The sequence below is a fragment of the Dipodomys spectabilis genome, unplaced genomic scaffold (assembly GCF_019054845.1).
Source record: "Dipodomys spectabilis isolate Male_0828 unplaced genomic scaffold, ASM1905484v1 ptg000024l, whole genome shotgun sequence".
Lineage (NCBI taxonomy): Eukaryota > Metazoa > Chordata > Mammalia > Rodentia > Heteromyidae > Dipodomys > Dipodomys spectabilis.
Window position 1 is genome coordinate 4,286,533 of NW_024870701.1, and position 70,859 is coordinate 4,357,391.

General features: G+C 45.1%; 1 protein-coding gene, 1 non-coding gene and 1 pseudogene across 3 annotated transcripts; 2 read left to right on the forward strand and 1 right to left on the reverse strand.

Annotated features, from left to right (window-relative positions):
* Nucleotides 1–24,364: 24,364 nt before the first annotated feature.
* On the forward strand, nucleotides 24,365–56,183 carry Gata6 (GATA binding protein 6). Of its 2 annotated transcripts, XM_042675338.1 has the most exons (7): nucleotides 24,365–24,634; nucleotides 25,964–27,114; nucleotides 31,309–31,475; nucleotides 34,947–35,072; nucleotides 36,078–36,165; nucleotides 36,259–36,359; nucleotides 54,967–56,183. In XM_042675338.1, the coding sequence occupies exons 2-7, from the start codon at nucleotides 26,004–26,006 to the stop codon at nucleotides 55,132–55,134; spliced, it is 1,761 nt and encodes a 586-aa protein (XP_042531272.1). In that variant the 5' UTR covers nucleotides 24,365–24,634; nucleotides 25,964–26,003; the 3' UTR covers nucleotides 55,135–56,183. The 2 variants fall into 2 exon arrangements, with proteins under 2 accessions (XP_042531272.1, XP_042531273.1); XM_042675339.1 differs by lacking the exon at nucleotides 24,365–24,634 and having other exon boundaries at nucleotides 25,934–27,114.
* On the forward strand, nucleotides 44,997–45,126 carry LOC122104471. The gene has a single exon (XR_006146935.1). It is a non-coding gene; the product is annotated as a small nucleolar RNA SNORA48 (small nucleolar RNA).
* Nucleotides 56,184–68,747: 12,564 nt separating the features above from the next.
* Nucleotides 68,748–69,753, reverse strand: LOC122104375 (annotated as a pseudogene).
* Between the last annotated feature and the right edge of the window lie 1,106 nt (nucleotides 69,754–70,859).

Here is a 70,859-nt window from a genome sequence, read left to right on the forward strand (position 1 = left end):
GAATTATAATTAAGGAGAGAAAAGAGGGTAAGGAAGAGTGCTGGGGATAAACTGAGTAAAAATTTGTTTATACGTATCTGGAGATACCACAGTGAAACTCCCTCTGGTACAACTAATATATACTAATAAAAAATAGGTAGCCATGTATCGGTGGCTCACATCTGTAATCCTAAATAATCAGGAGCCTGAGATTGAGAATCTCTGTTTGAAGCCAACTTAGGTACAAAAGTCTGCAAGACTCTCATCTCCAATTAATCACCAAAGAGCCAGAATTTGAGCTGTAGCAAGTGGTAGAGTACTTGCCTTGAGCACAAAAGTACCTAGGCTCTGAGTTCAAGCTCCAGAATTGACACATAAAAACAAACAAACAAACATTTTCAGCAATGTGTGTCTCTAGTCTGAAACCCTGTCTACTCAGGAAGCTGAGGTAGGAAGATTACTTGAACCAGCACATTTGAGATCAATCTGGGGGACATAGTGAGACACTCTCATACATCAAAAGTAGTGAGGCTTGAACTAAGGCCCTTGTACTTACTTGCTAGGCAGGTGCTTTACCACTTGAGCCATGAACAAGCCTACAAGAAAATTGTATAGCTGTTTTAAAGCATATAACAGTTGAAATAGAGAACCTAACAGTATTTCCTTTTTTTTATTGACAAGTGTTGTATTGAAATTCATATAATAAGCAAACACACCCATTATGATGGAAGACACCTGAATCTCATCAGTAGAAGACCCTTGGACAAGATTAATAATGCCCTTTGCTCAAGGACCAGGAGTCAGTACAAAAAAATCCTATTAAAAATTTTGAGCTGGGGATTGCTGATCACATATATGGTATATAACATGTGAACACCGTTATATGTTACAGACTGTGATAGACAATTTGCTCCAGGAAAGTTAGAATGAACTTGTGACTTTAAATGAGCATCATTATTCCACAATACTGTGAAATTCTGGAAATTATGTAATCACTTAATCACAATAAAAAAAAAAGAACCTGGGGAAGGGAGGGAGGGAGGGGATGGTAGGGGGAAAACAATGGAGGGGGTAACAATGTTCAAGAGGAAGTGTACTCATTACCTCACTCATGTAACTGTAACCCTCTGTATAGTATCTTTACAATAAAAAAGAAAAGGATAAAAAAAAAGAAAAGAAAAGTAAAGATTTAATTTTACCTTTTTATTTCTTCTCTAATTTTCTTCCTATTTTATGTTGGTCCAGGTTTCTGACCTATATTGTTTCCTACCTTTCTAAAGAATTTCTTTTTTGGGCTGTGAAAAAAAAAAAAATTGAGCTGGGGATGGTAGCTCATACCTGTAACCTTAGCTAGTCAAGAGGTTGAGATCTGAGGATTAAGGCTCAAAGCCAGTCCAAGCAGGAAAGTCTGTGAGACTCTTAGCTCCAATTAACCACCAGAAAACTGGAAGTGGCGCTGTGGCTCAAAGTGGTAGAGCTCTAGCCTTGAGCAAAAGAGCTCAGGGGTAGTACAGTATGTAGGCTCAAAATTCAACCCCGATGACGACAAAACAAAACAATACAAAACAAAAAAATAAAGCAGGAGTCAAACCAGATGTCTCAGTGGTCAACCTCTTTGGGGTGCAATTCTCTGTCAGTAACTGTGGCTGTGGGTGTAATGGAGTTGAACTGTGTCTCTCCTGAATTTATATGCTCATGCCTCTGATCCTCTGTACTTCAGAGTGTGACCTTGATTGGAATTAAGATCCTTACTGATGTAATAATGATGCCCTGAGTGAGAGCAGGCTGGAAGGGCACAATTAGTGTCTTCATGAGAGATTTGAAGACGGGATATGTGGCCCAATAGTACAGTGCTTGTCTGGTATGCACAGGCCCTGGATTTCACCCTGGAGTATATATGAGAGTAAAAGCTGAGCCAGGAGAACTGAAGCCTCAGCCCTGGGAGGAATAGAAATGAAAAAGAGGAACCAAGACAAAGCCTAGTGAATTCAAGACTAACTCAGGAAACCAGGACTTACCTCCCAAACACAGAGTTCTTAGGCAAAATGGAGGGTAGCAAGAGCCTAGGAGGCTGGTCAACTCCAGCAGAAGTAGCTGGGTGGCTGCATCAGGCCGGTCCATGTGAGGCCATCTCAAAGTAGCTATGGCTGAGGGTGAGAGTGAGGTACTTATATTGGATATGTTTTTGTTTTAATTTTAAATTTTTATTGATGTTATAAAGGTGATATACAGAGGGATTTACAGTAACATAAGGTAATGAGTACATTTCTTCTTGGACAGTGTCAGCCCTTCCCTTGCTCTCTCTCAGTTTTTCCCCTCCCATACCTACTAAGCTTTGAAAAATTGACTCATAAAATGACTTGAAATAGAAAATACAATAGGAGGGGCTGGGAATGTGGCTTAGTGGAAGACTGCTTGCCTAGCTTGCATGAAGCCCTGGGTTCAATTCCTCAGCACTCCATAAACAGAAAAGCCAGAAGTGGCATTGTGGCTCAAGTGTAGAATGCTAGCCCTGAGTAAAAGGAACTCAGGGACAGTGCCCAGGCCCTAAGTTCAAGCCCCAGGACTGGCAAACAAACAAACAAACAATAAGAAATGTGGAGAATTAAAAAGAAAAGAGTTTTATGTAATTCCCTTCCTTCCTTCTTCCCTCCCTCCCTCCCTCCCTCCTTCCCTCCCTCCCTCCCTCCCTCCCTCCCTCCCTCCCTTCCTTCCTTCCTCCCTCCCTCCCTCCCTCCCTCCCTCCCTCCCTTCCTTCCTTCCTTCCTTCCTTCCTCCCTTCCTTCCTTCCTTCCTTCCTTCCTTCCTTCCTTCCTTCCTTCCTTTTTTCCTCTCTTTCTTTTTCTGTGCCAATATTGAGGCTTGAACTCAGGTCCTGGGCACTGCCCTTTAGAATTTTCTACTCAAGGCTTTCACTCTACCACTTGAGCCACAATTCTACTTCTGGCCTTTTGCTGATAAACTGAAGCCTCACAGACTTATGTGCCTGGATAACTACAAACCTCAGTCTTCAGACCTCAGACTCCTGAGTAGCTAGCATAACAGGTGTGAACCACTAGCATTCAGATTCCACAATATGTTTCTCATTTTTACCTCAGGCTGATTCTTCATTTTAAAGTTATTAATGACAATCTTACATCTTAAATATGGAATCTCCAATTTATCCCAATGGTTACGAGGTTCGGTTCATGGAACATTTCCATATATAGCAAGATCATCAGTCTTCCAGGAATCCAAAGGCTAAACAGAAGGAAAAGTATTCACCTCATTAAAACTGGACAATGTCTTACATTAATATGAATGCCAAGTCATTGTGAAAGGATGTAGCTTCACTGATGTTCATAAATTCATCTCTTACATTACTTTGCTTTTTGTCCTTTATCTTGCCCACAATCCCAACATTGTATGTAGAAGAAAGAAATGTTAAGTTATTTGGGTTTTCTAGTCATTGGTATCTTGGATTTTAAAATGCTATAAATAAAATCTTAATGAGTTTTTTTATTTGTTTTTGTTTTTTTGAGATAGTATCTCACTACTTAGTACAGGATGGCCTAGAATTTACTGTGTAGCCAGGCTAGACTTCAATTCATGATCTCCATGCCTCTCAGCCTCCTAAATTCTGGAATTATAAGCATGTGCCCCCATACCTGGATATACCTGTTGTTTAAATTGTTTTATCCATTCAGATTCTAGTTCAATAGGGACTGTAAGCATCATACTTCCATATAGACCAAACTCATTTTGAACTCTTGAAGTGTAAATTGTCACATGTGTCTTGAGTGCTGATTCAGGAGTCATTTGTACCCTATGTGTCTGTCCCTGTGCTTGGTACTAAGTAGGCACTGGATAAATATTTGCTGACTAGCTGACAGACAGATAGACTTCACTCCCAAGACAGGGGCCCAGACTGGGATTCTTGAATTCCTGGAATTGCTTTTCTTATTTCAAAATATAATATGTTCTCCTAATAAAGACCACAGAGTGGAAGAACACATGATTAGTATGTGTGTGAGGCCCTTGGCTCAATTCCTAATATCTTGCCCCAAACAAAACATATAAAAAGCTAAGGAGGGGCTGGGAAGGTGGCTCAGTGGTAGAGCACTTGCCTTGCATGCATGAGGCCCTGGGTTCAATTCCTCAGCACCACATAAGTGAAAAGATAAAAGCCAGAAGTGGTGCTGTGGCTCAAGTGGTAGAATGCTAGCCTTGAGCTGAAGAGCTGAGAGACAGCGCCCAGGCCCAGAGTTCAGGCCCCACGATTGGACCCCCCCCCCCAAAAAAAAAAAAAACACAAAGGAGGGCTGGGAATGTGTCTTAATGGTAGAGTGCTTGCCTAGCATGTATGAAGCCCTGGGTTCCATTCCTCAGTACCACATGAACAAAAAAGACCAAAAAAAGTGACACTGTAGCTCAACTGGTAGAATGCTAGCCTTGAGCATAAGAAGCTCAGGGACAATGCCCAGGCCCCCGAGTTCAGGACCCAAGACTAGAATAAAGTAAAATAAAATATAAAAAGCAAAGGAAAACACATGTATAAAGCAGAGAAGATAAAGCTCTATCCCAGAGACATTTATGCCACAGAGGAACATTTTCTTCTAAAACGTATTTTGAGCTAGGTGCTGGGGGCTCATTCCTGTACCTAACTATGCTGGAGGCTGAGAGCTGAGGGTTATGGTTTGAAGCCAGCCCAAATAATGAGACTCTCATCCCCAATTAACCAGAAAAATGCCAAAAGTGGAGGTGTGCCTCAAATGATAGAGCATCAAGTCTTAAGCAGAAAAAGTGAAGGGACAATTGCCACATGAAATGAGAAAACTAACCTCTTCCCCAGGCTCCTGGGAAGAAAAGGGCAAAGTGAGAATGAATCATAGATGAGTAGATCATTTAGAAAACATTTGAAACCAGAATCTAAATTTAGGAGAAAGCACTAGCCAGAAAGCATTCACCTTTCTAAAAAGGTTTAATAGACCTGGTTTGGGTTGTGGGGCAGGGAGAGGGGCAGACGGCTCATATCTGTAATCCCAGATACTTTGGCTGAGGCAGAAGGATCACAAGTTCAAAGTCAACCTGGACAATTTTTTTTTTTTTGTTTTTTGTTTTTTTGTTTTTGGGTCCGGTCGTGGGGCCTGAACTCTGGGCCTGGGCACTGTCCCTCAGCTCTTCAGCTCAAGGCTAGCACTCTACCACTTGAGCCACAGCACCACTTCCGGCTTTTTTCTTTTTTTGCTTATGTGGTACTGAGGAATCGAACCCAGGGCCTCAGGCATGCAAGGCAAGTGCTCTACCACTGAGCCAACTTCCCAGCCCTAACCTGGACAATTTAATGAGCCACTATCACCTGGCCATTAGTTTATCTTTTAAAGCACAAGTTAATAGGCTCAATAAATTATTGGCTAATTCAGAATTCTGAAGAAAGACAATATGATAGTCAAAGTGGCTGAATTAGGGGGAAAATGTGGAACCAAGTCTGAAGTTGGAGATAGTAGAATGCTGTGAAATATAAAGTCCATAAAACTGACAGTTTATACCAAATACCTGTGACTCATGCCTGTTAATCCAGCTCCTCAAGAGACTGAGATCTGAGGATCGCCTCTCAAAGCCAGCCCAGGCAGGAAAGTCCATGAGACTCATCTCCAATTAACCACCAGAAAACTGGAAGTGGCACTGTAGCTCAAAGTGGTAGAGCACTAGCCTTGAGCAAAAAGAGCTCAAGAGATCAGCTACATGACTGACAAAGAAAGAAAGAAAAAGAAATGTACTCATGATCTGACTTATGTAACTAACCACTCTGAACATCACCTTTATAATAGCAATAGAAAAAAAATCTACAGGCTACCTGTATTTAGTTTACTTAAGTCAGAAAGTGATGGTTAATGCTATCTCTCCCCCCACCCCTCCCCGAGTCCAAGGGCTTGAACTCAGAGATTGGGCATTGGGCACTGTTCCTGAGCTTCTTTTTTTTTTTTTTTTTTTGGGTCCGATCGTGGGGCCTGAACTCTGGGCCTGGGCGCTGTCCCTCAGCTCTTCAGCTCAAGGCTAGCGCTCTACCACTTGAGCCACAGTACCACTTCCGGCTTTTTTTTTTTTTTTTTTCTGCTTATGTGGTGCTGAGGAATCCAACCCAGGGCCTCATGCATGCAAGGCAAGCACTCTACCACTGAGCCACCTTCCCAGCCCTCCTGAGCTTCTTTCGCTCAAGTCTAGTACTCTACCACTTGAGCCACAGTACCACTTCCAGCTTTTTCTGTTTATGTGGTGCTGAGGAATCGAACCCAGGAGGTCTTCATTCATGTGAGGCAAGCACTCTACCACTAAGCCACATTCCCAGCCCTAATGATATCACTTGATAATCAATTCTCCAAAGGTGAGATATTCCCTAAAGTTGATGTTGAGACCTTTTGGTTTAGGGTTCTGCTTTGGAGGATATAGAGGGAAGAAGGGAGATGGCCATGGTCCATGGTGGAGCTGGTGTGCCATCAGGTAACTCAGGAATTCATGCTCTGAGCCTAGAACATTTTTTGTTGTTGTTGGTTGTGGGGCCTGAACTCTGGGCCTGGGCGCTGTCCCTCAGCTCTTCAGCTCAAGGCTAGTGCTCTACCACTTGAGCCACAGTGCCACTTCTAGCTTTTTCTGCTTATGTGGTGCTGAGGAATCGAACCCAGGGCCTCATGCATGCAAGACAAGCACTCTACCACTGAGCCACCTTCCCAGTCCAGCATTTTCTATTTGCAAATCTTCTAATTTGTAACCCTCAGATCAATACCTATGTGAGTTTTGTTTTGTTTTGTTTTGTTTTTGGCTCTTATTGTTTTGTTTTTGTCAGACACAGGAAGAGCAGAAAAACATTTGACTTTTTGGGCATGGTGGAATGTGCCTGTCATCCCAGCACTTGGGAGGCCGAGAAGGAAGGTGATGAGTTAGAGACTAGGCTAGTTTGTTTAGGAAGACCCAGTTGCAAAAACAACGTAACAGGAACAAGAACGAAGGGTTTGACAGTAGTTTGTGCTTCTCCACCAGCTCCCTACCAGCTGAGGTGGACTGCTCTCCTGCTTCAGCTCATGACTGAAGTGTCCTTTTCAAAGTAGAGCCATGTTTGTTTGCTTGCTTGGTTTTGTGCTCTTTGTTGGTAATTTTGACATTTGAGATGGCCCCCAGTGTAGTATGGAAGTCTTGTCTGTGATGTTCTTTACTTAGGAAACACGTGTTATAGTGGCGCTGTGGCTCAAGTGGTAGAGTGCTTGCCTTGAGCTGAAAACTGAGGGACAGCGCTCAGGCCCAGAGTTCAAGCCCCATGACTGACTCCCCAAAAAATCACTGGTGAATTTGTCAGAAAGAGACTGGATGTGGAAGCTGGCATGAGTATTTGAGGGGAGGGTCAGTGGAGAGAGGAAAGATGAATGAATACAGTCATAACATTCAATGTTCATCTGTGAGAAATGGAGCCAGACAACTTGGAGGTGGGTAAGGGATTAAGGCATGGGGGAGAATGAAAGGCTGGCAATAATCAGGATACAGTGTAATCATAAATTTTCATGGTGAATTGAAACCACTTTGTATAACTACATAAAGAAAAAAAGAAGATAGAAAACAACAACAAAAAAGGCTGGAAAGGATGCAAAGAAAAAGGAATGCTTATATACTGTTGGTGGAAATGTAAATTAGTACAGCCACTATGGAAATCAGTATGGAGGCTATACCATGGCAAAAATCTGGAAAAAAAAAAATCAGTCAGCATACTACAGACACCTGTACATTCACTTTTACAGAAGCAATATTCATAATAGCCAAGTTATATAATCAGCCTAGGTGCCCAACAACCTATGAATGAATGCATAATGCAATGTGGTGTGATATGTGTGTGTGTGATACGATATAATATGTGTGTGGAGTATTATTCAGTCATAAGAATGAAAATGTCATTTGTAGGACAATGGATGGAACTTGAGATCATAATGTTAACTACAATAAGCCAGAATGAGAAAGTCAAATACCACATGTTCTCTCACACATGCAGAATCTAGACCTAAACAAAAAATAAAGGATTGATACAAGTACACAAAGAGAGAGAGGGGGGAGGGAGGGAGAAAGGAAGGAAGGAAGGAAAGAAGGAAGGAAGGAAGGATAGAAGGAAGAAAGGAAGGAAGGAAGGAAAGAAGGAAGGAAGGAAGGATGGAAGGAAGAAAGGAGGGAAGGAAGGAAAGAAGGAAGGAAGGAGAGAGAGACAGAGAGACAGAGAGATTGGGTAGGGCTCCAATGAAATTAGTCACCTTTCTGAGTTGTACTGGGATGAAAAATGATCATGTTTATAAAAAGACTATTTAAAATCACATAGAGATACTATGTAAAGTTATCAGTATGGATTATCTTCTCAATATCTTCTCCTTGAGTAGGTGCATGAGGAGGAAGTTGGGGGGAAGGGAAGCTAGGATGGGAGCGCATGATGGAAGGGGTGACTCTGAACAGAAAGTACCAGACACTTAAATAGACTTGTTAAATTGTCATCCCCTTGTACACACTTTGGAAGTTCTGAAAACAGAAAACAATGGTAAAGAGAGAAAAGAGGGAATTAATCATGTCCTAGACCATCATGAGGTTTTCTTTTTCTAGTGGTACTAGGTATGAACTCAGGGTCACGGATTTGCCATGCAGGTGTTCTACCACTAAAGCCATGCCTTGGCTCTGCCATTACAGGAAAGACTGGCTTCTTCAGCTCCCCCCACCTCTCTGGACAGTCCTGGGGCTTGAACTCAGAGCCTGGGCACTGTCCCTGAGCTTCTTTTGCTCAAGGCTAGCACCCTACAACTTGAGCCACAGTGCCACTTCAGGCCTTTTCTGTTTATGTGCTACTAAACTCAGGGCTTCATGCGTGCTAGGCAAGCACTCTACCACTAAGCCACATCCCCAGCACTGGCTTCTTCAGCCTCTTACTTCTAACTGATGTTGGGCTGTAGCTTCTGAATTGGTTTCTGTTGCTTATGTGAGAAGAGAAGCCAGGAGTAGGTACCCAACGGCACTGAACACCAAGGACTAGAAGCCGAGCTGGAAGTGCTCTCTCTAGAGAGCCAAGGAGTTCTGAGTCTTGAACTGAAGGGTAGACCCACCCTCAAAGACCACAGTAATATTGCCAGTTCCATCACCAGAAACACATAATAAATGCAGACATGTCCAGGGCCCTTGGCCAAATGCTGCTCACCAGACTTCATAGCCATCTAGGAGGAAGTAGTGAGGGAGACCATGGTATTGATTGCTACTGGCTGTGGGCAAAGCAAGAAGGGGGAGGGGCATCCAGAGAGGTATTTGGGGGATAAAAATGTAGAGAATAGTTTATTTCTTAAGCAGGATGATGGCCACATTGGTCCTTGTTTAGCAGTATCTAGGAGACACCCCCACCCACATATTTCTCAGACATTCTGTGTTTATATATATGCACATTAGAATATAGTTTCAGCCTGTTGCTTGAGAAGTAGCATCGAAATTGTTCAAGTGACGTATCTAAGGCTTGACTTGACAGTGTCTCCAACCAAAATCATCTGCTCTGCTGTTTCTGTGCAACATATTTTTGTCTCCTCTCAGAACAATATGACTACTCCAGTGCTGGCCCTCATATCAAAATTCCAGCCAGAAATTTGAGAAAAGGGTGTAGAATAATTATGTTCCTTTACTTTTTGGGGGGAGGGATCAGTCATGGGCACTGTCCCTCTGCTCTTCAGATCAAGGCTAGCACTCTACCACTTGAGCCACAGTGCCACGTCTGGCTTTTTCTGCTAATGTGGAACTGAGGAATTGAACCCAGGGCCTCATGCATGCAAGGCAAGCACTCTACAAACTGAACCACCTTCCTAGCCCCTTTCCTTTACTTTGAAGGGCTGGATCCAGATGCTGTACTTAGATCTCACACCCCTTGTCTAGAACCTAGTCTCTCAGTAACCCCTGGAAATGCAAGAAATTCTGGGAAATTCTTTAATGGGATTTCTGTACATAGGCAAAATGCTTATTGCTATAGAAGAAAATAAGAAGCAATACTGAGGGTCAAAGAGCAGAGTGTGCCACAAATATATAAAAATATAAGGTGAAATATGACAAGAAATGTACTCATTACCTTACTTATGTTACTGTAACCTCTCTGTACATCATCTAGACAATAAAAAATAAGTGATTAATTGAAAGAACTGTAGGTAAAATTATACTTCTATACTTCCCAGTTTATTAGCTAAGAAGTTGCTAGCATTAACTAAGCATTTAAAATAAAAACCATTGGGATAACAGAGCAGAGTAATAGAGAAATCAAAGCCACAGATGTTGGGATTTATTGCTGATTTATAACCACTTTGACAAAAAATGAACAAATCGGGCTAGGAATGTGGCTTGGTAGTAGAGTGCTTGCCTCGCATACATGATGCCTTGGGTTTGATTCCTCAGTACCACATAAGCAGAAAAGGCAGGAAGTAGTCCTGTGACAGAGTGCTGGTCTTGAGTAAAAGAAGCCCCAGGACCACAGGACCAGCATGTGAATGTATGTGCACACACACACACATATACTCTCTCTCTCTCTCTCTCTCTCTCTCTCTCTCACACACACACACACACACACACACACACACACGAAAGATTGAACAACTCTCAACTAACTTGACTAGAAATGCTATTTATTTATTTATTATTTATTTGTTGGTTGTAGGGCTTGAAGTCAGGGCCTGGGCACTGTCCTTGAGCTCTTCTGCTCAAGGATAGTGCTCTGCCACTTTAAGCCACAGCTCCACTTCCAGTTTTCTGCTGGTTAATTGGAGATATGAGTCTCACAGTGACTTTTCATCTGGGACTGGCTTTGAACAGTGATCCTCAGATCTCAGCCTCTTGAGTAGTTAGGTTACAGGTGTGAGCCACTGGTGCCTGGCCAAAAAAAAAAAAAAAAAAATTAAATTTCAAAAAATGAACGAGAGAGAAAGTGGGAAGGAAAGGGTGACATTGTCCAAAAAGAAGTGAACTTTTTAGCTGACATATAACTGTAACCTCTCTGTACATCACCTGTATGGTAACAATACAAAATTAAAAAGAATGAGAGATGCTCAGAGATGCAACTGAGAGCAATGAAGACCTTTTGCACATGGGGGTTATGTCCTTCCTGGAGTCTGGATGGATGGGTACTAGTGCCCTGGTAAGGAGGAGCTGATTCATGAAGGAGACAGATGTGCTAAAACAGATGTGAAGGAAAAGAAACTCAAGGGGGAGTAGATAGATGGGGGGCGGGGGAGGGCGGAAAGCCACAGGTACATGGTGAACTGGCCGAGCTTGAGGCACAGGAGACAGGAGACAGGAGTGATATAAGGAAAGAGGACTGGAAAGAAGATAAGGTAGACTAGTAACTAGAGTCTAAGGAGTGCTAGGTAGAGTTTTCCAATTCCTGCTTCCTAAGAGGCCTGCAAATGGTCCAGGTGAGACATGGCCAGGCTCTGGTGCAGATAAGTGACCAGGATTGTAAATGAAAGTAATCAACAACGTCTTGGAATTTGGCCATCTGTTACTGGGCTCAGCAAGAGACCCTGGTACATGAGAATCACTATTACATGTGTCTTAGTCCATTTTCTGTTGCTATGAGAAGATGCCTGAGACTGGGTGGCTTATTAAGAACAGAAGGTTATTTGGCTCATGGTTCTGGAGGTTATGAAGTCCAAGTTCATGGTGCTGGTATCTAGAGAGAGTGTGTAGCAAATTTCACATGGTGAGGCAGACTTGGGTTACTTTTCCTCTTCAGTAATGCCATCTAGGGCCCTCAAGATCTCATCTGATTCTAATTACCTCTCCACGGTGCCACCTCCAAATCCCATCAGCATTTGAGTCCCGGGAATCTACCCAGTTCTGCTTCTGGCACCCATAGTAGGGTAAGAGCATAGTGTCTGCCTCAGAGGAGCTCATGGGAGGAGCTCTATGTATCATCCAGTGCCATTCATTTCTTGAATCTGTTTGGCAGGCATACTGTGTGCCAGACCATAGGGAAAGTAGTGAACAGAAGAGGCAAAAGCCCCCTCCCCTGTCTTATCAGGCATCAGTGGCTCAGGCTTGTAATCCCTGATACTCAGGGGGTTAAGATCTAGGGATTGCCATTTGAAGTCCATTTGGACTGAAAGTTCATGAGATTCTTATCTCCAATTAACGGCCAAAAAGCTGGAAGTAGAGCTGTGGTTCAAGTGGTAAGAATGAAAAAGCTCAGAGACAATGTCCAGGTCCTAAGTCCAAGCCTCAGTACCAATACCAGAATAAATAAAAATCTATTTGAACTGTGAGCTATAGACAGACAGGGTGAGTTTATAGTCTTAAAAAATTCTCAGTGGAAAATATTGATACTCAAAGGGCTTTTCCCATGTTTGCCCCCTCCTCCCTCCCCTATCCCTCAGTCTGGGAATTAGTGGGCTTCAAGCTTGCTAGGCAAATCTACCACTTGAGCCAGGCTTCTATTTATTTTTATTTATTTATTTATTTTTGGGTCCGGTCATGGGGCCTGAACTCTGGGCCTGGGCGCTGTCCCTCAGCTCTTCAGCTCAAGGCTAGCGCTCTACCACTTGAGCCACAGCGCCACTTCCGGCTTTTTTCTTTTTGCTTATGTGGTGCTGAGGAATTGAACCCAGGGCCTCAGGCATGCAAGGCAAGCGCTCTACCACTGAGCCACCTTCCCAGCCCGTTCTATTTATTTTTGAGATGGGCTTTCAAAGTTTTTCTAGGACTAGGCTCTACCCATGGTCATCTTGTCTCTGCTTACTGAATAGCTGGGATTAAAGGAGTGCACCACAGTGCTTCTTTGTGCCTTTGATCACATTTTAACCTCAATTCTTTGAGCCCTGCATATCTTCCCTTGTCCCCTCATGTCTCTTCCCCTCAAGAAATTCATGCTTTTGGCTGTCAATCATCCCAAGCAGCCTGCCTTTATAATTAAAAAAAAATTGTTGTGGTGGTGGTACTGGGACTTGAACTCAGGGCCAGGGCACTGTTCCTTACATTTTTTGCTCAAAGTGACCACTTTATCACTTGAGTCACAGCTCCACTTGCAGCTTTTTGCTGGTAAATTGAAGATCAAAGTCTCATGAACTTTCCTGACTGGGCTGGCTCTAAATCAGGATTTTTAGATCTTAGCCTCCTGAGTAGCTAAGATTACAGGCATGAGCTACTATATAAATATATTCATTCTTGGGCTGGGAAGGCGGTTCAGTGGTAGAGCGCTTGCCTTGCATGCATGAGGCCCTGGGTTTGATTCCTCAGCACCACATAAGCAGAAAAAAAAAGCCGGAAGTGGCGCTATGGCTCAAGTGGTAGAGCGCTAGCCTTGAGCTGATGAGCTGAGGGACAGTGCCCAGGCCCAGAGTTCAGGCCCACGAAAGGACCCCCCAAAAAAAAAATATTCACTCTTGTGAAAGGATTTGCTAAGGGCATCTATCTGGCAGAGACTGGGCTATACTGCTGGGATTTGAACTCAGACTTCCAGGCTTTGAACTTGCATGCTAGAATCTGAGTGCAGCATCTTGGGCTGAGGTCAGCTTCTGTTGCTGGTTACCAGGCAGTAACCAGCTCTTCCACCCCTAGCATGGGAGCATGCCCAGTTCTTGACAGAGAGATGTCTTTGAATGCAAAGGCTGACAGCTTTATTTGTGGATCGACACTGTGGTTTTTGGCTGGATTTTGCTGGGCATCAGCTATGAGGTAGTCTTTTAAAATGGTGTAATATCCATACTGTTTTTGTTGGATAATTGCATGCCTTTAATTTGTGGTATTATAAACAGGGTAGTAATCTGTCTCGAGGGGAGTTATTTGATATCCATTAAGTGTGTGTCTTTAGTCACTTCAACAGAGGTGAGTATTACTAGGGTCAGAAAAAATCAACTCCATGAAATATTCTGACTAGACAGGTAAAAGGGAAAAATACCTTCTAACAAGGCAATATTGAGGACCATTTGATATTATGATAATTTAGCTTTCTTTAGGAGATAAGTATTAAAGGATTATATCTTTTTTTTCCATCTTTCTTGTGCTGGCCCTGAGTCTTGAATTCAGGACCTGGAAACTGTTCCATAAGCTTTTTTGCTTAAGGCTAATGCTCTACCACTTTAGCAACATTTCTATTTTGAGCTGTTTGGTAGTTAATTGGAGATGAGTCTCACACAAACTTTCCTGCCAGGCTGGCTTTGAAACTGTGATCCTCAGATCTCAGCCTCCAAACAGCTGAGATTATATATTTGAACTACTGGTGATTTGGCTGTATCTCCTTGACCTTTTTTTTTTTTGCTCAAGGCTAGCACTCTGCCACTTGAGCCACAACTCCATTTCCAGCTGTTTTGGTAGCTAATTAGAGATAAGTGTCTCATGAGCTTTTTGCCCAGGCTGGCTTTGGAACCATGATCCTTAGATCTCAGCCTCCTGAGTAGCTAGGATTACAGGTAAGAGTTCTAGCATCCAGCTTTAATTTATAGCCTTCAGCAGGGATTTTCTCTTTAAAAAGACCTTCTTAAACTGCTAATATGTTTATCTTAATAAGAAAAATAGTTTTTTTTTAAAAAAAATCTGTAGTGCCAGGGGATTGAAGCCAGTACCTAAAGTTTGTGAATCCTGTGTTTTATCACTGAGCTATCCCACAACCTAGAAAATTCTAGTAGCTCAAGATAAATGAAAACACTAGTTCATGTAAAAGAATGATTTCTCTAGTAAATAAGAAATTGGCACATGGTATCCATTCGTATTGAGAATAGGTTGCCCCGCCTTGATAATTGCCTGTGGTCCAGGTTCTGGAGTTTTGTGGACTTCTATTTAAAGCAAAGAATAAATGAAACTTGGGCCTTGGGAAATGAATCATTCCTTTTCTTTGCTCCACTGCTGTTGTATTTAGATTAATGTCTAAGTTTGTGTTTCTACCTGACAGAAGCCCAAGAGCCGGACCAGACATCATCCATGGCTGTCCAGGAGCCCTGGGCAGAAGGCATGCAAGCAAGACCCAACTCATTAGTTTGTGATTAATGCTTGTGGAAAGTAATATTTCTGCCATTTTATGGATGGAGCAACTGAGACACCAAGAGGTTAAGGATCCTGTCCTTGATCCTAAGGCTGCTTAGTAGAGTCTAGAAAATCCAGCACTCAAATATATTGTAGAGGATTTTGTACCCCAGATCTAAGTATTGCAGATTAGCCCTATGGTTCATTACTGTAACACCAGCTACTCAGGAGGTTGAGATCTGAGAATCAAGATTTGAAGCTAATCTAGGCAGGAAAATCCATGCCACTCTTATCTCCAATTAACCAGGAAAATCTGGAAGTAGCAGAGCACCAGCCTCAAGTGGAAAAGCTAAGGGGCAGCTCCCAGGTCCTGAGTTCAAACTCTAGTACAAACATATATGGAGGCATACACTCACACACACACAAGTTGCAAGATACATTCTCTCAGCTGCCCACAGTCAGTTAAAAGCAAAGTAAGTGAATGTTTACCATCTCTGTTGAGGAGGAAGAAGGTCCTGTAGTTTGCCCTGGGTAGCAGATTGATGAAGGGTTCACATTCTCTGTCCCTCTGGGTCCCATTCTCTTGGACAGCCAGCTCTGCTGATGCTCAATGGCTTCAGTCCATGAGGATTCAATCAGCCTCCAGCCGCCTGGCTGGGCAGTCGGAGGGGGTGGGGTGGAGGGGGGCAGAAGGACTGTAAATCTGGGGGAGCTACAAGTACTCAGGGTCTTGAACTTTATCAGGTTTGAAAGTGTGATTGTGAAAGTAAAGAGCAGAGGAATGACCGCACTCAGTAAATCAAAGGCAGAAGCAATAGAGGCAATCAGGATTGCCAAAGACCAGAGACTAGGCTCTGGGCAGGAGCCTCTACTACCCAGGGAAGACTTTCATGTTCCTTGCAGACTTTGTCTTCTGCAAAACAAATCTTTTCTTCTGTCACTGAATCTAAAGAACAGTATTCTCTGTTATATTCCACAGGTTTCTTTTTAAAATATTTATTCAACAATAAATATATAGTACACACATACACACAAATATATATGTGTGTGTGTGTGTGTGTGTGTGTGTGTGTGTGTGTGTGTGTGTGTGTGTGTGTGTGTGTGTATATATATATATTCCTCAAATCTCAGTCTCCTGAGTAGCCAGGATTACAAACATAAGTCACCAGCACCTAGCTAGATCTTGTTTTAGAAGAAAGAGTCAAAGGAAGAGGAGGAGGAAGAGAGGAGAAAGGATTTAAAAAGTAGAATTTTCTGGGGCTGGGAAGGTAGCTCAGTGGTAGAGTGCTTGGCTTGCTTGCATGAGGCCCTGAGTTTGATTCCTCAGCACCACAGAAGCAGAAAAAGCTGGAAGTGGTGCTGTGGCTCAACTAGTAGAGCGCTAGCCTTGAGCTGAAGAGCTGAGGGACAGCACCCAGGCCCAGAGTGCAGGCCCCAGGACCGACAAAAAAAAAAAAAAAGTAGAATTTTCTGTATCAATAATACCTTGCAAGAACTGAGGGCATGGCTCAGTGGTAAACCATTTGAATAGCACTTGTGAGGCTCTGGTCTGTTTCCATTAGTACCTTCCAAAAAGAAAAAAAGAGAGAAAAGTGATTAAAGTGGATTAACTCTTCTGCATGCATAGCAATAACAAATTGAAAGATTAAAAAACGTAAGAGTAGTGTAAGGTTAGATGATCAGGTCAGTTTAATTGGTTCATTTTTTTGCCCCTCTCCCATTAAGTGAAGGCTGCCCCTCCTTAATTGGCTGGCTGTGAATTCTCCCCTGTCTACTGGCAGAAAGGAGTTTGCGGAGATGATGACTGCAGGACCCTGGGATCTTCCTTGAACAAGGAGAAGCCTCAAGGTTATTATCTCTATCCTGTAGAAGACCCTGGGATCTGCTGCTGGTATCTTCAAGGGGAACATGAAGGAATGTCTCCTTTTCAAAGGTACCAAATGCAAGTAAAGGTTCCAAGTCTGTCTTCCCTTCTTTCCAACCACAATGCAATAAATAAACTTATTGAGCAGGGCACCAGTGGCTCATACCTGTAATCTTAGCCACACAGGAGCCTGAGATCCGAGGATCATGGTTCCAAGCCAGCCAGGGCTGAAAAGTGTATGAGACCTTTACCTCTAACCAGCAAAAAGCTAGAAGCGAAGCTGTGACTCAAGTGGTAGAACACCATCCTTGAATGGAAAAAAAAATGGGGTTGGAGGTGTGGCTTGGTTAGTAGAGTACTAGCCAATGAGTGAAAGTTTCAGGTACTGAATTTGAGTCTGGATCTTGGGGAAAACAAAGAAAAGAAAAAAAAAAGCCAAGCCAAAATTGGGCACCGGTGGCTCATGCCTGTAATCCTAGCTACTCAGGAGGCTGAGATCTGAGGATAACAGTTCAAAGCCAGCCTGGGCAGGAAAGTCCTTGAGACTCCTATCTCCAATAAACCATTAGAAAAGCAAAAGTGGTGCTGTGAGCTGAAGAGCACAGGGACAGCGCCCAAGCCCAGAGTTCAAGCCCCACAACCAACCAAAAAAAAAAAACCAAAAAACAAAAAACCAAGCTAGAGTAAAAGATCCAAAAACAAACAAATAAAATGTCCTCTCTCTACTGACACAGAAAGAAGGAATGAAGCCTCCCAAAGACAAATAGATGCTATAAGAAGCTTTTTGTTTGTTTATTTTGGAAATGCATTTAGCTAATTTTTTTTCTCTTAGAAATGCATCTAACTCGAGACAGTTCATCTAACAAACAGATTCGATATAATATGGGCAAGACTATTAGTAGTAACAGCTTACATGTATGGAGTTCTTACTGTGTGCCAAGTACTATTAGCAAATAATATCCAAGAATTTTTTTTTCTTTTTTGTTCTGCTGAGTTTTGAACTGGAGGGCCTCACCCTTGCCAAGTGGGTTCTCTACCACTTGAGCCAAGTGCCCAAATCTTTCTGTTTTAGTTTTTTTTCCAGATAAGTTCTTTTAAATTGTGTCTGGGACCTGCTTTGATTGCTATCTTTTCCTACCGAGGCCTCCAGAGTAAGTGGGATTATAAATGTGTAATAGATCCAGTTTGTTGACTGAAATAACGTCTTTCTTGTTAACTTTTTGCCTGGGCTAGCATTAATTCTTCAGTCTCTCAATCTCTACATCCTGAGTACATGGGATTACAGGCCTGTACCACTAGGTCTGATCCATAAAATCTTTTTCATCTCCCAACAATCCCACAAAGGAGATAATCCCATCATCTCCCTGTTACAGATGAGGAAACTGCTGGCATCAGGACTGAAACTCAGGCAAGGTGGCCTAGAGTCCCGAGGTGCCATGACTCCCATCTTATCCTGCCCAGGGTAGAGTTGAATCAAAACTGAATACTTCTCTAGAGAAAGTAAAAAGGCTCCTTCCCTGTGGGAAGCTGTCTGTGGGATTTTGCCTAACCGGCTTTGCAGAGGTGCTAACTTTCTAGACTGTAAACACTTCACACACACACACACACACACACACACACACGGAGCTGCCTTCTGTTTCTTCTCTGTGCACTTAGTACACATGGTACCAGCAAGTGGCAAGATGTGGAGGGCTGCCCCATGGTACACAATCCCTGGGTCCTCATTCTCTGCATAGTTGCAGCATAGCTGGATGGAGAGGTCATATTTCTGCACGCCCAATACAGTGTGTTTCAAAATGTCATAAGCACCACTCACCTCCCTGCTTTCATAGACTCCAGGAGGGACGTGAGTAACAGCCTATCTCTCAGAGCCCAGTCTCTTCATTTTTCTAGCTTCCTTCCCTTGAGCAACCCTGGCCTGTGTTTCTTGAGAAAGCAAAAGCAAGCAGTGCTTGTACAGCCAGAGGAGGAAGGTCTCTGAGCTGACACAGATTTGGGACTATGCTATCTGGACCCTGGCCCAGAATTAGGTCCTGCTCTTCGAGGGCTCTGAAAACCCTCTTTCACCTTCTTAGGAGCAGCAGTGATTCTGTTTCTTCTAATTGTTCCCATCCCCAGAGGCTAGGTTAGAGGTGAAGATTAGATTAAGGTGGATGATTCTGGCTTTACTTGGGGATGCGAAAAGAGGGGTGTCTTGAACTTCCTGTCCTAGCATAAGGTGACAGACGGTTCTTGGGAGTGTCTTCTGGAATTGAGAGCCCTGTCTCCCAACATTTGCCAAAGAGCAAATGAACAGAGGGCAGAAGCGTGAGACCCACCCACCAAGGGGGACCCTGGGGGGCGTGTCTACCCGCACCTCTCTCCTCCCCCAGCTTCGTGGTCTATTTCAAAGAGGTAGAAAGGATACTGAATTTCCTGCGGAATAGGCAGGGGAAGAGAAAAACCCTGGCCTTGACTCACTAGGCCCTTTTGACTAGGAAATCAGGGAAACTGGGTTTTCCATCCTCTGATCAGCCCTGTGAGGAGGGAAGATCGCCCCCCCCATGCCCCCAGGAGCGGGGACTCCGCCCAGCAGGCAGCCTCAGGTTTGTGTAGTGATGCCAGTCGTAATTAATAATGATAATAAAGACCCCCACTTCACCACCGAACCCTCGAGGGGATGACTGAGTGATTGGAGCCATGCCTCCCACCCGCACACGGTTAGTTCGGGTCCACACCCTTCCACCACAAGGATCCACCACCGCGTTCTGCCAGGGGCTCCAAGGAAGGTCCGGCTCCCGACCCCTGCGGAAGACAGTGGGGAGCCCTGTGGCCTTCGGAGGAACCGCGGGGAGGGAAGGGGGCTGGCGTGTGTGTGGGGAATGGTTGTGCTTAGTCTTTACTGCTTAGTATTAGAAAGCAATCAAAAGGCCCCTCTGGCCTTGATGGAGTGGGCTGGCAGCCGCCTGGCCAAGTGCAGGCCGGGCACCTTAGTCTCTCAGCTCAGACCTGGAGTGACGCAGCTCCCGGGGACCCCAATGTCCACTCACCCTCCCCTCTCCCCCAAAGCGGGGAAGGCCGGGACCTTAACGGGTCCCCGATTGTGTTTTCAGGGTCCCCTCACCCCCAGCTTGAGGGAGATTCCCAGGAGCCGCTGCAGGCGGCCTCGGGATGTGGGGGCGCAGGCCTGGGGAGGGGGGGAAGGCCGGGGAGGAGGGAGGCCCGGGGGGGGGGTGGAGGCCGGGGAGGAGGGAGGCCGGCGCCGGCGGGGAATGTCTTTATCGGGATTAGAGAGCCGCCAGGCTGCTCGTTCGCTTCTCCAAGTGATGCCTGAAAAGACACCTTCCGATCTATCCACAGGCATCTCGGCCCTTAATTGCTCGATTTATTTGGTTTAAAGCGACCGTGGGAGACGCGGGGAGGGAAAACCTTTCGTCGGTCAATGGGTGGCCCAGATAACAAGCTTCAAGAGAGAGAGGAAAGAAGAAAGGGGGGGGGAGGTGGCTAATGGATGAGGGTGGGCTGGGGCGCCCCGCGTGGCCCTCCCCCCGCCGCCCCGATTCGCCCGCGGCGGACGCGGTGCGTGAAGTCTCCCAAACAACGCGCCGGGCAAGGCCCCCGCGGTGACCTTTCGTGCGGTGCGGGAGGCTGCGGGGCCGTCCCGGGCCATCTCGCGCTCCCGCCACCACCTGACTTTTCTAGAGCCGTTTTTTTTTTTTTGCTTTTCTGAGAATTAAAAATGGAAAGGGAGGAGGGGAAGGAAAGACAGGAAAGGAAAACAGAAAAGGCAGAAGAGAAGGAAAGGAGGAATGAAGGGGAAAGGAAGGAAAAAGAAAAAGGAAGGAAGAAAAAGAAAAGGAGGAAGGAAGGAAGGATGGAAGGAAGGAAGGAAGGAAGGAAGGAAGGAAGGCAGGCAGGCTTCAGGCCGGCGAGTCAGCATTCTGGTTGCTCGCATTTGCTGCGCGGGGGAACGCGTCTCCCAGACCCCACACTTGAGATGGGACCTTTGGAGCGATTAGGGGGACTCAAAGTAACCTCGTGTCCTTGGGTAAAAGACTTCGAGACAGGAAGAAATATGGTATAAGGGAGAAGGCCTCATAAATCTGTTCTTTAAAACAACGTTCGAAACTTACAACTACGTTGTACGCCAGAAATGGTTCCTTGGGAAATGACGGTGACAATACAAGGCTGTTCGGTTGCGGGGTGGGGACGTGGGGGGTAAAGGTGTGCGGTGACTTGCGTTTGTGCGCCTCCGGAAGCGCCTACCGCACCGAGTTCCCCGGTACCCCTTCCGTTTGGACAGCGGAGCCCCCGCCCCTCGCCCAATTGGCTGCTGGGTCCGGTCTGGATTCGAATCGTGGGGTGGTGCGGACCAAATCAATCAGCCCTGGGGACAGGCCGCGCCCCGGAACCACCCTCTGCGAGGGGGAGGGGGAGACAGCGCCTTCCGTGGGACCGCTCCCTGGGCCTCAATAAATCCACGGAGAAAAGGTTTCGTTCAAGATTAGCCATTCCCAGAAGAGGAGCGGGACGGGGAGCGGGGGCAGGGGTGTGTGTGTGTGAAAAGGACATGAAAACAAAGAGAATGAAAGAAGAAAAAAGAAAACACAAAGGGGAAAAAAGTAGGGGGATCCTAAGAGCCTGTCTACCCTGATCTCGATGGGGAGGGGTGGTTCTAATCCAGCTGTTTCCCCCCAGTTTGGGGGGTGTCTCTCCCCTTAGCACCCCGGACCTGCTAGCTTGCGAGCCAGCTGAGAGCTCAGAGGAAGGCAGGGCCTAGGGACCAGGAAGGTGCTTTAAACAACAACAACTTGCCGCTGTCTCTTGGGGGTGTCGGGCCCCCCCATGCCAGAGTCCACGAGTCGGAGCCAAGCCGATCGGAGGCAGCCTGGATTTCTGTCCTAATTAACGGTACATGTGAAACAGTTTTGTTTTATTCTAACTTAGCTAACAAGAACAACGTTTCTCCATTGCCACATTTAGTGGGGACAAAAAAAAACAATCTAAAAATAAATATAAAATAGAAAGTACAATGTGTGGCACTGGACAGGGACGGTGACCTATTTCGTTTGGGGGCACTATCACAGTTGAGAGTCTGCAGGGTAAAATGAGGGGGTCCCTTGCCCAACCCATAGAGCCCGAGTGCTGTCGACCCAGTTCGCTCACCTCTGTCCCAGCGGCGCTAGGGTCAGTGGGCCCTGGCAAAGCGACTGTCCAGCGTCGAGAAAGGCAGGCCAGTGCGGGCGAGGGGTTGACTCAGGAAAGTCACTGGTACACCCTCATATTTGAAAAAAAAAATCACACACACACACACACCCGCAGGACTGAAAGCAAGCTCCCACCGGGGCTCGATCTTCCAAGGGCTGAAGTTTAAAGGCCGATCACAGCCTGGACTTAATCAGCGTTATTTATTATTCTTATTTTTTTAATTCCTCTAGCGAATACAATCTTCTAATTTTTTTTCTTTTTTGTAGCAAAATCAAGAAACATTTCCAACCAACTGGACTGAAAGAAAAGGAAATACACACAACCCAGAACGTGACTGCTTACGAATGAGCTCGGGGAATTCAGTCCACTTAACAATGTGGCCACAATTTACCAAAGCACCCCCTTCCCCCTCCTCCCCAAAATAAGCAAGACATTTGAAGTCAGGGTGGGAATTGCAGGGCGGGCCAACTGCAGCTACCTCTTCTGGCTGTGGCATTTCGATCGAGCGAACTCAGGTTAAAATTTAAAACCTCTGGATCCGGCTCCAGTCTCCCTAGTGTCTCCATTCCAGAGTTTTCCTCCTTTCAGCCTTTCGGAAAACGCAGCCACGTAGAAGTTGAGGGCCCCCCCCCCGCAGTGGTGGGGGGGGAGGGGTGAAAAGAGGAATGGAATATAAAAAAAATGACTAAATTGGACGAGAACGGTTTATGGACCCATTCAGTAGCAATTTAAAATTCAGAAGTGTTTAACAGCAATTTACAACGAAGTACGAAAAAGAAAAAAAAATTCCTGCCAAGTTCCTGAATTCCGTTCCCCCCTCCCCGGCAAGGCCAAGCCCTCTCCCCTCGGGGCTCCCGTTCTTGCCTGGGGGGGCGACCCTCCCGGCTGGATTGCCAGTTAACACACCTTTGCCACGAGTCTTCCTTCCCTGGAAATCAGTTTACAATGTAGCCACCCTCCCTTGTTCAGCTCTGTTTAGATCCTTCTCCCTAATCCATCTAGAAAGACACACACACACATACATCAACCCCCCCCCCCAACACACACACACACACACATTTAAAAAAAGTAGCAAAAACAAGAGTAGCAAGTGCTTTCAGGAAGACTGGTGTTTAGAACCCTCAATTGACTTCGATTTACCTGGGGAAGAAAAGTGTTACAATCCAATTTCAATGCTAGCTCTTCCTGTCCTAGTGAAATCTTCTCTGGGCAGCCTTCTGGGTTCACGCCTGTCGGAAGAAATCCTTTTTGTGAGCGAAAGGGAGCGAGACAATATATCACAGCTCCTGTGGCGGACGAGCCGCGCGCGCCTCTCTGCTGACAGATCGGCGCTGATAACCCGGCGATGTTCATTTCCAGTGCCTTGGCCCGCTGTAGACCGTATCAGTTTGTACACAGTTGTGCTCATCGTTTGGAGAGAGAAGAGGGGTGTGTGCGGGAGAGTGGGGGTTGGGACACGGTCTTTCACGCTGGGTCGGGGAAAGGAACCCCCTTCCCTCCGCTTTCCAAGGTCTTACCTGCAGTGGAAGCAAAGCTCAATCGCAAACCACAAAACTCCCGACCTGTCCCGGGACAGAAGTTCATTCCCGGGGCCGCGGCCATGGGCGCACCTCGGAAGACCCCCAGTTTTAACGACCTCAAAGGTTTGCTGGGGCGTGTCATCGTGAACTTTCCTCAAACTGCCCAGGAATTTAGTATGTATTTAAAGATCAGGAGAGAGTTAAGGCGGCGGGGAGGGGGGGACGGGGAAGGGGGCTCTTACTTTTGATCGTAGGAACCCCGATCCCCGGACTGGCCCCGTGACCCGAGCCCTTAGGGTCCCGAGATAGGGTTCCGAAAAGTTTAAGGTCGGGTACGTCCAACTTGGAAGCCAAGAACTCATTGAACCTGGAGGGAGGAATGGGGAAGGACAACCGGGCCAGGCACTTTTCCTCTACATTTTGGGGGCGCCCCTCTCTCCGCAGCCGCGCCCCAGTTTTTCTCCCTCCCCGTGTGTGTGTGTGTGTGTGTGCCCGCGCGCGCGCGCGTGTGCGCAACTGGGGGCGCGAGAGCGAGCCCCGCAGCTGGGGTGGGTGTGGGTCGCCAACCAGGTGTGGGCGTCCTGTCGCCTTCGTCCCTCCCCGGAACGTCCTCGAGTTGGACGTTTCTCCCCCCCCCCCCCTACTTCCCCGGGTGGATTCGATCCCACACCCCGCACGGAGCTAGCCGCGGGGCCCACGCCCGCAGGCAGCGCGGCCGCTCATTGTCTGCCCGGGCGACGCGCTCCCCTCCCCCGCCAGTCCCCTCCCCACCCTCTTTTCTCTCCTCCCCTCGCTCCCTCCTCCTCCCCCCTCCTCCTCCGCCGCCTCTTCACCTCCGCGCCCAGCTGCTGGCTCCGCGCAGTTCCGACCCACAGCCTGGCACCCTTCGGCGAGCGCTGTTTGTTTAGGGCTCGGTGAGTCCAATCAGGAGCGCAGGCTGCAGTTTTCCGGCAGGGCAGTAAGAGGCGCCTCCTCTCTCCTTTTTATTCACCAGCCGTGAAGCGCAGACCCCGGACTCGCGCTCTCCCGCCGGCGCCCGCGGCCTCTCTCCGCGCCCGGGAGCGCCCAGCCCTCCGCCACGGCCCTTCACCACGCACAGCGCTCGCCCCAGGTTTGCCTGCTATTTTTTTTTCCTCCTTCCCCTTCCTTTGCCCTCTCCACCTCCCCCCTCCCCCCCCAGCACTCCTAACCCGTCCCGGGCCCCTCGGCCTCCGGCTTTCCCGCCCGCTCCCGGCCGCGGCCGGCTCCGAGGGTGTCTCTCCCCTTGCTTGTCCGGGAGCGCTGCCGCGGCTCCCGGCTCCCCGGGAGACCCGACTGGTGCTGCCTCGTCCTCTCCCCGAAGGGCTTATCTGCGCACGGCCTTATCTCCGAGTTATCTCGGCGTCCAGGGGCGGGAGCCGATCGTCGGGGCCGCCCGAGAAACTTCTTCCTCGCTCTCTGGCCCCCCGGTCTGTGTATGTGTGTGGGCATTCATTTGAGCGTGGTTATGTCCGCTGAACCGGGGCGAGCTCGACAAGCCACCCCCGAAAGGGGCCCGGTCCGCTGCCTTTGGCTGCCTCCCCACTCCCTCCAAGTCTCCCTGTCATTCTTCCTGCTCTCCCCTTTGGGGTGGCCTCACGCCCCCCCCCCCACTTCTGGCATTCCCCCCCCCCACTCCTGGGCTTTGCGCTCCGCTCCACCCCGCTACGTCGGATTCCGGAACGGTCGGGCCTGTCTGCGGCTGCGGATGACCGCGGGGTGCGCCGGGGTGGCCCGGCCGACGCGCGCCGGTGCCGTACCGACCCGGCCCGTGGCTTAGGTGCGCGTCCTGCGGCCGAGCCACCGGGGAGGGAGACTCCGGCCCCTGCCGGCTCCCCTCGCTATTTCTTTTCAGAGCTGCCAGCTCTGTTCCCCCACCCCACCCCCGACACCCCACTTTCCTAGGGCTGGGCAGCATGATCTCTGGGGCTCGCATTCCAGCTGCTTACGCCCCGTCCGGAAAGCTTTGGGAAAACGATTTTGTATTTTTTTTAATGAAAAGCTGAGGTTTCGTTTTCGGGGACAGGTTAAAGTCTTCCTCGATCGCGATTCCCACGCGGGGGGGGGACCATCCCCGCACGCAGGCCGCGCTCCGGGAGAGAGGGTCCCCGCGGGGGGCGGGGCAGCGTGCGACGGGGCCCCGCAGGGGGCTGCTCACTCCCCTTTGTGTATCGGGGGCGCCCTGGGGGCAGCCTCGCCGCCGCCGCCCCTGGGATCTGCGGAGGAAGGATGCTGTCGAGGGGGTGGGTAGGGAAAGGGCGCGGGAATCTGAGCTGGGCGGACGGGCGTGGGCGCGGGGAGGGGGGGGAAGGAGGAGGTGTCCCGATCCTTCGAGGGACCCGATCGCTGGCTGCTTGATGGGACCCCATTCTCCCCATCTTAAAAGGTCTCCGTTTCCCCTCCCAACCCCACTGTGTCTCAGGAGCTAGACGTCAGTTTACCGCAGCAGCCCGGGACGGTGGATGGCCTTGACTGACGGCGGCTGGTGTCTGCCGAAGCGCTTCGGGACCACGGTTGCGGACGCCAGCGACTCGGGGCCCTTTCCTGCGCGGGAGCCCTCCACGCCACCTTCCCCCATCTCCTCGTCGTCGTCTCCCTGCTCCCGGGGCGCCGAGCGCGGGCCCTGCGCCGCCGGCCTCTGCAGGACGCCGCAGGACGACGGCGAGGCGGTGGCGGGACCCCCGGCCCGCTCGCTGCTGCTCAGCCCCTACGCGTCGCATCCCTTCGGGGCGGCGCACGGACCTGCGGCGCCCGGGGTCGCGGGCCCCGGGAGCGCTCTGTCGAGCTGGGAGGACCTATTGCTCTTCACTGACATCGACCAGGCCGCCACCGCCAGCAAGTTGCTGTGGTCCAGCCGGGGCGCCAAGCTGAGTCCCTTCGCCCCGGAGCAGCCCGAGGAGATGTACCAGACCCTCGCCGCCCTCTCCAGCCAGGGCCCAGCCGCGTACGACGGCGCGCCCAGCGGCTTCGTGCACTCCGCGGCCGCCGCGGCTGCGGCTGCAGCGGCCGCCAGCTCCCCAGTCTACGTGCCCACCACCCGTGTGGGTTCCATGCTGCCCGGCCTGCCCTACCTGCAGGGGGCAGGCGGCGCGCCCACCAACCACGCGGGGGGCGCGGCCTCGCACCCCGGTTGGCCCCAGGCCTCGGCTGACAGTCCCCCGTACGGCGGCGGCGGCGGCGCGGCGGGCGGCGGGGCCGCGGGGCCTGGCGGAGCCGGGTCGGCCGCGGCGCACGCGTCGGCGCGCTTTCCCTACTCGCCCAGCCCGCCCATGGCCAACGGCGGGGCGCGGGAACCCGGGGGCTACGCGGCGGCGGGCAGCGGCGGCGCGGGCAGCGGCGGCAGCCTAGCGGCCATGGGCGGCCGGGAGCACCAGTACAGCTCGCTGTCGGCGGCGCGGCCTCTGAACGGGACGTACCACCATCACCATCACCACCACTCGAGTCCTTACTCGCCTTACATGGGTGCGCCTCTGACCCCGGCCTGGCCCACAGGACCCTTCGAAACCCCGGTGCTGCACAGCCTCCAGAGCCGCGCCGGAGCCCCGCTCCCGGTGCCTCGGGGTCCCAGCGCAGGTAAGAGTCGCGCCGCAGGGTGGAGATGCGGGCCTGAAGGTGTAGGGTGGTGCAGGGGGCTGTGGAATAGCCGATCGACTGCGGGCGACGTTCTCTGGCTTTCCATGATGGATTTTGGGGGGGGGGGGTGTTAGTGGCAAGATGGCTAGGGGCTGATGGCATTGATGTGATGGTCTCCTGCGAACTGTCTCAGGTTGCTGTCCAGACCAGAGAGCAAATGCGCATTTAGTTCTCAATGCCTTAGAGAAGTGAGTTTGGGGGGTAGGAGTGGGTGGGTGCGGGGTCTTGATGAACATTGATTCGGGAGGGCAACTGGGAAAAGGTGAGGTTGCTGTCAGGGGCCTGAGCTCAACCAGTGGCCCAGGTACGGAGGAGTAGAAAAGTGAGATTGCTCTTGGCTAAGTTTGGAGCACGTGATCCAGCCTCTTTTTCCCCCCTCCCCCCCCCCCCCAGGTGCGCTCACGTGCACTCACGAGCTCATCCAGTTTCACTCTCCAGGCATGAGTGGTGTGTTGTCTTGGAGGTAGAGGACAGTCTGAGACTTAGGGATCCAGTTGTCTCTCCTCAAGGGAGAAATGGAAAGGAAAGATGAGAGAAAGGCATTTAGATTTGCAAGTTGAGTGAACCTAGCCCCAAGGACAGCTGGCTTGGCGGGCTTTGGGCTTGGCATCAGCTAGCAGAGGTCATCTCGTGGCCAGGTCTGGGAGTTGTGCACATTAGGCGCCCTCCCTGGTTTAGCCCAGTTTCCATACTTTCATTCTGGTGTCCTCTGGGAAGACAAAAATGGTCAAGTATTAGAAAAAAAAAAAAAACACCTCATTTTGGAAAGTGCTTGGTTGTGCTGTGAGGGGAGGATGTGCTTCAGAATTGAGTGCATTCACAGGTTTCCCCCTTCTCTTGATAGTTCACCCATTAGGCAGCTTTTCCTAAGGAAAAACAAAATTTTTGGTGTTTTGAGGGAGTTGAAAGAGACCCCAGATTCACAGAAATGGCTGAGAAAGAAGGGAGACACTGATGGGTCCTACTGGGTTTTCTGGTATCCTAATACAGGATACTAGATCCTACTGATCTAGATGCTGGTACTAATCTAGATAGCATTTAGAGACAATGAGTCCATTAGGTTAGACGAGTTAAGTGTAATGTGTTGAGGAAAGCACTGGAAGTCCCAGTGGCCCCAAAGTGAGGAAAGTGACATAACACCGGGAGAAGGCCACTGATTGGAGAATGCATCCTTAACTTCACTTCTTCAAAGGTCTCTAAGCCTTGCCACTCTGATTTCCTTCCATCTGAGCCCTCTCTGGGGTATATCTTCATCACTTGAGCAAAGGGGGTTGTTACCTTTCTTACTTTCTTATTACTTAGGGACTTTTCTTATTACTTAGGATTCTCCAGGCTGGGAGAGAGACCAGGAATCTTAAGCAGAGAAGTAGTTGGCAACGTGTGACTTGTATCAGTTTGGGGGTCCTGTGGGAAATGTCAAAAGGCTATGTTGTGTGTGTGTAGGATGTAGCTTGCTTGACTTTGAAATTCCTAGCCCATAGGTTTGAAGCTTGTCTCAGGATGGTAAGCTAGTACAAAGATAGAATCAAGTCTACAAATGATCGTAGAAATTGTTAGAGGAATCCTTACGGAGAGGATGAGAGCAGGTTGAAGTTGGTTTTTGCTTTAAATTTATTAATTTAAATGTATTGATTTTTATTAATAATTTTTATTTATTAGTAAGTTGATAAAAATAAATTTATTCTTTGGCTCATTATTTTCACCATCTGAGCGTGACACGCACAAGTTGTAGAGTCAAAGTTAACAAAAAGTGGGGCATGTGGTTGAAGGGACAAATTTTGCATAGTCAGTTCAGAAACCATAATGACACACCAGTATTTGGGGTAAGAGCTCAAGGGACTCATAAACAGGAGTTGTACTGACAGCTTCCAGCTACATCTTTTTTCATTGTCCTTTAATTTTTTTGTTTATAAAAGGGATGCACAAGTCCACTTCTTTTTGGACAATGTCACCCCCTTCCCTCATTCTCTATAATATTTTTTTAGCAAGCATTTTTTGGGAGGCAAATTAATTGGTGTGAGCAAACACAGGAACTGAATCTCAAATGCAGTGCTTTATTAACCCCTTCATTAAGGCTTCTGGAAGCGAATTTTCTGACCCTGTCCTTGACTGCTGGTGGATAGGGTGGGGTGGGCTAGCCCTGAAAAAGTCCTGGTCTTCATAGCCCCTCATTCTCTGGCCTTATGCCCACCTAAGCATGCTCCATTCGATGGCCTTCTAGGACCCCTGGATGGAACTTGTCACTCCCCAGAGACACCCAATTAACCACTTAGAACAGTAGATGTGTGCAGCCATCACCATCAAATTTAGTCATTTTTATAAAACACTTTAGTCATTTTTCATTTGAGTTAGATTTGGTGCTGCTTGACAAGCATGCTGAGAGATTGAAAAAGAGTAAGAATTTTTATTTTGTAAAAACAAGGTTTCCTAGATTTTACTCATTCACAGTGGACTTAAATTTTGCCTTTGGGGTTTCAAACGTCTATGGAGTTTCTGTGTGGGGCATTCACTCCTTCTCCCTGGAGCCTGGCTTTATTCGCCGGCCAGCTGTTAAGGAGGCTCTGGAGGCCAGGCACAGGGCAGGGATTTGCAGGGAATGCCCCACAAACTGAGCACCAGGGCTCGGATAGGTAACATTTTAAAAGTCAACAACAAAGACAAATACCTTGTTTAACTTCAATGTCCTTGAAGTCCTGTGCGTTTTGCCGTTTTGCCGTGGCCAATAGTAGGTTTTAGGGCAGAGAAGAATAAATCTTTTGTCAAGTGTTATAAGTTGCATTATCCCCAAGACAACTTTGAACCCAGCCTGGGTAGGATGCTAGTTTCTTTTAAACCAATAAATAAATAGATAAATAAAACAAAATCCCCTCAGGGAATAGGAAGCACAGGTTCTTTTAGCAGGGAGACTGTTTCTAGGGAACTAAAGCATTTTAATGCTGATTGTATTTAAATCTCTTTACCGTGCTATTGATGGTAGACACAAACTATTAACGGGGGTGGGGTAGGGGGGAGAATTGGACTGAGTAGAAAGGTTTAGGTCACACTTAATGTACAAATAAAGCCTAAGGTGTGATGTTTATTTACTTTAAAATATGGCTCTTAAGTATTTAAGAAAGCTAAATTAGAATATTTAGATACTCTAACAGAAAGAGCACTGAACAGACATTCCCCGCTCCCCAAGTCTGGTTTATAAGTACTTATATCATTTGAGAGAATATATTTATTTTATATTTAACCTTGAGGGGAAATAATTGTTGTAAGGCTTACTCTTAGTTTTTTTTTTTTAATGAGCAGAGTAGTTGTGAATTTCCAAAAACCAAATAATTAGAAAGGTATCAGCTAAATACACCTAAAGTCAAAGAATAAATTAGAATTTTTGTATCAAAAGTTGAAGATGGCTTTATTTATTTTTAGACAGACCTTGGTAATTTCATTAATCTGTAAAACATCGACATTTGGTAAGGAAAGTTTGCAGATTAGAAATCGGAATATTTTTTAGTGTTCCATCCTCGTAGCGTGCAAACAAAATCTGTTTAAACTGTTAAGTGGGTTTTTTTTTTCTTAAGAAAAATAATATGATTTTTCTCTTTCTCCTTGCTAGTTAAGTGTCCACAGAACCGTAATTTTAGTTTATCAGTTGTCTGGAGTGGTGGTGGTGGTGTTTGTTGTATTAGAAAGTTGCATAAGAAGAAGGAAAGAAACTTCTCTAAAACGACGTGATAAGAGTTTGTAACAGGGCGTCGTGTGTGTCCGGGGGACTTTTGTGGGTGGCAGCGGGGGGTCAGTAGTCAGTGTTAATAATACCCTGCGCCTAGTGCGGCTTTGGCAAGTGGTAGATGGTAATTAGGGTGGAAGGCCCGGAGACGGAGCTGACCTTCCCAGAACTCACCTGAGACTCCGAGGGGCTCTCCAGCCCTGCCCCCGGCTCTCCAGGGCGTGCTACCGGGGTACCCAGGGGGTGCAGGGGTGTGAGGCAAATGGTGGGCAGATCCAGTGGGGAGGAGCGCCGTCCCGGGGGGCCAGGGCCAGGACCCCCGGGGACTCAGCTCCAGCCCTGCCTGCGGGAGGTTCCGGGATCCATTCCTGTTTCCGCATCCCGGCCTCACCCTGTCTGCCGCCCCTTTGCCAACACAGACCTGCTGGACGACCTGCCCGAGAGCCGCGAGTGCGTGAACTGCGGCTCCATCCAGACGCCGCTGTGGCGGCGGGACGGCACCGGCCACTACCTGTGCAACGCCTGCGGGCTCTACAGCAAGATGAACGGCCTCAGCCGGCCCCTCATCAAGCCGCAGAAGCGCGTGGTAAGTGTGCTCGCCGTCCGCGGGGCACAGGTGCGGGCACGGCCAAGACCCCCGTCCCAGCCACGGAGCACCGAGACGGCTTGGCCGGCCACAGCCGCTGCGCGTCTCCCCAAACTGGACGCACACGCACGGGTCTTCTGCAGGGACCCAAAAGGAAGGAGTAGGCGTAGCTGCTGTTCAAGTGCCAGATCTCTAGTTTATGTACCTTTAGATGTGTTTGGCCTGTGCACTGAAATCATTCCGGAAGGATGCACAAGCTCTTAGGAACGAAGGAACCAGGCTCATTCGGAAATCTCCATTGGCTAATGGAACATTGTGGGTGCGCCACCCTCTTCCCTCTCCCCCCACAGCCTCGCCCGGGCTCCCTTTTGCTCCTTTGTCTTTCTCTCTCTGGATGGACTTCTCCATCCCTTATTTATCCTGAGAGAAACAAGGTTTTAGCCCCCAAACGCCAGAGTCTTTTGAGTCTGGTGAAAATGAATGTGTTTTAACCTCGATTGTTTTGAAATCTGTTGAGTTCAGAGAACCACAGATCTTGAGAAAAATGTGGAGTCTGTATGGTTTTACATCAAGGACATTGACCCATTCCAAACACATTTTGCCATGGTTTTTATGTAGGAAAGTTGTGATTTTCTTCAGGGATTATTTTGCGCAATCATTGCAAGATGGGCTATCTGCCACTGTAGGGACCCCACTCTTAGGCTAACATTTGTTTAGTCAAACTACTCATACTCTACATACCTTTTAATGCAAAAGGTTTTCCAGTTAGATGCCAGACATCTTAAGTATTCAAGTAATTTATTTGTTTCACTCCAATTAGCAGAACAAATGCAACACATATAATTGTGTTAAGTAGATTAAAGTGAAATAATTGCATCACAATGTAAGTCTGACACCTTAAAGAGAAGCAATTCGTTTTATGGTTGTTTTGTTTTTAATGCATTTAAAACAAGGAGAGGCTGAGATTAACTTAATGGGTGTTTGTGCCTTAAACTTGTTAGACTCTCCCACAGCTTTGATTGAATTTTCTTTAAAAGATATCCTTACCCAACAGTGTGTGACTCCCTGTGGTTTTCGTTATTCTTTTTCTTTCTTTGAGACCCAGCCTGGTTTAGTAGCTGCCTCAGGTTGGCCTTGAACTCTTGAATATTTCTTTACTTGGGGAAGGGCAGCAGGGATGCTCACCACGACCAAAAAAAGAGTAGTTAGAAAATATATATCCCAAGGGAGTTTCTTGTTTTCATGAAGCAGACAATGCTTGAACAATGGAATTATTATTTTTGAAAGGCACTTTGAGTGGAGTGCTGAGATTTGAAAGGTAACATTTTTCCTCCCTACGGAGCAAAAATGTAGTGTAATAGTAGCAATTTGGGTTCTTGTTGAATTATAAATAAGGCTTACTCACATTTATATTTAGATCCTGCACTTATTTTGTGCATTTACCAGTGAAAATAATCCTTAGTATCAAGAAAGCCCCCCCCCCCCCCCCACATTTCTGAATCTATTAGTTCTGTTTGTGTGGCAGGTGTCTTGGCTGTAACCAAGGTCAGCCAGTGTGCTTTGTAAATGAGTTATAAATTGTACCCATAGTAGGGTGTGTCACTAACAATTAGTTCTCCTTGTGGGCTTCTTATTTATGGTTTTGATGGATCTGGCTTAGTTTTCAGAAACAATATTGAACTGGAGTTTGTTTAGCCAGCAGTACAGAACCAATTTGGACTTGTAATCCATTGCAAAATAAGAGCTTTATGGTGTAACTTGAATTCCTTGTCAGTGAGGAATATAACTGAGATCACTTGTTGCAGGCAACTTTTATAACCCGTTCACCTTCATTTCACATGTTTATGAGCACTGGCTTCACTTATGATCCGAAGTTGACAGTCATAAAGTTCTTTGTTATAATGGCAACTTCTGATAACAAGTTTGCTTCACATTGGCTTCAAATTCCACTGGAAACTGTCATAAATGTCCCGTTTATAAAACGAATCTGACTGTCTCTCCTAGACTGGTTTAATATTAATGGAGACAAAGTAGTGCTTGCCTACAAAATTAATATCTTTTAGCCACAGAAAAGGGGAGGGAAAGGGAAAGCCTTGATCAAGTGTAAAATTTTGTTAATTCTTTAAGGAGTCATTTTAGCAAAGCAGTTCCTCAAACAGTTCACCTATTAGCCAAGCATATTCATTTCTAACATATTATAAGCAGTTGAATGCTAAGTTAGTTAGTGCCCAACTTCTCGGAAATGCTGTGTTAACATCTAAAGAATGATGCTACCTGGGTGTGAACTGTAAATGCAAAACTCAAATTTCACCTTTTAGATTTTCATCAAATCATTTGGAAATCTCTGTCCTGATCATCAAATAGCCAATGTATGCCCTGTTTATATTTTTCTCCATTTTTAATCATTTCATTTCTTAAATATATCTGCATTTTATAACTTAAAATTTGCTTTGACCCCTGATTTTTCCTAATAGTTTTGTTTTTAACTGGTTATGAAAATATTTTTAAGTAAAAAAGAAATTTAAATTTAAAAAGAAATGTTATGCCATTTTGAGGAAGAAATTACTGTCTTAAAAATTCAGGTGCAGTGATTTAAAGGATATGTTATGGGTATAAAAGGAAGACAGAAATGAAATATTATCGAACAAAGTAACCTGTCCCCAGAATTCCAGCTAATCATTGGTATGGAGAAAAGTTGATATATCATACTGACAGGGCAAATAAAATAATCAGTATTGCTGTTGTATGAGGCCGTGCTAGCTAGTGTAGAAGACATTTGCTTGTATTCTTTGTAAAAGGGATAAGCACAACTCCACGCAGCAGACACTCGGAATGATAGTTGTGGACCATCTTTCTGGAAATTTGTGCTCTTTTGTTGCTGCTCATTTTCACAAGCCCTTAAAGTTTCTGGGTTATTTTTCCCACATATATCTGAGAAAAAGACTTGGTTATTTATCTGCAGTTTTCAGGTGGAGGGAGAGCGTCTGAAGTCACGTGCCACATTGATGTGTGACTATCTCATGACTCCTTCATGTTAGTGAACAGGAGAACAGATTAGAGAGATGCTTATGTTCCTGTTGTGTTCTTACTTCTGCTGTGTTTCAGGATGTTAACTATGTGTCCAGATTTTAGGAATCTTAAAATTTTCCCTAAAAATGTAAGAGCAGTAACTGCGAATCTAAAGAAACAAGCATGTTGCCTCTAGAGCGTTCTGTGTTCTACAGTAACAGGCTAGAGATGTAAATCAAATGTGTGGGATTTAGAATGTGATGAGGTCCCCCAGAAGTTTCTGGGCCCAGGAAAATCAACCTAATTAGACTTCAGATGTTTTTCTCAAGGGACGTTTTATTCATAAGAAGTCAGCAATGTGTTTTGTTGAGGGTGGGGACATGATCTCTTAGCATGTATGTGTGTAGCATATAAAAATCACCAAAACCTGCATAACAATCATTTACTTACGGATTTTCCTAGCCTTCATCACGGCGGCTTGGATTGTCTTGTGCCAACTGTCATACCACGACCACCACCTTGTGGCGCAGAAATGCGGAGGGTGAACCCGTGTGCAACGCTTGTGGACTGTACATGAAACTCCACGGGGTGCGTCTCTTACTCTCCTCATGAGTGTTCTACTCATGAATGTAACGTACATGTTTAGGATCCGGCTGGTACAATTTCTGTTATAAAATCAACCAGCAAATGCCCAGCATATGGAAGTGAAGAACTAGAAGATGGTATATTATTTTATTCAATCGAAGATGGTCTTCACATACAAAATGGTTATGAATCAGTAATAAACACAACTGTTGACTGGGGAAACTATCACAAATGCCCTGTTAACAGACTGTTAAAACACATTTCAGTTTTAGAAGTGTGGAAATGAGCACCTTGCAATTGATAACATAGTAATACTCATTAAAAAAAAACAACAAACCAGTTTAAAGACAAACTAGAAAATGTACTTAACTACTATAGATCTTAAAGTTTTTTTTTTGAATACTGGTTTATTTGTACAAAGGAGACATTGGATAGTTTTAATTAAAAAAATTCTGTGCCTCATTATGAAAGATTGCACAAAATATTATCAACATCTAAATCTTATGAAAAGAGGGTGCTCTAGGAAGAATACATCACTTTGGACTAAAGATATTCATCCAGCAACAATCAACCACACGGTAAATATTTATTTCAAACAGTGAGCCTTAAGTGGAAAAAAATTCTCTTTGGGGAAATCATTCCATTTTGAAGGAATCTCTACATTGGATGGGAAAATGTATATACAGTATGTGTGTATATGTATATACACACGTATATGTATATACACTCTTTGTATATGTGGAATCTATTAAGTATATATAGAAATTGGCCTAAAATTTATGTTCAGTTCTTTTGTTTATTTGAGGCAGACCTTACTTAACCTTATTTCTAAGCGCAGGGTGCATGAGACTCAAAATCTTCCTGGTTCAATGCTGGGATTAGATGTGTGTGCCACCACTCCAGGCTCCAGGTTGTTCTAAATGAGGAGTTTCAGTATCAGTGTCTTTGGTTTAGTTTTTTTTTTGTATAGTATTTAATAAACTTAAGTCCTTTGTGAACATTTTGTAGGTGCCTCGACCACTTGCTATGAAAAAAGAGGGAATTCAAACCAGAAAACGAAAACCTAAAAACATAAATAAGTCCAAGGCTTGCTCTGGTAATAATAAAAAGCCATTTGATTGTAAAAAATTTTTGCCAACTTCAACAGTAGATACACATATATTTACATGACTCATTTTGAAATTTGCAGGTAATAGCAATAATCCTGTCCCCATGACTCCAACTTCCACCTCTTCTAACTCAGATGACTGCAGCAAAAATACTTCTCCAACACAACCAACAGCCTCAGGGGTGAGTGCCAAAGCCAAATGGACTCTGTTCTAACTCTAGTGGGTTGCTTTCTAGGAATTATCTTAAATTTTATCTTATCTGGCAGAACAATAATCTAGTTGTGACCCAAGAATAGTTTTTAGAGGAAATTACATTTAAACCTCAACCTAATGACAAATTTAAGTACATTACCAACCTCTTAATTAAGAGCACTCCGATTTTTGTGGTTAAATTAACCCCAGAAAGAAGTTTTGAAGAGCTTTAGATTCTGTGTGTGTGTAGGGGGGTGGAGAACCAGAGCTGATGTATATGCATTTCTAATGAAGCTCAGAAAATCTTCCAGGGTGCCTGGCTAGGTAGATTTCCCCAGGCCACGCTGAAGCTGCTTTGCTTATGCGTTGCTTATTGTAACAACTCTGTTTTCTAATGGCTTCTGGGCTATTCTGCATTCACTCAGATGAACACTTTCTGGGCAACCTTGCACCACTATTATACCCAGGCTTCTTTCTGTCACATGGCAAGTTTGAGGGTCATGTATATTGCCTCAGGAAATGCCAAGTCTTTGTGAGGATTGCATAGTTTCTGCAAAGCTGTGACTGAAACCTTTTTTTTTTTCAGTTTATTTTTTTTTAACATTTTAACATTATTATCTTTTAAGTAGTTGTACAAAGAAATCTTTTCTTTAGTTAAGAAACATTTCTTAATGTTTACCAAATTCACCTGGAATGCTCTTAAAAGGAAAACAATAATCTATATTTGTGCTGGTCCTGGGGCTCAAACTCAGGGTCTGAGTGCTATCTGTGAGCTTTTGTGATCTAGGCTAACACTCTCACTTGAGCCACAGCTTCACTTCTGGGTTTTGGGTGATTAATTGGAGATGAGAGTCTTACAGACCATTTTCTGCCTGGGCTGGCTATGAACTGTGATCCTCAGATTTCATCTTCCTGAGTAGCTAAGATTACTACATTTTTGTGGTTAGTTTTTACATTGCCAGGGAAGGAATCCCGGGCTGTTCTGTCATTGAGCAGTGCCCCCACCCCTCAGCCAAGACTGTGACATGTTTCCCAGTCCTACTTAGGTTTATGCTAAGACTAGTTTAGGACCGGCTGGTAGCTCACGCCTGTAATCCTAGCTGCTCAGGAGGCTAAGATCTGAGGATCACGGTTCAAAGCCAGCTCAGCAGGAAAAGTCCATGAGACTCTGATCTCCAGTAAACCACCAGAAAAATGGAAGTGGCACTGTGGCTTAAGTGGTAAAGTGCTAGCCTTGAGCTGAAGAGCACACGGACAATGCCCAGACTCAGAATTCAAGCCCCGTGATGGACCAAAAAAAAAAAAAAGACTAGGTTTAGGACCAAACACTGGTATTTCAGTCCCTGTTTACTTAGTAATTGTATGTCACATTTTGTTTTGTCTTTGGAATTGCTGGAGGTTACTACAGATTCCAAGGTCCCTCCCTGGATTCCAGAGTCCATCTCTGGGTGTGGAGTATGGAAATTTGTGTTTATGAGAAGGGCCCTTGGTGAGGTTGAAATGCTGCCCGAGGCGTGAGGAACTACAGAACTGGATGTACACAATCAAATTAAATATTCCAGGCAAAATATTTAAGCTGGTTAAAATAATTGGATATATCTCTTCCTCCAAATTCTTTGGAGCATTTTTTTTAAAAACATGAAATAGTGGTTGATTCAATTGGAGAAGGGGAAAAAAATTTTGGTTATAGTTGTAACAAAGGTTGCATGTTAAAGAATGTTTCTAGCGTTATAAAGGTGGTGCTTTAAACATTGAGGGTTGCCTGTAACTTTAAGGATATAAGGTGGAAAATAAAACATAGTACTTGGAAAATGAAAATGTCAAAGTAGTTTGATCAAGTTATTCTGTCCTAAGGCCTCACAAAGCAATTCTGTAGGGAATTGAAGCCAAAACCATGTTAGGCTTTTCAATGCATTGAGGGAGAGGCTTGGCTTTCCAGCTTTTGTCTTCACGGCTGGCTCCTAGCTCCAAGTCATTGTTGTGGGCATGTATGTAGCTTCAGTGTGGCAAGAGCCTGATTTGAGATAAATGCAGAAAAATGGGATATTTATCCAACCAACTTTTTTTGAGGTCTGGGTGCTTTTGGGAAGATGGAGTCAGATTTGCTTTTGTGGTTCCAAAATGGGATCTTGCCCTTCAGGCAAAAGGAGGATGGAAAGGCATTCAAAGGGCTAGACCTTGGTGTTCATGCCTGTAATCCTAGCTTCTTTGGAGGCTAAGATCCAACCACTCAGGTTTGAAGCCATCCCTGAAAGTCCTTGAGACTTTACCTTGAATTAATCACCCAAAAGTCTGAAGTGGCACTGAGGCTTAAGTGGTAGAGCACAAACCTTGAGCCAGTTAAGTGAGGCCCTGAGTTCAAAGCAGCCCCAGTATTGACACGGGGCTGTATAAGACACAGACAGGGCTGGGAATATGGCTTAGTGGTAGAAGGCTTGCCTAGCATGCATGAAGCCCTGGGTTCAATTCCTCATTCCACATGTATAGAAATCGCTGGTATGTGGCTTAAGTGGTAGAGTGCTAGCTTTGAGTACAGAGAAGCTCAGGGACAGTGCCCGGTCCTGAGTTCAAGCCACAGGATTGGCACCAAAAGAAAAGAAAAGGACAGGAACAAAAACAACTCAAATAGCATCCAAAGGGTCTAGGAAGGGACCTGGCTGTCTGAGGTTGGCCCTGGGCTTGTTGGTGGCCTGGCTCTGTCACCTCTGATAGAGGAAGCTTGCATGCCAGTCTAGTGCCCTTCAGAGGAAAATCCAGACCTCTCCCCCAATGTAGAGACCAGGGTGTGAGAAGCAATAAGGGATTTTCAAGTTGGGGTTGTTTGACAAGTTTCTCACAGGTCTTTGACTACAAGCTTTCCAAGCTCTGCTGCCTCTCTTAGCCCAGGCAGCCTCCATGTGCCATCTGAAGCCTCTGGTAGCTAGTGTAAGCTTCAGCCAGGGGGCAGCTCCTGGCTGAGATTTTTAGCCCGAGACTTCTCACTCAGTGCACAGGCTGGCACGACTACTGGACTCACAGGCTTTCTCTTGATGTGGCCATAGGCTGTTACCTAGCCCGGCTATTGCTGCGGGGAACCAGGCCTTCCCTGGCAGAAATTCATCTGCTGGCTGTTTTGGACACTTGGCCCCCCACTTTAAGAATTGTAGTTTCTCTAGGTTGTTACCAAGGAGTGCCCGAGTGTACCTTTTGGCCCCTTAGCAGTTTCCAGTACTTTCTCTGGGTGGGCTGAGTCTTTTTCCTGCATGGCCAGTGTGACAGCTGAGTAGCTCTGAAGTGGATCCTGGAGGGTCATCTGTGAGCAGCTGGCAGAAGCGATTTTAAAAGGTGCCTGTGTTGACAAAGGTGTGTCATTTTCCCATTTTGGTCAGTGTGTAATGTTGGCGGGCAGTTGGCTTTGATGGCCAACTGAACGAGTCAGATCCCCAGCTGTTTAGAGAGCTGTATGTCATGCACAAGGCTGTCTCTGACTTAGGTTTAAGCTAAGCTAACAGATTTCTCCCCCTTCTGAATTCTACTGCCTTTGTGAGGGAGGTGGTGGAAATAAGCAGTGTAGGGAGCCTCCGGTGTAATGGGACAATAGAGGATGGAGAATGAGGTCATTGTTCTCAAAATCCACATAGAGCCTCCTATTTTTTGTTTTTGCACTAGAGCTGGAGATGGAACTCAGGATCCTGAGTCCTGTCCCTCGGCATTTTTTTTCCTCTCTCAAGGCTGGCATCTACCACTTGCCTCACACCTCTACTTTTTACTGGTTGATTGGCTTCAAACTGTATCCTCAAATCTTAGCCTCCTGACTGTCTTGGTATTACAGGAGCAAGCCTAGCTTACTGTTCACTTTAAATTAGTCTTACTTTGAGAAATCAGTTGCAGGAGATCACCAGTGCTTCTTACATGAGGGCTGTTCACACGGATTCCTGGGTTCTCTTGACCCAGCAAAGGGACTCCAGGATGTAGGATCCTCGCTTAGCAGGTGGTTATTCTGGTTGCCCGTTGACCTTGGGCCTGGGCTTCAGGGTTCAGCACCTAGAAGGAGCAGAGATGGGGGGGGGGCAGGATCCCTAGATATAGCTTATTTTTAGAGAAGCCAAAGATAATTTTTACCCTTGTCTGAAACTTCATTTCTTTGACTTAATTTTTGTGTCTTTGTTTTATGTCCTTGATGCTAATTTGTGCTTTAATGAGACTTCTGTCTGGGAATGAAGACATGCCTTCTGAGAGTCATTTAGTGGCTGATGGGGCTGACTCACTTTCCCCTTGTCAGCTGTGCAGGTTGGATGTGCGGGGTGGGCAGTCTTTTCCTGCTTACTATTAATTAGGAAGACTCCGTGCCATCCAGCCTCATTACAATCTGTTTTATTCTCATATTTATTAAGAAAAAGGTGAGCTTGATAGGTGATTAATTTCTACAAGTACCTTTACTGGCTAAGGTTTTCTCATGTGTAAATTTACTGGAAAATGTGTAATGTAAGTGACTTGAAATATAGCCCAGATTTTCTCTGGAATTTACTCTCTGAAGAGTTGTGAGAATATTAAAATCTTCTAAGTTATATTAATTAATTTTTATTTTAGAGGGCCTTTTGATATTATTATGGGAAAATGTAGTAACATGTCTTATTTCATCAAATTCTAAAATGAGATTTAAGACGCAGCTCCCTGGTTCCAATTATGACCTAAAATTCTTAAACTTGGGCTGGGAAGATGGCTCAGTGCTAGAGTGCTTGCCTTGGCATTCATGAGGCCCTGGGTTCGATTCCTCAGCATCACATAAGCAGAAAAACCTGGAAGTATTGATGTGACTCAAGTTGGTAGAGCGATAACCTTGAGCTGAAGAGCTGAGGGACAGCGCCCAGGCCCAGAGTTCAGGCCCCACGACCAAAAAATAAACCCAACCAACCAGCAAAAAACCTCTTAAACTGGGTGCTCTTAAACCTCCTAAACTCTGTAGCTCAAGCTTGAAACTATAAATTAAAAAATATTTTTCTTAATGTCCTTTGGGATAGAAAGGATTTCTTTGGGGGATGAAGTTTTTAATAGGGCTGAGAAGAATACCTGAGAAGAAATCACTGAACACATTTTGCCTGCCTTAAACTAGTTTCTGTAAATAATCAGTTTAGTACTGAAGTCAGTATTCAAATGGCAAAAACACTGAAGTCACCATTAAGCATGTCATTAGTGAAGTAAAAGAGCTGACAAATGTCTGTCCAGACCTTGCATTGCTGCTTGCTTAGAGGCCCTGCTGCATGGGAGGTGCCTCTTACAGAGGAGGAAATCAAGGCCTCACACCTGGAAGAAGGAGGAGGGGGGGGGTGGGCCTTGATCTTAGATTTTACTGTTGGTAAATAAAGTATTGTAGGGGTCAAGGGGTGGGGATAGGGAAAGGGCTTCATGGAATACAGGAAATCTGAAATCGGTGGGTTGATTTTTGCAGGAGAAAATAAGGATAGGGGGATTCAGGAAAGTGTAGAAACATACGGGAATGGAGGGGAGCTATTTTGGAGAGGTCAGTTTGACTGGAGTGCTTGAGGTAAGAAGCCAAAAAGGCAGGAATTGAGCTGCTGAATCAAACAGATGGAAAGTGGATATTTGAAAACGTTTAATTTGACTGCTGTGAACAGTCAAACAAAAGGTTAGACTTCAGTGACAAATTATTTTTTGCCTATATGTTGAGTCCAACAATTAATATTCTTGAATTATGTGTGCGTGTGAGTGTGTGTGTGTGTGTGTGTGTGTGTGTGTGTGTGTGTGTGTGTGTGTGTGTGATAGTACTAGAGTTAGGGCTTATGAGCTTTAACTCAAAACTGGTGCGCTACTACTTGAGCAACAGCTCCACTTCCATTTTTTTTTTTTTTTTTTTGCTTCTGCTTGGGCTGACTTCAATCTATGATCCTTATCCCAGTCTCCTGAGTAGTAAGAACTGCAGGTATGAGCTACTTAGCAGCTGGCTGGGTCTTTTTTTTTAATATTGGTTTTAGGGCTTCTCCATTGCTAGTTCACTCACAGCTAGTCTACTATCAGTTGAGCCCTGCCTCCAGTTCCCAGAAGTATTTTATAATTGATACAAACAGCTAACACGAGTCTTGCAAAATGGACATCAGGAGTGAGGATCAAGGAGCTGTAACCACAGACTCTGACCCCATGTTGAGTGATGTGGGCTGCATATAGTATCTATCTCTGTCTCGGGCAGGATGGGTGGGGCATGAGGCTCGTGTAAGTGATTGGAAGTACGTTTTCTCAAGTGTGTGATTCTTGTTGGTGATACATGACTTCCACAGAGAGATTTAATCTCACTCCCTCATTGGCTGAATCTGTGCCTTGGTGGGTGGATCTTAGCCACTCTTCTATCAGTTTATTGCTGTTAAAAAGGTATTTCTTTTCTGTTTCTTTTTGGGGTGCTCTGTGCCCCCACTATTGCAGAATCCTAAGTTGCCACTAAGGGCCTATGTTCAGTAGCAGCCATTTGGGAACTGACACTTGCTAGGATCAGCTGCAGTGCAATTTATGAGGCCGTCTGAAGAAAGCTTAGGAGCTTAGGCAGGTCAATACTTAAAATCTTTTGTGTCGATTTTGTTTCATGAGTGGACCTTTGAAGCCTGTGGTAGAAATTTGGGAAATGTTTTCTAGCTCACTATTCACTTCATATTTGTGGGGAAAAGACTTTTTGTTTTTGGTCTGTTGTGGGCCTTGAATTCAGGGCCTGGGTGCTGTCCTTGAGCTTTTTTGCTCAAGGCTAGCACTCTACCACTTGGAGCCACAGCACTATTTCTGGGTTTTGAGAGGTTAAATTGGAGATAAGATCTCATAGTGACTTTTCTGCTTGGGTTGGCTTTGAACCATGATATTCAGAGTAGCTAGGATTACAGGTGTGACACATCACCACCCTGTGGGAAATACTTTTTATTAGCATACTGTCTTGCTCCACGTTTTGTTATATGGCTGGTCCTGCTAAAGGAAGTGAAAAATATGAAGGACTTAAGAGTGGTAATGTAAAGTAGCAGAAATCACCTTGATGCCCTATCAGAAAAGTAAATGGCGTAGTGTGTTATCTGCCTCAGGACTAGAGCTGTGGTTGTTTACCAGGGAAACTTTTTTTTTGACAGCCTTGGGGCTTGAACTCAGGGCCTGGATAATGTCCCTGAGCTCTCTTGCTAAAGGCTAGCACTGAATCAGTTCAGCCACAGATTCACTGATTCACTTCCTGTTTTTTAGAGGTTAATTAGAGATCAGAATCTCATAGATTTTCCTGCCTGGTCAAACCTTGATCCTCAGATTTCAGCTTTTTGAGTAACCAGGATTACAGGCCTGGGCCACTGGCCCCAGTTTTATTTTTATTGTAAATATAAAGGTGATGTGGGCTAGGAATGTGGCTTCGTGGTAGAGTGCTTGCCTAGCATGCATGAAGCCCTGAGTTTGATTCCTCAGTACCATATAAACAGAAAAAGCCAGAAGTGGCACTGTGACAAATGGTAGAGTGCTAGTCTTGAGCACTGTGACAGTGCCCAGGCCTTGAGTTCAAGCCCAGGACTGGCCAAAAATAAAAAAAAAGGTGATTTACAGAGAGATTATACTTAATATAAGTCAGGTAATAAGTACATTTCTCTTTGGACAGTGTCACTCCTTTCCTCACTATTTCCAAGTATACCCCTACAGTGTGTGTGTGTGTAATGAAAGGTGCCTCATTTTTTCCATGTATGTGTTTGTATACTTTTGTAATGCTAGGATGAGTTGTGTGAATATTCATGGCCCTCTCACTTGCCATTTAGCACTACATTGTGACCAAAAACTGTCATTACAGCTTTTAGAAAACTTTTGCTGGTGGTTTTACAACCTTTGCCAGTGTGTTTTCTTTCATAGGTTCTTTGGGAGGTGGGGAGAAAAGCATTCTGCAAACTCGTCTGTAGTCCATAGTCTGATAGCGGGGATCTGAAAATGTTGGTCCCCTTTTAGAGGTATGCTGAGACACCCTCCACCCAACTCTTAATTTGATATTCTACAAGAGCCTTCACATATAAACACTCATGGATGAGTCTAGGGTTTTATTCTTTATTTTCTCATATGAGGTAGTGGACAGAGTGAGGAGAAAAATCTAGCTTCCATGAAGTACTTTTTATGCCTGTTCCAGGTACTTTCTCTTTATCCCAAACAGGGTACAGAAAGTGAGGAATTGATCCAATATCAGGTATCAAATTAATAGGAAGGCTTTGAATGGACCCAATTCTGGCAGGTGCATGCAGTCAATGTTACCACTGTATCATACTACATTAATTTCTTTAAGATCTGTAGAGATAAAGGGCATCACTTCTGCTAAAACAGTAGTACCAACTTCCTTCATGTTATATTTGGCTTGCCTCAATAATTCTAACTGCTCTGGAGGTTGAGGTCTGAGGATCGTGGTTTGAAGCTAGCCGGAGCAGGGTAAGTCCAGGAAACTTTCACTTCCAATTAACTAGAAAAAAATGAAAAGTAAAGGTGAGGCCCAAGTCGTAGAGCACCTCTTGAGCCAAAAAAGAGCATGGAACCCTGAATTCAAGTCTCAGCACTGACATACACACACATTATATTTAGAAATAAAATGTATTACGGTACTAAAAATATGGCAGGTGGATAATATTAGGTAGAAAAATAATTTTCTCCCTGTTCTGGGCAAAGTGACATCAACTTCATGGTGCTCATCTTATATCAGCCAGGGGCAAAACAATCCCATGTTTAGCCCAGCCTGGGCTCTGTACCTTTGCTTGGTTCATGCCTTGGACACACATGTAAAAAAAACAATTTTATTATTCATAAAAGTAGTAAAAGTATTATAGTACAGATTATAAAAATTTACTTTAATGCAGTTATATGAAATAAAGTTCTTTGAAAGTATCAAATAGTACTAAAATCCTTATAATGGTGTGAGTGCTAAGTTGTGTAAAATTGTTTTAAAATGTTCCAGTTGTCTACAATTAAGTTTTGTGAAATAATTCCTTAACTGGCAAGTGCCCATTGCCTCCCCCACCCCTCCCCTGGCCCCAGGGTTTATAATCCAAACCCCTCTTTTCCAAAAGAATAATAAGAGTTAAATAATCATTAATCTCCCAGAGGGGGCTGTAAGAGGGTTGTGGTTAGATCTTATTATTACCTCATTTGTAACCAGGATCCAGAGTGATGGCATAAGGTCACAGAAAGAGCCCGAGTTGAAGTGGGGACTGGAACCGACGTCTCCTGGCTCTCCGTGGAGGGCTGCTCCCCCTCCCCGGGAGCTGACCAATCATCGCTGTTATTAATATCCTCGCCACACGCTCCAAGCCATGAGCATAAATATTTTGTTGGCATTTTATCTTCAGGCTCGCTGTGTGCCAGGCTCCCTTTCTCTCTTCCTTTACAGCCCCTTCTAATAACTCACGTTCTTGTCTGACCACATGGACCTTCGCGTGAAAGTCATGTGTCGCCCTGGCAGGGAACGTTACAGCAGCCTGAGTTCACATACTTTCATTTTGATCTGCTAAGGCCTTTTCTAGGCTTTCTTATTTCAGTGTGTGTGTGTGTGTGTGTGTGACAGAGATGGGGAGTGGTAAAGCAAAGTAAGAATACATTGTAGCAGATGCATAACTAATGGCTTTAGATGTATATTAGGAAACACTAAAACTGTGTTGCTCTTTAAGTAGTTTGGGTGGGCTAATAGGGCTATAGTTTGTTTTTTGTTTTGTTTTGTTTTGTGTGTTTTAGTCCGGTACTAGGGCTTGAGTTCAGGGTGTGAGCACTGTCCCTGAGCTTCTTTTGCCCAAGGTTAGCACTCTACCACTTGAACCACAGCTCCACTTTTGCCATTTTGGTAGTTCATTAGAAATAAGAATATCATGGGCTTTTCTGTCTGGGCTGGCTTTGTTTGAACCTCGATCCTCAGATCTCAGTCTCCTGAGTAGCTAGGATTACAAGCATGAGCCACCGATGCTGGCTAGAACTATGGTTTATTTAATAAGTGACTGATTGTTTCTTAGTACTCTGAAAGCCAGAGTACCAGGTAAACAAGGACAGGCAGAAGTTGTTTGTCTTTTCATGTGGCCTTAAACTCAGGACACAGCTTTTCTTTGCAAATTACAGACCACTGAAGGTTTTTTATCCCCCACCCTCACCTCCCGTATTAACGATACAGATTTGCCACAAAACATAAAATAATATTACGGGAAAACATGGCTGCATTTAAGAAATCTGGCTTAAAATGCTCTGAAATGTTATTGCTAAATGAGTCTTTGAAGAAAATGAATTCCTTTTACTGGAACTGAAGTAATTTATTATGTCTCTCATGGGTGTCTGCCAAAAGAGTTTACTTAGCAATATGAAGATGTAAGGGATAAGAATTAAATGCAGTGTGACAGCTCTGTTGGTGTGCAGGTTCACCTGTTAATTTTTCTCTGAAATGTCAATAATTTAAAAAGTCACCTCCAAAGATAAGCATGGTCAATGTGACAACTCATAATTCAGCTACCTATCATCTCAGGTTTTATAAACACCAGACACTTAGAAAATTGGGAGACTAAGCACAAACAAGTTGTTTTACAGATCTCAGATTTTAACAAGCACACTCCAACAAACAAACAAGGCATGGGTTTCCGTGTTGGGATTTTGTGAGTATGCAGAGCTGCTGTCACGGTGATCTGACTCCATGGCTAGCCACTGTTGGAGTTGTCACAGAAGTCTTTCCTAAACTGGGGCACACATTCTTGTTTCCTTTTATTAAGTAAGCATAGTAAGCATAAAGATTTTTCAATAAAAACTCCACCTAATATTGGTTACTTGATTTGTAGTGAAGCCTGAATGGGTTCTGAAGTTTATTCTGGGCTTCATGGATTAGCAGCTGTGAAGAAACAGATGCTAGCTCTAGATTTGTCTGTGTGACTATCCTGAACTGCCAAGATTTGGTAAAAAGTCCCCCATGTTCTCCTCCTCCTGCTAAAGGACAGAAGTAATTCCCACCATCTGGCCCTAGTGAGTATTGCATAGCGTAACTGAATTGCTCGCAGACCCTTCTGAAGCTCAAGAAGAGTAACAGCATTTAAATATAAGTTAATAGTAATGCATTTTATTTGCATGGCCATTTCTGGTTCTTGTTTGTTTGTTTCATTTAAAGATAGAAGAAACAAATTCTTATTTTCTAGAAGGGGAGGTTTGAAGAGGTAGAGTTACTGTGCTAAGAACCATAGTTTAGCCAGGTGCTGGTGGCTTTTGCCTAGAATCCTATCTACTCAGGAGGCTGAGAGCCAGAGGATCATGGTTCAAAGTTAGTCAGGGCAGAAAAAAGAATTCACTACATCCACCTCCAATTAATCAGCAAAAAGCAAAACTGTAGGCCAGTTCTGTTGATGGAGTGCCAGCCTAGCAAATGTGTGGTTCTGAGTTCAAACCCCAGTATCACAAAAAGAATCATGTGTTTAAAGATTTTTCATTCATTCCCCTGTTCATGAACTTTACAATAAAGGTACATTGTTTTTCATTTGTTCCATAGCAGAATTACTCATTTTTTTCATTTCTCCTGATAGTCAGTACTCCCTGGGGCTTTTTTGGTAGAAGGACATTGGGGAAAACTGCTTGGTCCTTTGACCTCTCATTGAGGTGGAGAGACACTCATCCAATGTCCTCAAACCATTTCTGTTATAAAAGTGAAACTTAGAATTGAAATGTTACCCAGGTTCCTTTACCACTTCCTATATGAAGACAAAACTAGAGTGAGTGACTCTGGTTCATTTTGGGGAGAACAGCCCTTTCTTTCAAATGCTCCTTAACTTGAGGTTGTAGGATCAGTCTTCCAACCACCCCTTGGCTCTCTCTCTACCCCCAGCTCCTACTGGCATGGCCACCTACAATCACTGAGTACGCTCATAAACTCCCTCCCTGCAGTGTGCTGGCTGTTCAAGTGTGCACACATTCATAAAACAATTCGCTCCTTTGCTTAGAACAGATTGTGGGTACTGAGTTGTTTTTCACCTGTCCTGAAAAAGACAGCATCTCACAGTGTGGACAGAGGCTGTTGAGGCAAAGGGCCAGCCAGTAAAATTCCAGAAAAGAGTCTGCTAGAAATTGAGTTAGGTTGTAGTCAGCTAAGGTGAGCAACAGCAGTCTTGGGGAGAGGAGGGGGAGGTGTTTTTTCTTGCTGTGGTGGGAACATTGGAGGCTTCTGTGGTGATTGATTCTCACACGTTCTGACTGAGACAGATCTGTCCCTGGATCTTTCCCAGTCACCTTCTAAACTATTTATCTGTCGCTTGTGTCTGGCCCCATTTCGCCTCCATGCAAACTGTTGTTTGTATAGTGGACGTGAAGATTTTCATGCAAGTATTTCCCCTTCGCTGGAATATGTGGATAAACTCTTTTTCGCCTCCTTTGGGGAAAACAGCTGAAATGCTGCAAAAGTCTTACCTAGAGGCTATTAAAGCAGAGGAGAGGTTTGGCAGTGACTGACAACTGGCTTCTCAGACGAAAAGAGCTGTGATTACAAATGTGCTTGGATGTATGAGAAAAGACAGGCTAGGAGTTTAGGTGACCTGGAGCTCAGGAGCAGCATGACCTTCATCAGAGCCACAGGCTTCTGGGTAACCACACCCTCCCTGCCACCTACCTGGGTTTTCCTAAAGAATGAGACAGCATTATGTGCAGCACAGAGACTGGCATACATCCTAGTGGACTTCTTTGGGGATTCAGAAATGAAATTTATAGCCTTATGTGGTGTTTTACTCCTGTAATCCCAACAACAAGGAAACAGGCCAGAGGATGGCAAATTTGATTGAAGGCCAGCCTGGGCGATTTAGCAAGATCTTGTCTCAAAAAAAAAAAAAAATTATAATTCAAGCTAGGTGCTGGTGGCTCATGCCTATAATCCTAGATACTCAGGAAGCTGAGATCTGAGGATTGAGGTTTGAAGCCAGCCCAGGTGGAAAGTCTGAGACTCTCCATTTAATCACCAGAAAGCCGGAATGGAAGTGTGGCTCAAGTGGTAAAGCAGTAGTAGCCTTGAGCAAAAAAGCCCAGGGACAGCGCTTTGGTCCTGAGTTCAAGCTCTAGGACCATACACAAAATGGTGTACACAATTCAGATTTGTTAGACAAGACTAAGCTCTGAACCATTTTCCTCTTGGCTGTCTGTCTGTTTTTCTCTCTCTTTTGGTGGAGGTTGTATTTAGCTCCCCTTCAGGGAAGATGTGAAGTCAAGGGAAAGAAAGGAGTATTCTTCTGGGAGCCACACTGCTGGGCATTTGACCACATGAGTGTGTCAAATCAGAAGTCTTTTAAAACAGCAAAGGCTTAAGTCTCTTGGAAAATCCAGAAATGTCAGTGATCTAAAGCTGCTTAGACTAGTGGAGATTCCATGTCCCAATCTGCAGGGGCCTGAGCTTTCCCTGAAGTCATTTCTTCCTTTTGGAGCGAGTTTTCCAGCCTGGCGGCGCTGCCTGCCCCCCACCTACCCTGGCCCTTGCAGCGCTAAGCCCTGGCTGGGTCTGGCACTGATAACACATTCTTTCAACAGGAAGTACCTCCATTTTCAGTTGTCTGGAGGGTGGAGAGCAGATAAGCTGTGAAGAGAAACACAGAACAGATTTCTGCTCCACCCTCACTGCACTTTGATCAGGGAGAGGGAGCGGGACCTCCGCCTGGCCCGGGCTGCCTGCCTGGCACTGGGAGGGAGGAAGCTTAGCAGTGTCATCTGTGGGCATTCCAAAACCCTCTTCTCTTCTTCTCTACTCCAGGTACACTTGTTTAACTTAGTCTGAGTGCCTGCTTTTGCTACACTGAGATATGTGTCATTGAACTGCATAGAGTCCTTTGATGGGTTTCATTAGAAGTGGGAAAACACTCACCAACTGAAATTCATACTTGTGTTTATTTGCTGGCTACTGCCTCCTGAGTTATCATAAATGTCCTCTGATCTTTTTTTTTTCTCCCCTCAATAGTACTGATTCTTTCCCAGGAAGGAAAGGAACTTAGGAAAGAAAATGATAACGGGCCATGTTTCTTTAGGAGAGTCCTCAGGGTTTTTCTGCAATTAAATGTGCCAAGAGTTCAAGTCCTTATGACACATGGCTCTGTGTGCTCAAGAGTTCTGACTCCAGTAGAGATGTGTTTGATGTGTGCCTGGATGTGAAGGTCTCAGCTTATTGCCAGGAGGCATGGAAATGATTCAAGGGGTGTGATGGCCTTCTACTGAATTCCTTCTTTGGTATCCGTCATTTTGGCACCTCATTCTGTGTTTTGTTTTGGTTTTGATTTTGGGTGCAGGTATTAGGCCTTGAACTCAAAGCCCATGTTCTATCCCTTTTTCATTTAAAGCTAGCCACAGCTCCCCTGCCAGTTTTTTGCTAGTTAATTGGAGATAAGAGTCTCCCACTTGACTGCCTGGTCTGGCTTTGATCCTGTGAATCTCAGATCTCATCGTAGCTAGGATTACAGGTATGAGCCTTCCATGCTGGCATACTCTAGTTTTTTAAACTGTTTTATAACTATATTCAGGCTAGATGGACGCTTAAGTGATTATGTCTCAAATTTCTGGTACTAGTATATTCTATTCTTCCCCAAAGTAGGTTGCGTATGTGATTGCATTAAAATATTCAAGCAAAATACTCAGTGAAGGGTACAGATGGCTAACAGGCTTGATCCTCCTATGGCTCTTTCCCAGGTTCCCTGGTAATACTTACCAGGACATAGAATTCATATCCTGCTGTTTTTCACTTACCCCATGGTATGACAGGATTTTTTCCATCTTGCTGCCCAATCTTACTATTTTTTAATAATTGCATCAATCCTGGTGGAGCGGATGTACCCTGCTTTTTCCAAACCATTCCCATATCATTAGACATGAGATTGATTCCATGGTTTCCACTATTATAAGTAATCCTACAAATAGATGGCTTCCTTTGTGTAGCCTTTCCTTTCTTTTGAATTGTTTCCTTATAATACATTTTCAGAAGTGAAATTACAGGGTCACCTAGGACATGAACCTGTGGTTCTGGACATTATGGCTAACTGCCTTCTGGAAGCTGTAAACCAGATTACAGCCCTACAACCCAATGGCATGAACATTTGACATCAGTATTGTAAGCCTTCTCCTTTTTGCAAGCCTTTTCCTCTGTCTTTGCCCTTTTCCCCTTTTTTTATTTCCCCCAATATTGAGCGTAGTAGTCCTGTATTTTAATATTGAACTACAACCCCGGAATGAAATGATGGCTTCCTTCAATAATGGAATAGTGGACACAGCATAGCATCCTGCTGACACGGTCACAAACACGAAAGCATTTAGCTGTCAGGACCATTCTCCAGGCAAGTAATGTGAGGACCAGGGTACAAAGAGGAAGCTGAGGGAGGCCACTGTTCCTGTGGTTGACTGATCCATGATAGCCACTTGCTTCTTCCCCTTTTTTCTTCTTTCCCTCTATCCCCCCTTTCTTTCATCTTTTTTATTTATTATTATTATTATTATTTTGGGTCCAGTCATGGGCCTGAACTCTGGGCCTGGGCGCCGTCCCTCAGCTCTTCAGCTCAAGGCTAGCATGCTACCACTTGAGCCATAGCACCACTTCCGGCTTTTTTTCCCCTGCTTATGTGGTGCTGAGGAATCGAACCCAGGGCCTCATGCATGCAAGGCAAGAGCTCTACCACTGAGCCACTTTCCCAGCCCCCTTCCATCTTTTGATGGTACTTAGATGTGAACTCAGGGATGATGTCTGCTAGATTGGTGCTCTATCACTTGAGCTATGCCTCCATCCTGAGTTATTTTGGAGATGAAGTTTTGTGGACTTTTCTGCCTTGACTGTAAGTCTCTGGATCTCAGCCTACTTAGTAGCTAGGATTACAGGCAACGGTGATGAGCCCCTGGCACTCTGATTCCTTTCCAGACAATATTCCACCTCCCCATTTGGCCACTCATTTGGCATTCATGATAAGCAGCTGGACTGCCTGGCTGGTAGTGTGTAATGGCCTAGCTGCCAATGGTGGTGGTGACTTCAGAGCCCTCTTCTGTCTCAGCCCCTCTGTTCTGATGTTGCAGGTGGGCTGTTTCTTAGTGATCCAGGTCCCTTCTCTACTTCTCAGGAATAGCCAGAAAGCCCCACATGTGCATTTAGTGTAACCAGATTCATAGCATCATTGTTTGATAGGGCTATTGCATTTCAGAATTTTCACATGAATCTACCTTACATGTGAGACATTTCAATGACTGTGTAGTGTGATGTTTTGTACATTGAAAGCCCTCAGTTTTAGCCTTTGTGTTTGTGTTACTTAAGCTGAGCTTGGAGTGTAGGGGTCTTGTTCCTGGATTTTCATAAGCTCCCCTGCTTTTTTGGGGGTGGGTCGTGGGGCTTGTACTCTAGGCCTGGGCACTGTCCCTTATCTCCAGCTCAAGACCAGCACTCTACCACTTGAGCCACAGTACCACTTCCAGTTTTCTGAGTGGTTTATTGGAGATAAGTTTCACAGCTTTTCCTGCCTGGGCTGGCTTTGAACCGTGATCCTCAGATCTCAGCCTCCTGAGTAGCTAAGATTACAGGCATGAGCCACCAGCACCTGGCTTGAGCTATCATTTCTTTCATTGAGCTATCATTTCTGGACAAAGAAAGGAATAGGATCTATGAAAGGGAGTTGGGTTTAGTCTGCTTGGGGGAGGAAGTTGGAGAGGGCAGAGAGTGAGTCATATGCTAGAACTGGGGGTTTCTCCCCTGCCTCTCAGCTTGCTATAGGAGTAATGAGTAGGAAGCAGGTTGGGAAAATGGAGTTGAAGAGAGCTGTTTGGTTCTAGGGACAAGGATGCACACTCCCATCCAGTTTAGTCAATGTTGGGTGTTCTGCTTCCTACGACTGGTTTATCTCAGGATTTAGTGGAGTCATGTAAGAAGAAAAGTTACTGGAATAACAGAGAAAAAAGTTCTACCTGTAACAAAAAACAGGTAGCCAGGAATGTATGGAATGGAATCCTGAAATTAGGGAATGGTTCTGATAGAAATGTGGGAGAGGGCAGGTGCTGGTGGCTCACACACCTATAATCCTAGTGACTCAGGAGGCTGAAATCTGAAGATGTCGGTTCAAAGCCAACCTAGGCAGAAAAGTCTCCTGAGACTCAAATGGGAAGTGGTGCTGTGACTCAAAGTGTTAGTTAGTGAGCTAATGAGCTCAGGGACAGCACCCAAGCCCTGAGTTCAATCCTCACAACTGACCCCCCAAAAAATGTGGGGGAGGGAAAAAGGTGTGGTTAAAAAAGTACATGGCTTGTGGCTAGATTTTTAAGAAATTCTCTCAAATTTAATTGTTTTCTCAAACAGATCCCAGTCACATTGGTTTTAGTCTACTAAATTATATAAGGTTTCTATTTGGCCTTTCTCATTAGGATAGAGAAGGAATGAAACAGGGGAGAGTTGACATTTTGTCTCCAGAATTGATTATGGGCATACTAGTGCTGTTAGAAAACACAATCTGCAGCAAAACATGTGTGGCCCGTTTTTGTAAAGTTAGGTAAATGAGATACCTATTAAAATCTTTGAGTTCAGTGACACACACCTATAATCCCAGTACAAGAGGCCAGCCTGGGATAAATACCAAGACACTGTCACACAATGCAACAATGAGCAACAAATCCCACCAAACCTGCGTATGACTAGTTTCATTTCCATCAAGTCAGTGTTTTTAAATGTAGTAGAGAATGTTGAGCACGTAGCCTTTTATGGATTCTGACCTCCCTGGCAAGCTAGCTAGTGGCTCTGCTGTTTATTTCCCTCACCTAGTGACAGGATGGTGTGAGCCTCCTGTGGGCCATGTGGCATTTACCTGTGAAGTGTGGTTTGTTTCACTTGTGAGAGATCTCCAAGTTTGTTCGGCACATTTACAGATAGGATTCCTCCAGCTTTCTGCATCCTGCTGTGTGGTCCTTGAGTTCTAAAGTTAATGTATGGTGTTTTTTTTTTTTTAATTTTGTTTTGTTTTTGTTGGTCGTGGGTCTTGAACTCTGGGCCTGGGCACTGTCCCTCAGCTCTTCAGCTCAAGGCTAGTGCTCTACCCCTTGAGCCACAGTGCCACTTCCAGCATTTTCTGCTTATGTGGTGCTGAGGAATGGACTCCAGGACCTTGTGCGTGCAAGGCAAGCGCTCTACCACTGAGCCACCTTCCCAGCCCCAATGGACGGTGTTTTTAAGAGCATAAGTTACAGGCTCAGGCCTGCAATCCTAGCTACTCAGGAGGCTGAGATCTGAGGATTGTGATTTGAAGCCAGCCTAAGCAGGAAAGCCCAAGAATGAGACTCTTCACTCCAATTAACCTCCTCACAAAAAAGCTGGACCTGGTGGCGTGGCTCAAGTAGTAGAGTACTAGTCTTGAGCATACAAGCTCTAAGGGACCAGCACCCAGGCCTTGAGTTCTAGCTCCAGTACATACATGTCCACCATGCCCGAGCCCCACACACTAAATTGCCAGGATTAGATAATGCCATGGGGTAACGCCATGGGAGCCCAGTGAGGGCTCCTACTTGTGGGCTGCTGGACAGAGCAGGGCTGGCTTCTTGATTTCCTCCTGGGTGTGCTGAACTAGTAGGATGGGGTCAGCTGACAGTGATGGGTAACCATGTCTTCTCTGTCCCATGTCTGCCAGGCCGGGGCTCCAGTGATGCCTAGCGCGGGAGAAGGCCCCACCCCTGAGAACAGCGAGCTCAAGTATTCAGCTCAGGACGGGCTCTACATTGGCGTCAGTCTGTCTTCCCCAGCAGAAGTCACATCCTCTGTGCGACAGGATTCCTGGTGCGCTCTGGCCTTGGCCTGAGCTGGTGCTGCTGGGAGTAAAGAGGACTCCCCACTCTGAGGGCCTCGAACCAGCAGTCCACATGGTGGCAACCAGACAGACCGAACATTCCTCCGATGCGTGATTTCTGTGCCTTTGTTTTGAAAGTGATGTATTTCCCAAGAGGCTTGCTTCTGGGGAAAGGCCAACAGCAGTGGCACATGGCCGGCCTCCTGCAGCCGGGGCGGCCTCCGGCCAGCCAGTCTGCTTCTGCGCTGTCCCCTGAACTGCTGGCACAAACTGGGACGTGGACAATTGAGATTCTTTTTTTTTTTTTTTTTTTAAAGGTTAATGTGTATTGCCCCAAATCATGTGCTTCTTTGGATCGATTATGGTTTTTCTAGAAGTTCTTCACACCTGTGCCACATGCCAGGTTCACAAGTTCGTGGAGACCATTGGAGGCCGTTTGGTACTCACGGCTAAGAAGGAGGATTGCTTTCTGAGGTGTATTGTCAAGTGTATTTGTCAGTTTTCAAGACTGCCGAGCTGTGACTGAATCTTCTCGAAGCTCAGCTTGGGCGACTGATCTGAGCTCACTCAGAATTTGTAAACAGGGTAGCAAACAAGATATTTTTTTCTTCCATGTACACAATAATTTTTTTTTAAAAAGTGCAATTTGCGTTGCAGCAATCAGTGTTAAATCATTTGCATACGATTTAACAGCATTTTTTATAATGAATGTATACATTTTAACTTAATGGTACTTAAAATAATTTAAAAGAAAAAAATGTTAACTTAGACATTCTTAAGGATTTTACAAACTACATCCCATTTTTACCTTTGCAACTGTCCAAAGAAAACTCATGTCAAGAACAAATCCCTCTCTCAGGAAAAATTGCCTTTCTCTATTTGTTAAGAATTTTTATATGAGAATACCAATATACCCCTTTTTCTTTCACTGTGGATATGTGCTGGAAAATTTGCAACAAAAACTTTACTACCTAAAAAATAGCATTTGTAAATACTCTAGGCATCTGTACACGCTCTGATGAAGTCTGTATAGTGTGACTCACCACAGGTTGGTTTACATTAATTTTTTTAAAGGGATGTCAGCCGGGCGTTGGTAGCTCACGTCTATAATCCTAGCTACTTGGGAGGCTGAGATCTGAGGATCTTGGTTTAAAGTAAGCCTGGACAGGAAAGTCCTTGAGACTCTTATCTCCAATAAACTACTCAGAAGAAAGCCGGAAATGGTGCTGTGGCTCAAGTGGTAGAGCGTTAGCCTTGAGCAAAAGAAGCTCAGGGACAGCGCCTAGGCCTAAAGTTCAAGCCCCAGGACAGGCAAAAAGTTAAAAAAAAAAGGGGGGGGGGAATGTCATATGGAAACCTATTTCACCAGAGGTTAAAAAAAAATAAAAAGGGTATTGTTTTGTCTTCTATACAATGAGTTCCTTTCCTTTTAAATTGATTTGGATGCAACACAGGGTGGTTAAATCTTTATGAAGTAAGTGTGGGTATGGTGATGGAAACCTGCCTTAAGGATTTCCTTTTGGAGTTGGAGGCTTCGGTTTATTGGAAGTTGGCACTTGACATTGGATTTACTTACCATTAAATTGGTAACAACTTTTATTTTTGGACAGTCCTAAGGTTTGAACTCAGTACCCTGTGCCTTCTAGGTATGTGTGTATACATACTATGAGGTGTTTGGTTTTTTTTGTTGTTGTTGTTGGTTGTGGGGCTTGAACTCTGGCCTGGGTACTGTCCCTCAACTCTTGAGCTCAAGGCTAGCACTCTACCACTTGAGTCACAGCACCACTTCCAGGCTTTTCTATTTATGTGGTGCTGAGAAATTAACCCAGGGCCTATGTATGCAAGGCACTGAGCCACCTTCCCAGCCCTATACCGTGAGTTATACTGCAATTATTTTTACTGCTTTTTATTTCCCCAGATGAGCTCTTGCTTCCCACCCACCCACCCAAAGATGTCCTCAGACCCGAATCTTCTTTTGTGCCTCCCTGTAGCTGGGAAGCTACAACTGGCTTACTGAGATAAGGGTCTCACCAACTTTTTACCCTGATGGCTAGGAGCCACTAGCCTCCTTATTGATCTCTACCTCTCAAGTAGCTGGGATCAGAGGCTTGAATCATTGTGTTCAATGTGACAGATAGCAAGTCCAGGGCTTACTTCTTTGGGAATGAAATATATTTTGGTCCAAGAAGCATTTCCCTTTCTAGCTACCCTCTCTAGGAAAATGCCACGAAGTCTCAAAGCTTAGCTGAGGACAGAGGATCTTTAAGCTCTCTGGAAGAAAGGACCTGGACAGCCTCTTCTATTTTGCTTTTTCTCTTTGGGGTGGGGAGGCTGTCCCACCACACAAAATGGTGGCATTTAACTTTGGCTCCTTGGACGTGTGTGGCATTTTAGAATTTTCATGTTCTTATCAGGGTAGCCTTCCTTGGTGGTGGGTCTCTTTTAGTATTAGAAAATGTTGAGATAATTGTCCTGGGAGTGACTTAGGGTTGGTGTGTTGTGTTTGCATATGAGTCTGAAAAATTCATGGAAACCCATGCCTTGCTGACGTGGTAGGTTAGAGGTGATATGGAATGGAGGTAAGCTACAGGACTATCAAGTCTGCTCAGCACCAGTCTCCACAACTTTGGGAAAGTTATCTGACACTCATTTCCTAATCTGCAGACAAAGCAAATAGCATTAATTCCAGGACTGCAAGAACTATAATCCACACCAAGTGGTGAGCTGTACCTGGCAGCTTGAGCATTCAGGGTTAACTTGACCTTGAAGGAGGAGGAGTCTGATGTCACCTGTGTTTCTCGAACCAGACTGAGGTGGCTAAAATGGAGGAGGATGTGTGAAATGTTCTAGTTTACCCTGGGCTAGTAGGTGTTTTTTTGTTTGTTTTTTGTTTTGCCAGTCCTGGGGCTTGAACTCAGGCCTGAGCACTATCCCTGAGCTGCTTTTGGTCAAGGCTAGCATTCTACCACTTGATCCACAGGGCTGCTTCTAGCTTTTTCTGTTTATGTGATACTGAGGAATCAAACCCAGGGCTTTATGCATGCTAAGCAAGCACTGTACCACTAAGTCACCTTCCTAGTCCCAAGGGCTAGTTGTTTTATAGAGTTAGAAAATGACTTCACTGGCTGAGTTTTCCTCCCTCCTTCAGTTCTTATTACTCTTAGTGCTTTCAGAAGGATTGAGAATGGTTAAAGTGAATTTTTTTTTTTCTTTTTGTCTGTCGTGGGGCTTGAACTCTGGGCCTGGGCGCTGTCCCTCAGCTCTTCAGCTCAAGGCTAGCACTCTACCACTTGAGCTACAGCACCACTTCGGTTTTCTGGTGGTTTATTGGAGATAAGAGTCTTGGGGACTTTCCTGCCAGGGCTGGCTTTGATCCATAATCCTCAGATCTCAGCCTCCTGAGTAGCTAGGATTACAGGCGTGAGCCACGGGCACCCGCCCATATATTTTGTGGTTGGAAATGAATTTTTATTTTGTTACTGTTGCATCAAAATGCCTTTTGGGGGTGGTGGTGGTGGCGGGGAAGGTAGTTGGGAATGTTCTTCAATATTGTTTCTTCTAGCCCTAAAACTATCATTAAGTTTCTAAATCCCTCTTTCCCTCCTTATCTTCCTCCTCCTTTTCCTCCTTTTTAGGATACAAAGTTAAACAAAAAAAAAAAACAAAAACCTCAGTTGTCATGAAATAAAATACAAAGGTCAGAAGGAAGGGAAATGATCTCTGGCTGCCTCTCCCAACAACCAACTCCACTAATCTGGGCCATCTAAGCCGCTACTTTCTTACCTGTGATAATAAAACAAGCTCAGAAACATGTTCCAAGTTCTACACAATCTCAACATCCCCCATCCTTAAAAGATGGCATACAAAATCATCCATGTGAATGTATTCTTAGCTTAAGGATCCTCATACCTATTCGGATGAGTTGCAGAATTTGTCCTGTCACCCTTGGCTGATTTCTAGGCCATCTTGAATAAATGAAGGCTGTCTGGAGTCTCTCTTCAGGGTCACTTCATGTTGCTTCCTGGTGCCTACGGGAGGGTCAGGAAAGCAAAAGGCAGCCATTCATTTCCCCCTGCAAATAAATTAACTTCTGGCTCATGGGAAATGTTTTCCCCAGGCCTTGGAAATTTAGTGTAATTTCAGATCATAGATAAATTAGCTGCTGGGAGTTGACCCAGCACGTCTGCAGCGGCTTTGCCAGGTCCCAAGCCGGGGGCTGTGTAGTACTTTGGCGCATTAGGTTCTGTGTACCCGCATTGCCTGTGGGTTCTGTGGGTTTGACTGGGTTCTGATGGTGAAGGAAAATGCAGGGGTGAGTGCCGCAAGTGGGGACAGCGGGCAGACATTTAATCTAATTAGGCTGCTCCAGCTTATTACAATGCAGTTTGTTTCTGGGTTGAAATAAATCAATTTGCCAATACTAGTCACTTCTTATTGCTTGGAAGCTCTCATTAGCAGTCAGAAATCAGTTTGATTATTTTAGCAGGGAAACAAGTAGTAATGACTTTGATAGACCGTTCCTCCAATCCCCACCCCCACCCCAGCATAAGGGTTTGAACTTAGGGCTTTCAGCTCACATCTCTTTTTTTCTCACAGCTGATGCTCCACTGCTTGAAACTATGATCCCAGCCTTATGTTTTACCAGTTATTTGGAGACAGACTATCTTGGATTTTTCTTCCCAGACTATCTGAACCAAGATCTTCAGCCTCCTGAGTAGCTAGGACTACAAGTATGAGTTAGTGGTACCCAGCTGAGAAACTAAATCTTTTGAACAGTCTGTGGGTCAAAATTTGGTCTGTATACCAGGCTCAGGTGGCTCACATCTGTAATCCTTGCCTCTCAGGAGGCTGAGATCTGAAGATCATGGTTTGAAGCCAGCCAGGGCATGAAAGTCTGGGAGACTCTTATCTCCAATAATTACCAAAAAAGCTCAAATGGTATAGTACTAGCTCTGGGCAAAAAAAGAGTTCAGAGACAGCACTCAGGCCCAGAGTTCAAGCCCTGAGTGATTGGCACACACACATAAAACCCACTTTTTATTTTTTTGTCTTTATACCTCTGATTGCTCGAGGTCTCATGATAGATTTATGGGACCAGGTTCAAAAGAGCAGGCTGCTTGACTAATGTGTGTGTGTGTGTGTTTGTGTGTGTGTGTGTGTGTGTTACAAGAAGTTGCTAAACAGTGGAGGACAGGCAGCAGATAGAATATGGGGCTTTAGTTTTGTCCAGCTCTAAGCTATGGGGAGGTCGAAAGCCTAAGTTCATAGGGACTTAGGATAAATTGTTTCAGGCTGATGGTGCCAAATAACCACCACAGGTTAGTCAGGAGGTTGTAGGTGTACATGTAACCCTCAAGACACACCAGAGTAAGTATCCATGCTCCCCTACCTATCTGAGGCTCCATCATAGCTGCTCTAGAAAGCCAGCCTGTTACCTGGTGCCAAATTCTTCCTGTTCAGTAACTCACCAAGAAGTGATGGTTCCATGGCTGAAGCCATGACTTACATGTCATGGGATAATTATTTAGCTTGGCGGACCTTTCTTGTGTGTTTAAAAGAATAAGAGTAAGCAGCCTATTTATTTGATTTATTTAGTGCTAATACTGGGGCTTGAACTCAGGTCCTCCTGCTCTTGCCTAGCTTTTCCGCTCAAGGCTGATTCTTTACCATTTGAACCACTTCTCCACTGGTTAGTCAGAGGGGAGAGTCTCAGATTTGTCTGCCTGGACTGGCCTGACTTTAAGTCAAGATCCTCAGATCTCAACCTTCTAAGGTAGCTAGGATTTCAGGCCTGAGTCATTGGCACCCAGAAAGTTAGAACATTTCAGTAGTGGCTAAACTATAGCACTTAAGAAAAGTAAATAAATAAAAGGAAAAACTGAGAACTAACCAGACATCCAGCAGCTTTAGGACAAGGTGAGTTCCTTCTGTAGGCCTCAGTCTCAGTGTAATAAAAAGGTGAGCAGTGTATTCTGGAAGGTTCCTTCCATTTGCCTTTGCATTATAAGGTCCCAAGGGCAGATTCCATCTGAGATGATAGTGGGTCTTTGGCTAGATCTTGGTCCCTACATCTGGAGGTCACACAACTATGGAGCTAATAGAATTAGGGTCTCCTGTTTCTGTTCCTGCTCCTCAAACACGGGTCTATGGAGGTCAAATCCCCTGAGGATGACAGTCTGGTCACATGCACAAGCACAGGGCATGCTACAATGTGCCACTGCCCCCCAACACTGACCCTGTTTAGTTTGGGGCTCCCTGCTAGACAACTACAGTGATCCAAGCCGGAAAATGGAAAAGTCTGGCAGCTGAGCGGTCTGTAGAACAAGGAAAAAACAGCTTTGCTTTGCTTGGCCCATTGGTTCAGTTTCTTGTAGTGGGTTTTTTTTTTTTTTATTTCTTGGAAACAACCAGCTTTTCAATTTTTTTCCACTTCTGTATCTTCTCTTTTTTTTTCTCCCAAGTTTTCCTCCCTGTCTCCACCTGTGGGTTTTGACCATATATCTATGCCATCTATATATCTATATATGTATATATATATTTATATATGTATGTATATAATGAATTCTATTCCTTCAACACTTTTAAGACTAGTTTAAGATAATAGTTGCAAATATTTAGATAACAATTTCTATATTCTGGCTGTTATACAAATCACTTTGTGTAGATCAATTTATCATTTTACAATTTATCTCATCCTCATACTGAGAAAGAAGCTGGTCTTATTTCCATTTTACAGATACGTCTACCAAAGCACAAACAGGAGAAGTAACTTGCCCAAGGTTGCACAGTGAGTTCTCACAGTTTGGCTCCAGAGAACATGGAATAAATCACCATACTATATTGTCTTGTCATCTTCCCCTCATCCCTTCCCTCCCCGCCCCCCTTGGTGCGGGGCCTTGAACTAAGGGCCTCATGCTTTCCTTTAGCTTTTTTGCTCAAGGCCTGAACTCCACTTCTGGTGCTATCCCAACTTCTGGCTTTTTGCCAGGAAATTGGAGATAAGAGTGTCAGGAGAGGTTTCTTTCTTCCGTGGGCTGGCTTTGAACTGGGACCCTCAGTCTTAGCCTTCTGAGTAGCTAGGATTGTAGCCATTGACACTCATCTAACCTTTTCCCCTTTCAATGATGTTTTACCATGTTCCCCAGGTAGGCCTTAAACTCCTGGGTTCAGCAACCTTAATCCTCCCTTTCCAGTTCCAGAATTGCTGAGACTAAAGGTGTGTGCCACTGTGCTCTGCTCATGTTAGAACAAAGTAGCTCCTGATTGTTAGCTAGAAAGTGATGTTTGGAGATACTGATCATGTTATCTTTGAAGAAATTCCTTCCTCTTCCCATATTTTCTAGTAAGGCTTGTTTTAAGTATATATATTATAATATACATGTTATATTTACATATATTTATATACATTATATACATGTACATATTTATATACATTATATATATTATATACATCATATATCAAGGCCAAAAGATTAGGGACATTAGTAAAATATAAAGATCTGAACTAAGGTGATGGTTCATGCCTGTAATCCCAGCTACTCAGGAGGCATAGACTGGGAGGATGGAGATTTGAGGCCAGCCTGAGTAGAAAGTGTGATGATACACTAACTGAAGAACAACCTAAAGCAAAAAAAGAGGGGTGGTGGTGGTGGAGGCTTAAAGGGCAGAGCCCTTGTCCAGTCAGCGCAAGCCTGAGTTCAAATATCTTCCTCTCTGTCTCTGTCTCTGCCTCTGCCTCTGTCTCTCTCTCTCTGTCTCTCTCTCTCTCACACACACATGGGAAATGATAGTAGTTAAAACAGAACACCAGCATGCACAAGAAATATCTTGTGGTGCAAAAATCTTTCTGTGCTTCATGGTGCCAAAGAATTAGTTTTCAGGAAAGCTTGCACAAGACTTTGGCAGCAGCATCTTGGGCTTTATCTTCTTCAGTAAGTGTTCATGGCTGCTTGCATCACTGTTGCTATTATTACTTTGATAAGTAAGTGTGCTTTTCCAGCAGTGCTATGGGCCAGGACTCTCCAGCTCTCGTGTGCTGGAGAATCACACAGTGGCTCTTAACATCACATTCCCTCTGTCCTTCCCCAAGAATCTGGTTTTCCATGTTGACGCACTTTTTGGGCTTTTGCATCTATTAAAAATTGTAGGCTAGTTTCAAACTCAAAAGTTATTTAAAAAAAAAAAAAGGAATTGTCCCTCCCTACTCTGTTCTCAGCCCCTCAGCTTCTTGCCTGGTGTAACTAGTTTCTTGCACAGGTTGTCTATAAATGTTATTTGGCATTGTATTCCTCTCTCTCTCTCTCTCTCTCTCTCTCTCTCTCTCTCTCTCTCTCGTCGGTCGTGGGGCTTGAACCTTGGGCCTGGGTGCAGTACCTGAGCTCTTCAGCTCAAGGCAAATGATCTATCACTTGAGACACAGTGCCACTTCTGGTCTTCTGGTGGTTAACTGGAGATAAGAATCTCACCAAATTTCCTGTCCAGGCTGGCTTTGAACTGTGATCCTCAGATCTCAGCCTCCTGGGTAGCTAGGAGTTCCTTTCTCTTGTTACGTTCTTATTCATTGTTTAAGTGCTGCCCTATTCCATTCTTTGTCTATTCACACAAAGCTGCAATTAAATATACCTAATTGCATTTCATAGCTATGCAAGCAAACCTATGAAATGATTTCTGTAGGAGGCATTACTGAGTGAAGGGTAGTCACTTTCCTGTTTGTCATGGAGATGGTCCCAATCTGGGCACCCACTGGCAAGGTGCTGGTGTCTGTTTTCTCAGGGTCAGATTGGTGATGATCAAATTTTATGATCAGGCTGGGCCTGGCAAGTACAAAGTCCTGAGTTTGATGCTCAGTACCAAAAAGAGAGATTACCCCCCCACCACCACCAAAAACCCCCCAAACACCCATATTATGATTTTAGTTGGTCTTATATGACTGAGCTTTGTTTTGCATTTGTTTCATTGTGAATGAAGCTTAATATATTTTCCTGTGATTAACAGCCATTCTTTCTTCCTTTCTTCTTTCCTTCCTTCCTTCCCTCCCTTTCTCTCTCCCTCCTTCTCTTTCTTTCTTTCTTATTTTTTGTCAGTCGTGGGGCTTTAACTCTGGGCCTGGGCGCTGTCCCTCAGCTCTTCAGCTCAAGGCTAGTGCTCTACCACTTGAGCCACAGTGCCACTTCTGGTTTTCTGAGTGCTTTATTGGAGATAAGAGTCCCACAGACTTTCCTGCCTGGGCTGGCTTTGAACCTCAATCCTCAGATCTCAGCCCCCTGAGTAGCTAGGATTACAGGCATGAGCCACTGACGCCCGGCCTGCTTCTCTTTCTTAAAAAATGTTTTTCTTTCTATCTTCCTTCTTTCCTTTTTTCCTTCCCTCCCTCCCTCCCTTCTTCCCTCCTTCCTTCCTTCCTTCCTCCTGAAGATTGAACTCAGCACCTCACAACTCTACTACTGAACACCACATTCTCAGCACTGATCTTTTCTTTTTTCTTTTTTGAAGGTAATTCAATCTATCAGTTGTTTATGGCTTCAGAGTTTTGTATAATATTTATGAAGGCCTTCCCCACTGCTAAGGTTATTATTTTTTAATTAAGTTTTTTATTGTAAAAATACTGTACAAAGGGGTTACAGTTACATTAGCAAGGTAATGAGTACATTTCCTTTTGTTTTTGTCTGTCATGGGGCTTGAACTCTAGGCTTGGGCGCTATCCCTGCATTCTTCAGTTCAAGGCAAGCACTCTACCACTTGAGCTACAGCGCCACCTCTGGTTTTCTAGTGGTTTATTGGAGATAAGAGTCTCACAGACTTTCCTGCCTGGGCTGGCTTTGAACCGTGATCCTCAGATCTCAGCCTCCTGAATAGCTAGGATTACAGGCGGGAGCCACCGGCTCCAGGCTTATGAGTACATTTCTTATCCAGCATTGGTGCCTCCTCCTTCTCCTCCTATTATTATTATTATTAATATTTGCCAATCTTGGAGCTTGAACTCAGGGCCTGGGCTCTGTCCTTGAACTGCTTGAGCCACAGTGCCATTTCAGGCTTTTTCTGTTTATGTGGTACTGAGGAATTGAACCCAGGGCTTCATGCGTGCTGGGCAAGCACTCTACCACTAAGCCACATTCCCGGCCCCAAGATTATTTTTTGAATGTATATAACTTTTATTTAAAATTAGATATCCTAATATAAATTAAGGTATGATAGAAAATATTAAGCTTTAATATGATAGGCTATTTAAATCATCTGTATCTCCACAATAAAATGAAAGAGAAATCTAAAAATAGTGTAAAATCAGTTTTTTTAATTGTGAAAATACTGTACAGAGGGGTTACAATTATGTGGGCAAGATAATGAGTACATTTCTTATCAAGCATTGTAGCCTCCTCCTTTGTTTCCCCTTTCCATCCCTTCCCATCCCCTCCCCCCCCCCCCCATCCTCCTCCTCCTCCCACCAAAGTTGTAAAGTTCATTTTGGACATAACAACTTGTACATTTCATTGTTGCAATGGGTCCACCTGTATCTTTTTTGTTGTTGTTGTTGGTAGTGGGGCTTGAACTCTGGGCCTGGGCACCATCCTTCAGCTCTTCAGCTCAAGGCGAGTGTTCTACCACTTGAGCCACAGTGCCACTTCCAGCTTTCTGGTGGTTTTATTGGAGATCAGAGTCTCATGGACTTTCTGCCCAGGCTGGTTTTGAACCACGATCCTCACATCTCAACCTCCTGAGTAGCTAGAATTACAGGCATGAGCCACCAGTGCCCGGCTCAGTTTTTAAATTCTTACTGTCAACATTAAAAGCATTACAGAAAGTGGGACTGGGAATGTAGCTCAGGGGTGGAGTGCTTGCCTAGTATGTGCAAGGCCTTGGGTTAGCTCCCCAGCACCACCACAAAATGATAATAATAAAATCACAAAACTCTCAATTTATTAGACAAGTAAGCAAACCAACAAATAACTTTGCACAATAATTTCTCCTATCTACTATGATCAAAAAGAAATTAAAATTTGCCATGATTTCTCTTCATTAAGATTAAAAAAGCACATTTGAAGAAGACAAGTAGCTAAGATTATTTTTATTGTATAATTATTTTGCCAGTCCTGGGGCTTGAACTCAGGGTCTGGGCTCTGTCCCTGACCCTTTCTGTGCTCAAGGCTAGCACTCTACCACTTGGGCCACAGCACCATTTCTAGCTTTTTCTGTTTATGTGGTGCTGAGAAATCCACCCCAGGGCTTCATGCATGCTGCGCAAGCACTCTACCATGAGGCCATCTTCACAGCCTGTCCCTTCCTTCCTTCCTTCCTTCCTTCCTTCCTTCCTTTTTCCTCACTTTTTCTTTCTTTTCTATCTTCCTCCTTTCTCTCCCTCCCTCCCTCCCTTCCTTCTTTTCTGTGGTTTGTATTTTTTCCTACATGGAATTTTTATCGTTCATTGTTACAGCATGTTGTATGCACATTCAACTCTGCAATTTTTTTATTTGTTTACAAATGGTGACCCAGTTGTTGCAGCATTATTCCCTTAGTAAGGTATTTCCCTCCTACTAGTTCAAATGAGAATGAAAGGTGTATCAATTCTCCCGTGTGTCTTTTTTTTTGGGGGGGGGGGGTCTAGTCGCTGTCCCTCAGCTCTTCAGCTCAAGGCTAGCGCTCTACCACTGCCACTTCCGGCTTTTTTCATTTTGCTTATGTGGTGCTGAGGAATCGAACCCAGGGCCTCAGGCATGCAAGGCAGTGCTCTACCACTGAGCCATCTTCCCAGCCCCCCGTGCGTCTTTTTTAATATAAGCACACACATATATACAAATGTCAGTAAGTTTGGGTTTGAGTTTAGTTCTAGACGACTTTCTATTCTCTTCAATGAACCATTTAATGATTTTAAGCATTTAAGCATATCGTTTATTTATCATACTTTGTACTATTTAGAGAGTTTGTCACTTTTTATTCATCTTAAGGTTTAACTATTTATTTTTGGTTGTTTGTTTTGGTGCTGGTACTAGGGCTTAAGCTCAGTTTTTTTTTTTTGCTTGAGGCTTTTTTTTTTAAACACCACTTCAACTACAGCTCTACTTCCAGCTGCTGCTGCTTCTCCCTTCTCCCTCTTCCCCTTCTTGTTCTCCTTTCCCTTCCTCTCCCTCTCCTCCTCCTCCTTCTTTGGGTTAATTGGAGATAAGCGTCAATTCCTCCATAGCTAGAATAACAAATGTGAGGCATTGGTACTCAGCTCCAGATTTCTAGACTTGTGGCTCTCTGACCTTGGTTCTGGGTGAGGCTGAGACTTGAGATCAAATACCATGAGCAAAATTTTGGACTTTGGTAGAGGCTGGCAACTCACTTCTCTGAGCAATGCTCCATTAGGAATTGCCATGATGCTGAGACAGGCCAGTATGGTGTTTCCTAGAGTGTGCGTATTCCTATATACCAGTTCTGACTTAACAACACAAATGACCATTGGTCTCCGGTGACTTCTCAGGCTGCATTTTCTGGACTAGATGAGAATACAGTGAGAGCAGGAAATCAGGACAAACACCTCCACTTGCTTAAGTCAAACAGCTTCTCTTTCCCCGTCCCTGGAGATCAGTTATCACCAAATGGACCGTGCACTCTGTAAAAGTGTTGCAGGCTTCACAGCTTGTAAAGAAGAGGCTGCATTCTTTGGGCTCCCTTCTCCTGAATCTAGCAGAGGGAAGGCTTTTGGCTCCTTTGGCTGGGTGATAACCAGGAACTGGACTAGTTGGGAGAGAGTGATGGCTCCATTTGAATAAAGGTTGTAAACCCACTATACTACAGGGGGCTCTAGATCTTTTTTTGGAAGGTAGTATAAAAATGTATTTTTTTTTTTGGAGGGGGGAGTCTGGGCCTGGGCACTGTCCCTCAGCTCTTCAGCTCAAGGCTAGCGCTCTACCACTTGAGCCATAGCGCCACTTCCGGCTTTTTTCTTTTTGCTTATGTGGTGCTGAGGAATCAAATCCAGGGCCTCATGCATGCAAGGCAAGCGCTCTACTGCTGAGCCACCTTCCCAGCCCCTAAAAATGTATTATACATAAAGAATATCACCACTAGTGGAGGCAAGTGAGGGCACAATGGTTCTGGCTGGAAGACAGCTAGTTCTTTGGAAATAGAACGGCTTCAAGGGGCTCAGCCTCATGCCACAGTGACCAGTCAGTCAGACAGAAGAGGGCATGCCGACCTCATAGGGCTTCTGGTGTCCACTAAGGACCTGCCCTTCCTGTCCTGTGGTACCCATAAAGCAAGGGACCCCCCCCCCCCCAAGGTGGCTCTGAAGTGACAGCAATACCACTTTAAGCAGTGTGTTTAATTGGATGATTTCCAGAAACTATACATGAATTTTCTAGCCATCCAACTGGGTGAAGTACAAGATATTCGGTTCCAGGCCATGGAGGAAAAGGCAGTGCCAGCGGTGGCACTTCCCCGTCCCACGTGCTCTGAGGGTGAGGGAGGAGGGTGGAAAGGTGTTAAAACCAACCCTCATTTTAATGTACAAAAGAATGACTCTGATCAGTAATAAATTGTACTGAAAACAAAATGGATTAAGAGGTTTATGCTCCTCTAATGTGGGGATATGGGGGATGAATTCTTCAAAGCGGAAAGGAAACGCTGGGGCAGGGCAAGGCCTGGTGTCATTTGTACTGCTCCATTTTCACCTTTAGTAGTCTCAGGAAGGTCCAATTTTTCTTCTCTTTCCTCCCCTTTGTATTTGCTTGGAAGTTTCTCCAGCTGTCTGTCTGACCCTCTTGACTTCCCTCAAAGTTTGTTTTCCATTCCCTTTTTCGTGTGGCTTTTTCTTTTTTTCTGGGTCAATTGTGGGGTTTGAACTCTGGGCTTGGGTGCTGTCCCTCAGCTCTTCAGCTCAAAGCTAGCTCTCTACCGCTTGAGCCATAGAGCCTCTTCTAGTTTTCTGGTGGTTTACTAGAGATAAGAGTCTCATGGACTTTCCTGCCTGGGCTGGCTTTGAACTGCGATCCTCAGATCTCAGCCTCCTGAGTAGCTAGGATTATAGGTTTGAGCCACCAGTACCCGGCTTCCTGTGGCTTTTTCTTGAGCTTCAATTTCCTCTTCCCTTTTCGTTCGTTTCCTTTCATGCATCTCTTTGGTTTCTCTCTCTTTCCTTTTAATTTCCAGCCCAGCAAAGAGTTTCACTGTTTGTATACTGCTTGTTTGAACTGCTCAGGATCCTCCTCCACATTTGTAGCATTTCCCTCCTTCTTTAATTGTTTTTTTTTCCCCCTTGATGTTTCACAGTGTGTTCCAGGTATTCTTTTCCTGCCTGAATTACAACCAGGGCCCTCTTTTTTTGTTGCAGTAGCAACTTGTAAGCTTTGTCTACAGCTTCAAAAGTCTTTTGTGCTCTGTCAGCATCATCTTGATTTTTGTAAGGATGCACCAAGATGGATAAATGCCAAAACCTCTTTTTTATTTCTCCAGCTGACACTTCAGGATCAATCTGAAGAACCTCAAGTGGGTTCAAACTGAACTAATATGAGCCAGGCCGGGTCAACCTTTCAATCTGCTTTTTAGGTGTCAGAACGGAACGGAATCTATTTGTTTCACTTCACTGTAGAGGGTCATAAATGCTTCCTCCGTGCTGCCGCTGCCACCCGTACCACTTATCCCCAAAGTGGCCATTTCCCCTGCTAGTCACCCAGGGTTTAGGTCTTTTTGTTGTTGTTAGTCATGGGGCTTGAACTCTGGGCCTGGGCATTGTCACTCAGCATTTCAGCTTAAGGCTAGCACGCTACCACTTGAGCCACAGTGCTACTTTGAGCTTTTTTTGCTTATGTGTTGCTGAGGAATCAAACCCAGGGTCTCATGTAAGCAAGGCAAGCACTCTACCACTGAGCCACCTTCCCAGTCCTGGGCTCTAAATCTTTTTTTTTTTTTTTTTTTGGGTCCGGTCGTGGGGCCTGAACTCTGGGCCTGGGCGCTGTCCCTCAGCTCTTCAGCTCAAGGCTAGCACTCTACCACTTGAGCCACAGCGCCACTTCCGGCTTTTTTCTTTTTGCTTATGTGGTGCTGAGGAATCGAACCCAGGGCCTCGAGCATGCAAGGCAAGCGCTCTACCACTGAGCCAACTTCCCAGCCCTGGGCTCTAAATCTTGAAGACACTTTTATTCATGGACGATTATCTGTATATTACCTATACTTATAAAGCTATATACATACGGTATATTGGTATAAATGATACAATATTTAATATTTCTGAAATTCTTTATTCCATGTACTTCTTAAAATTTTTTATTATTAAGTAGTTGTACAAGGAGGTTATGATTTTGTAGGTCGCATTATAAGTACAATGCATCTTGAGCAATATCATCCCTTCAGTGATTCTCTCCCATCTTTCCCAAATCCACTCATATCCTCAAGTTACATGGTTCCATGTTCACATTGTCTCATATGACTGCATTTGCCCATCCAGCCTCTCTCCATTCATCTGTCCCTCTCCTCTGGACCCCTTCCCCCCCAAAATCATGTTTCATCTTTCTGGTATTCATGTTCTATTTACTTTTGTGTATATGTATGTGTATGTGTGTGTGTGTGTGTGTGTGTGTGTGTGTGTGTGTGTGTGTGTATGTGCACATGTGCATGTGTGTGCTTGGTACTGGGGCTTGAACCTCAAGATTAAAGTTTTCACTTGCTCACAGTTACCACTTGAGCCAAGTCTCCATTACAGCATTTTCTGGTTAGTTGGAGGTGTTGTCTTTAAGACTTTGATTTTTTTTTTTTTTTTTGGT

Bases quoted from the DNA above. Each gene is read 5' to 3' on its own strand.
- Gata6 (XM_042675338.1), top strand. From the start codon at position 26,004: ATGGCCTTGACTGACGGCGGCTGGTGTCTGCCGAAGCGCTTCGGGACC. The intron at 27,115-31,308 runs GTAAGAGTCGCG...TTGCCAACACAG, and splicing joins GCCTCGGGGTCCCAGCGCAG to ACCTGCTGGACGACCTGCCC. The intron at 36,360-54,966 runs GTGAGTGCCAAA...CATGTCTGCCAG, and splicing joins CACAACCAACAGCCTCAGGG to GCCGGGGCTCCAGTGATGCC.